The following is a 72,089-nucleotide window of genomic DNA, read 5'->3' as shown; positions in this document are numbered from 1 at the left end:
CCTCTCTCTCCAAGACACTGCTACCTGCTGAGAAGCCCCTGAGACATTCTGGAGGAACATCCTATTCTGCACGTCACCTACAGGCTGACTCCAGACACCAAGAATGGACTGGCAGGGGATGGGCCTTCTCCTTTTATAAGCAGACTCCCTTAGTAAACTAGCCGGCCTTGAACAGAATCATGTCTTTGTCTCCATTAATCTCTCACCATCTAAGTCTCTTTCAGCCCCAGCCTGCCTCCCAGGTGTACCTGGTTCAAGTAGGCCTCAGGCTGGCATACAACACCTGGGAGTCAAGCTGCCTTTGGGACCTTGTGGTCCTGGTGTGACCAAGCTCCTGAGATCCTGGGATCCGCTGATGCTGGGTGTTTTAGAGTGCCTGGGAGTGGAGCTGCCTCTGGGTGTTGTGCAGCTGGCTGCAGAGCTTGTACCCAAGGTCTGCTCAGGGCCCCATTTGTTAATTCCTGATCTTAGACCATAAGCTGTTTGTGTTCTGTTCAGGAAATTTCCCCCAGTGCCCATGTTTTTGAGGCTCTTCCCCACTTTTATTTTCTATTAGTTTCAGTGTATCTGGTTTTATGTGGAGGTCCTTGATCCACTTGGACTTGAGCTTTGTACAAGGAGATAAGAATAGCTCAATTTGCATTGTTTTACATGCTAACTGCCAGTTGAGCCAACACCATTTGTTGAAAATGCTGTCTATTTTCCACTGGATGGTTTTAGTTCCTTTGTCAAAGATCAAGTGACCATAGGTGAGTGGGTTCATTTCTTGATCTTCAATTCTATTCCATTGATCTACCTGCCTTTCACTGTACAAATACCCTGCAGTTTTAATCACAATTGCTCTGTAGCATAGCTTAAGGTCAGGGATAGTGATTCAACCAGAAGTTCTTTTATTGTTGAGAATAGTTTTTGGTATCCTAGATTTTTTGTTATTCCAGGTGAATTTGCAAATTGCTCTAACTCTGTGAAGAACTGAGTTGGAATTTTGTTTTTTGTTTTTTTCCATTTTTTATTAGGTATATAGCTCATTTACATTTCCAATGCTATACCAAAAGTCCCCCATACCCACCCACCCCCACTCCCCTACCCACCCACTCCCCCTTTTTGGCCCTGGCGTTCCCCTGTACTGGGGCATATAAAGTTTGCGTGTCCAATGGGCCTCTCTTTCCAGTGATGGCCGACTAGGCCATCTTTTGATACATATGCAGCTAGAGTCAAGAGCTCCGGGGTACTGGTTAGTTCATAATGTTGTTCCACCTATAGGGTTGCAGATCCCTTTAGCTCCTTGGCTACTTTCTCTAGCTCCTCCATTGGGAGCCCTGTGATCCATCCATTAGCTGACTGTGAGCATCCACTTCTGTGTTTGCTAGGCCCCGGCATAGTCTCACAAGAGACAGCTACATCTGGGTCCTTTCGATAAAATCTTGCTAGTATATGCAATGGTGTCAGCGTTTGGATGCTGATTATGGGGTGGATCCCTGGATATGGCAGTCTCTACATGGTCCATCCTTTCATCTCAGCTCCAAACTTTGTCTCTGTAACTCCTTCCATGGGTGTTTTGTTCCCACTTCTAAGGAGGGGCATAGTGTCCACACTTCAGTCTTCATTCTTCTTGAGTTTCATGTGTTTAGCAAATTGTATCTTATATCTTGGGTATCCTAGGTTTGGGGCTAATATCCACTTATCAGTGAGTACATATTGTATGAGTTCCTTTGTGAATGTGTTACCTCACTCAGGATGATGCCCTCCAGGTCCATCCATTTGGCTAGGAATTTCATAAATTCATTCTTTTTAATAGCTGAGTAGTACTCCATTGTGTAGATGTACCACATTTTCTGTATCCATTCCTCTGTTGAGGGGCATCTGGGTTCTTTCCAGCTTCTGGCTATTATAAATAAGGCTGCTATGAACATAGTGGAGCATGTGTCCTTCTTACCAGTTGGGGCATCTTCTGGATATATGCCCAGGAGAGGTATTGCTGGATCCTCCGGTAGTACTATGTCCAATTTTCTGAGGAACCGCCAGACTGATTTCCAGAGTGGTTGTACAAGCCTGCAATCCCACCAACAACGGAGGAGTGTTCCTCTTTCTCCACATCCACGCCAGCATCTGCTGTCACCTGAAATTTTGATCTTAGCCATTCTGACTGGTGTGAGGTGGAATCTCAGGGTTGTTTTGATTTGCATTTCCCTGATGATTAAGGATGTTGAACATTTTTTCAGGTGCTTCTCTGCCATTCGGTATTCCTCAGGTGAGAATTCTTTGTTCAGTTCTGAGCCCCATTTTTTAATGGGGTTATTTGATTTTCTGAAGTCCACCTTCTTGAGTTCTTTATATATGTTGGATATTAGTCCCCTATCTGATTTAGGATAGGTAAAGATCCTTTCCCAATCTGTTGGTGGTCTTTTTGTCTTATTGACGGTGTCTTTTGCCTTGCAGAAACTTTGGAGTTTCATTAGGTCCCATTTGTCAATTCTCGATCTTACAGCACAAGCCATTGCTGTTCTGTTCAGGAATTTTTCCCCTGTGCCCATATCTTCAAGGCTTGTTCCCACTTTCTCTTCTATAAGTTTCACTGTCTCTGGTTTTATGTGAAGTTCCTTGATCCACTTAGATTTGACCTTAGTACAAGGAGATAGGTATGGATCGATTCGCATTCTTCTACACGATAACAACCAGTTGTGACAGCACCAATTGTTGAAAATGCTGTCTTTCTTCCACTGGATGATTTTAGCTCCCTTGTCGAAGATCAAGTGACCATAGGTGTGTGGGTTCATTTCTGGGTCTTCAATTCTATTCCATTGGTCTACTTGTCTGTCTCTATACCAGTACCATGCAGTTTTTATCACAATTGCTCTGAAGTAAAGCTTTAGGTCAGGCATGGTGATTCCACCAGAAGTTCTTTTATCCTTGAGAAGACTTTTTGCTATCCTAGGTTTTTTGTTATTCCAGATGAATTTGCAAATTGCTCCGTCTAATTCGTTGAAGAATTGAGTTGGAATTTTGATGGGGATTGCATTGAATCTGTAGATTGCTTTTGGCAAGATAGCCATTTTTACAATGTTGATCCTGCCAATCCATGAGCATGGGAGATCTTTCCATCTTCTGAGATTTTCAACTTCATTCTTCAGAGACTTGAAGTTCTTTTCATACAGATCTTCCTTAGTTAGAGTCACACCAAGGTATTTTATATTACTTGTAACTATTGTGAATTGTGTTGTTTTCCTAATTTCTCAGCACATTTTTCCTTTGAGCAGAGGAAGGTTACAGATTTGTTTGAGTTAATTTTATATTCAGTCACTTTGTTGAAGTTGTTTATCAGATATAGGATTTCTCTGGTGGAATTTTTTGGGTTGCTTACATATTGTATCATGTCATCTCTAAGTAGTGATATCTTTACTTTTTCCTTTTCAATTTGTATCCCCTTGACCATATTTTGTTGTCTAATTGCTCTGGGTAGAACTTTGAGTACTACATTCAATAATTAGGAATAGAGTGGGCAGCCTTGTCTAGTCCTGTTTTTAGTGAGACTGCTTCAAGTTTTTCTCTATCTAGTTTGATGTTAGCTCTTGGTTTGCTGTCTATTGCTTTCATTATGTTTAGATATGAGCCTTGATTTCTTGATATTTCCAAAACTTAACGTGAAGGGTTATTTTATTTTGTCAAATGCTTTTTCAGCATCTAATGAGATTATCATGTGTTTTTTTTCTTTGAGTTTTTTTATGTAGTGGATTATGTTAATGGATTTCCATATATTTAACCATACCTGCATTTCTGGGATGAAGCTTAGTTGATTATGGTAAATGATCATTTTTATGTGTTCTTGTTATTGAGCATTTTTGTATTGATATTCATGAAGGAAATTGGTCTGAGGTTCTCTTTTTATGTTGGGTCTTTTTGTGGTTTAGTTTTTTAGTGTGGCTTCATAGAATGAACTAGATAGTGTTCCTTCTGTTTCTATTTTGTGAAATAGTTTGAAAAGTATTGGTATTAGGCCTTCTTTGAAGGTCTGATAGAATTCTGCACTAAAACCATCTGGTCCTGGGCTTTTCTTTGGTGGGGAGACTTTTAGTGACTGCTTATGTTTCCTTAAGGGTTATGAGACTGTTTAGATGGTTTGTCTGTTCCTGATTTAATTTTTGTGCCTGGTATCTATATAGAAAATCCTCCATTTCATCTAGATTTTCCATTTTGCTTTTGTAGTAGCATCTGACAGTTTTTTGGATTTCCTTAGTTTCTGTTTTTTTTTTTTAATATTTTTTATTACATATTTTCCTCAATTACATTTCCAATGCTATCCCAAAAGTCCTCCATACCCTTCCCCCCCCACTCCCGTAGCCACCCATTCCCACTTTTTGGCACTGGCATTCCCCTGTACTGGGGCATATAAAGTTTACGTGTCCAATGGGCCTCTCTTTCCAGAGATGGCTGACTAGGCCATCTTTTGATACATATGCAGCTAGAGTCACGAGCTCCGGGGTACTGGTTAGTTCATAATGTTGTTGCACACACAGGGTTGCAGATCTCTTTAGCTCCTTGGATACTTTCTCTATTTCCTCCATTGGGGGCCCTGTGTTCCATCCAATAGCTGACTGTGAGCGTCCACTTATGTGTTTGCTAGGCCCAGACATAGTCTCACAAGAGACAGCTATATCCGGGTCCTTTCAGCAAACGCTCGCTAGTGTATGCAATGGTGTCATCGTTTGGAGGCTAATTATGGAATGGATCCCTGGATATGGCAGTTCTTAGATGGTCCGTCCTTTTGTCTCAGCTCCAAACTTTGTCTCTGTAACTCCTTCCATGGGTGATTGTTTCCAATTCTAAGAAGGGGCAAACTGTCCACACTTTAGTCTTCGTTCTTCTTCAGTTTCATGTGTTTTGCAAATTGAATCTTATATCTCAGGTGTACTAAGTTTCTGGGCTAATATCCACTTATCAGTGAGTACATATCATTTGAGTTCTTTTGTGATTGTGTTACCTCACTCAGGATGATGCCCTCCAGGTCCAACCATTTGCCTAGGAATTTCATAAATTCATTCCTTTTAATAGCTGAGTAGTACTCCTTTGTGTAAATGTACCACATTTTTTGTATCCATTCCTCTGTTGAGGGGCATCTGGGTTCTTTCCAGCTTCTGGCTATTATAAATAAGGCTGCTATGAACATAGTGGAGCATGTGTCCTTATTACCGGTTGGGACATCTTCTGGATATATGCCCAGGAGAGGTATTGTGGGATCCTCTGGTAGTACTATGTCCAATTTTCTGAGGAACCGCCAGAATGATTTCCAGAGTGGCTGGACAAGCTTGCAATCCCACCAACAATGGAGGAGTGTTCCTCTTTCTCCACATCCTCACCAGCATCTGCTGTCACCTGAATTTTTGATCTTAGCCATTCTGACTGGTGTGAGATGGAATCTCAGGGTTGTTTTGATTTGCATTTCTCTGACGATTAAGGATGCTGAACATTTTTTTCACGTGATTCTCAGCCATTTGTTATTCGTCAGGTGAGAAGTCTTTGTTTAGCTCTGAGCCCCATTTTTTACTGGGATTATTTGGTTTTTTGGAGTCCACCTTCTTGCGTTCTTTATATATATATATAAATTCTTTATATATATATTGGATATTAGTCCCCTGTCTGATTTAGGATGGGTAAAGGTCCTTTCCCAATCTGTTGGTTGTCTTTGTCTTATTGACTGTGTTTTTTGCCTTTCAGAAGCTTTGAAGTTTCATGAGGTCCCATTTGTCAATTCTCGATCTTACAGCACAAGCCATTGCTGTTCTATTCAGGAATTTTTTTCCCTGTACCCATATCTTTGAGGCTTTCCCCCACTATCTCCTTTATAAGTTTCAGTGTCTCTGGTTTTATGTGGAGTTCCTTGATCCACTTAGATTTGACCTTAGTACAAGGAGATAGGAATGGATCGATTTGTATTCTTCTACATGATAACCGCCAGTTGTGCCAGCACCATTTGTTGAAAATGCTGTCTTTCTTCCACTGGATGGTTTTAGCTCCCTTGTCGAAGATCAAGTGACCACAGGTGTGTGGGTTCATTTCTGTGTCTTCAATTCTATTCCATTGGTCTACTTGTCTGTCACTATACCAGTACCATGCAGTTTTTATCACAATTGTTCTGTAGTAAAGCTTTAGGTCAGGCATGGTGATTCCACCAGAGGTTCTTTTATCCTTGAGAAGAGCTTTTGCTATCCTAGGTTTTTTTTATTCCAGATGAATTTGCAGATTGCTCTTTCTAATTCGTTGAAGAATTGAGTTGGAATTTTGATGGGGATTGTATTGAATCTGTAGATTGCTTTTGGCAAGATAGCCATTTTTACAATGTTGATCCTGCCAATCCATGAGCATGGGAGATCTTTCCATCTTCTGAGATCTTCTTTAATTTCTTTCTTCAGAGACTTGACGTTCTTATCATACGGATCTTTCACTTCCTTAGTTAGAGTCACGCCAAGATATTTTATATTATTTGTGACTATTGAGAAGGGTGTTGTTTCCCTAATTTCTTTCTCAGCCTGTTTATTCTTTGTATAGAGAAAGGCCATTGACTTGTTTGAGTTTATTTTATATCCAGCTACTTCACCGAAGCTGTTTATCAGGTTTAGGAGTTCTCTGGTGAAATTTTTAGGGTCACTTATATATACTATCATATCATCTGCAAAAAGTGATATTTTGACTTCCTCTTTTCCAATTTGTATCCCCTTGATCTCCTTTTGTTGTGGAATTGCTCTGGCTAGGACTTCAAATACTATGTTGAATAGGTAGGGAGAAAGTGGGCAGCCTTGTCTAGTCCCTGATTTAAGTGGGATTTTTGGGTTTCCTCTTTAAGGTCTTCTACCTGTTTAGCTGTGTTCTCCTCCATTTCTTTAAGTGAGTTATTAAAGTCCTTCTTGATGTCCTCTACCATCATTATGAGATATGCTTTTCAATCCGGGTCTAGCTTTCTGGGTGTGTTGGGGTGCCTAGGACTAGGTGGTGTTGGAGTGCTGCATTCTGATGATGGTGAGTAGTCTTGATTTCTGTTAGTAGGATTCTTACGTTTGCCTTTCACCATTTGGTACTCTCTGGAGCTAGTTGTTATTGTTGTCTCTGGTTAGAACTTGTTCTGCCTTTGTTTTTGTTAGCCTCTATCAGCAGACCTGGGAGACTAGATCTCTCTTTATTTTCAGTGGTCAGAGTACTCTCTGCAGGCAAGCTCTCCTCTTGTAGGGAAGGTGCCCAGATATCTGTTGTTCGAACCTGCCTCCTGGCAGATGTTGTATTCCACTCATTAGAGGTCTTAAGATCCGGTGGAGGGTCCTGTGATGACCTTGGCGGTGTCCGGAAACTCTGCGCGCAAGGCACCCCAGTGCTGGAGTGGACCCAAAGGGACTTGTGCCCCTGATCAGGCCGGGTTATCTGCTTCCCTAGTTAATGCAGTCTCAGGTCCGGCATGATTGGATTGGAGCAGATGCCGTGTTCCACTCACCAGAGGTCTTAAGATCCCGTTGGGGATCCTGTGTGGGTCCTTGCGGGTGTTGGGAGACTCCTTGGGAAAGGACCCCTGGTGCTGGAGTGGACCGGAAAGGACTTGTCAGTTTCTGTTTTTAAGTATCTTTTCCTTTTTGATATTGTTAATTTGGATACTGTCTCTGTGCCCTCTGGTTATTCTGGCTTAGGATTCATCTATCTTGTTGATTTTTTCAAAGATCCAGCTCCTAGTTTTATTGATTGTCTGTATAGTTCTTTTTGTTTCCACTTGGTTGATTTCAGCCCTTAGTTTGATTATTTTCTGGCATCTGCTCCTCTTGGGTATACCTGTCTCTTTTTGTTCTAAAGCTTTCAGATGTGCTGTTAAGCTGCTAGTACAGGGTCTCTCAAACTTCTTTCTAAGGGCATTTCTTCTTTCTAAGGGTATGAGTTTTCCTCTTAGCACTGCTTTCTTTGTGTCTCATAAGTTTGGTTATGTTTTGCCTTCATCTTTGTTCAATTCTAAAAAGTCTTCAATCTCTTTATTTCTTCCCTGACCAAGTTATCATTGAATAGATAATTGTCCAGTTTCCTTGTTTATGCGGGATTTCCGATGTTTTTGTTGTTATTGAAGATGAGCTTTAGTTCGTGGTGGTTTGATAGATTACATGGATTAATTCATTTTTCTTGTATCTGTTGAGGCTTGTTTTGTGTTCAATTATATGATCAATTTTGGAGAAGGTACCATGATGTACTTAGAAAATGTTATATCCTTTTGTTTTAGGGTAAAATATTCTCTAAATATCTGTGAAAAACATTTGGTTTATAACTTCTCTTAGTTTCACTGTCTCTGTTTTGTTTCTTTTTCTGCGTGAGAGTGGGGTTTTGAAGTCTACCACTAATATTGTGTGAGGTGCAATGTGTGCTTTGAGCTTTAGTAATGTTTTTTTTTTTTTTTTTTTTTACAAATGTTGGTGGCCTTGCATTTGGGGCATAGACGTTTAGAACTGAGAGTTCATCTTTTTCTTTTGATGAGGATGAAGTTATCATTTTTGATAGCTTATGGTTGAAAGTCTATTTTATTGGATATTAGAATGGCTACTCCAGCCTGTTTCTTGGGACCATTTGCTTGGAAGACTATGTTTTAGCCTTTTACTCTGAGGTAGTGTCTGTCTTTTTCATTGAGGTGTGTTTCTTGTAAGCAGCAAAATGGTGGATCTTGCTTGTGCAACCAGTCTGTGAGCCTATGTCTTTTTCATGGGGAACCAAGATCATTGATGTTGAGAGACACTAAGAACCAATGATAGTTGCTTCCTGTTTTTTGTTTTGTTTTGTTTTTAGAGTGGGAATTTTGTTTGTGTGTTTCTCTTCACTTGCTTTGTTGTGAAAAGATTAATTTCTTGATTTTTTCTTTTTTTAATATATTTTTTAATTTATTAGGTATTTTCTTAATTTACATTTCCAATGCTATCCCAAAAGTCCTCCCCCCCACCCACTCCCACTTCTTGGCCCTGTCATTCCTCTGTACTGAGGCATATAAAGTTTGCAAGACCAAGGTGCCTCTCTTTCCAATGGTAGCCGACTAGGCCATCTTCTGATACATATGCAGCTAGAGACATGAGCTCAGGTGTGTGTGTGTGTGTGTGTGTGTGTGTGTGTGTGTGTGTGTGTGTGTGTGAGGGTTAGTTCATATTGTTGTTCTACCTATAGGGTTGCAGACCCCTTTAGCTTCTTGGGTACTTTCTCTAACTCCTCCTTTGGGAGCCCTGTGATCCATCCAATAGCTGACTGTGAGCATCCACTTCTGTGTTTGCTAAGCTCCGGCATAGCCTCACAAGAAACAGCTATATCAGGGTCCTTTCAGCAAAATCTTGCTAGTGTGTGCAATGGTGTCAACGTTTGGAGGCTGATTATGGGATGGATCCCCGGGTATGGCAGTCTCTAGATGGTCCATCCTTTTGTCTCAGCTTTAAACTTTGTCGTGTCTTGATTTTTTTTAATTGGGTGAAGTTTCCCTCCTTGTGTTGGAGTTTCCCTTCTACTATCCTCTGTAGGGCTTTATTAGTGGGAAGACATTGTTTAAATTTGGTTTTGTCATGGAATATCTTCTTTTCCCCATCTATTGTAACTGAGAGTTTTGTTGGGTAGAGTAGCCTGGGCTGGCATTTTTGCTCTCTTAGGGTCTACATGACATCTCTCCAGATCTTCTGGCTTTTAAGAGTTACTTGAGAAGTCTGGTGTAGCTGGACAGTGGTGGTGCATGCCTTTAATCCCAGCATTTGGGAGGCAGAGGCAGTTGGATTTCTAAGTTCGATGTCAGCCTGGTCTACAGAGTGAGTTCCAGGACAGCCAGGGCTATACAGAGAAACTCTGTCTCAAAAAACAAAACAAAACAAAACACAACACAACACAACAAAACAAAACAAAACACAATCAAACAAACAAAGAAAAAAAACCAATAACAACAAACAAATAAAAAACCGAGAGAGAGAGAGAGAGAGAGAGAGAGAGAGAGAGAGAGAGAGAGAGAGAGAGAGAGAGAGAGAGAGAGGTGGGTGTCTGGTGTAATTCTGATAGGTCTGCCTTTATTTGTTACTTAACCTTTTCCCCTTATTGCTTTTAATATTCTTTCTTTGTTTTGTGCATTTGGTGTTTTGACTATTTTGTAATGGGAGGAATTTCTTTTTCTGGTCCAATCTATTTGGAGTTCTGTAGGTTTCTTATGTGTTCACAGGCATCTCTTTCTTTAGGTTAGGGAGGTTTTCTTCTATAATTTTGCTGAAGATATTTACTGGCTGTTCAAGTTGGGAATCTTCACTCTCTTCTATACCTATTATTTTTAGGTTTGATCTTTTCATTATGTCCTGGTTTCCTGGATGTTTTGAGTTGGGAGCTTTTATCTTTTTGTGTTTTCTTCGACTTTTGTGTCACTGTTTTCTATGGTGTCTTCTACATCTAATTTTCTCTTTTTTGTCTCTTGTATTTTGTTGGTGATGCTTGCATCTGTAACTCCTGCTCTCTTTCCTAGGTTTTCTACCTTCAGGGTTGTCGCTCTTTTTGTTTTCTTTAATGTGTCCCTTTCCATATTTAGATTCTGGATGGTTTTGTTCAATTTCTTCACCTGCTTGATTTTGGTTTTGTGTATTTCTTTAAGAGATTCATGTGTTTTCTCTTTAAGGGCTTCTACCTGTTTACCTATGTTCTTCTGTATTTCTTTAAAGAAATTATTTATGCCCTTCTTAAAGTTCTCTATCATCATCCTGCGATTTGATTTTAGACTAGAATCTTGTTTTTTACATGTATTGTGTATATCCAGGGATTTCTATGGTGAAAGAACTGGGATCTTTTGTTGCCAAGTAGCATTGGTTTCTGTTGTTTATATTCACATGTTTGTCTCTGGTCATCTGGTTATCTCTGGTGCTAACTGGCCTTGCTGTCTCTGACTGTGGTGTGTCCTTCCTGTGAGCCTGGTTATGTTGGGTCTCCTTGGGTCAGGGTGTCTCTTGTCCAATCTATTTGGCATTCTGTAGGTTTCTTATACATTTATAGGGATCTATTACTTTATTTTTTTCTTTAATTTTTTCTTTCTATTGGATATTTTCTTTATTTACATTTCAAATGCTATCCCCTTTCCAGGTCTCCCCTTCAGAAACCACCTATCCCATTCCCCTCCTCCCTGCATCTATGAGGGTGCTCCCATACCCACCCACCCTCCAACTGCTACCTTCCCAGCCTGGCATTCCCTTACATGGGACATTGAACCTTCTCAGGCTCAAGGGCTGCTCCTTCCACTGATGTTCAACATGGCCATCCTTTTCCACATATGGGGCCAGAGCCCTGGGTCCCTCCATGTGTATTTTTTGTTGGTGATCCAATCCTAGGGAGCTCTAGAGGTTTCTCACCAGTTCACACTGTTGCTCCCCCCATGGGACTGCAAATCCCTACCCCAGTTCCTTCAGTCCCATCTCCAAGTCCTCCATGGGGGATTGGAATGCACTCATTACAATGGTTAGCTGAGACCATCTGCCTCTGTACTCCTCAGCTCTGGCAAAGCCTCTCAGGAGACAACTATATCAGGCTCCAGTCAGCAAGCAGTTCCCAGCAACTGCAATAGTGTCTGGATTTGGTGACCATATATGGGATGGATCCCAGGTGAGGCAGTCTCTGGATAGCCTTTCCTTCAGCCTCTGATCAACACTTTGTCTTCATATTTTCTCCTGTGAGTACTTTGTTTACCCTTCTAAGAAGCACTGATGCATCCATACTTTGTTTTTCCTTCTTCATGAGCTTCATGTGGTCTGTGAATTGTATCTTGGGTATTCTGAGCTTCTGGGCTAATATCCACTTATCAGTGAATGTATACCATGTGTGTTCTTTTGTGATTAGGTTACCTCACTCAGGATGATATCTTCTATTTCCATCAATTTGCCTAAGAATTTCATGAGTTCATTGATTTTAATACCTGAGTAGTATTTTATTGTGTAAATGTACCACGTTTTCTGTATCCATTTATCTGTTGAGGGATATCTGGGTTCTTTCCAGCTTCTGGCTATTATAAATAAGGCTGCTATGAACATAGTAGAGCATATGTCCTTATTACATGTTGGAGCATCTTCTGGGTATATGCCCAGGAGTGGTATAGCTTGGTCCTCAGGTAATACCATGTCTATTATCTGAGGTACTGCCAAACTAATTTCCAGAGTGGTTGTACCAGCTTGCATTTTCATCAGTACTGGAGGAGTATTTCTCTTTCTCCACATTCTCATCAGCATCTTCCATCACCTGAGGTTTTTTTTCCCCATTTTTATTAGGTATTTAACTCATTTACATTTCCAATGCTATACCAAAAGTCCCCCATATCCACCCACCCCCACTCCCCTGCCCACCCACTCCCCCTTTTTGGCCCTGGTATTCCCCTGTACTGGGGCATATAAAGTTTGCAAGTCCAATGGGCCTCTCTTTCCAGTGATGGCCGACTAGGCCATCTTTTGATATATATGCAGCTAGAGTCAAGAGCTCCGGGGTACTGGTTAGCTCATAATGTTGTTCCACCTATAGGGTTGCAGATCCCTTTAGCTCCTTGGCTACTTTCTCTAGCTCCTCCATTGGGAGCCCTATGATCCATCCATTAGCTGACTGTGAGCATCCACTTCTGTGTTTGCTGGGCCCCGGCATAGTCTCACAAGAGACAGCTACATCTGCGTCCTTTCAATAAAATCTTGCTAGTGTATGCAATGGTGTCAGCGTTTGGATGCTGATTATGGGGTGGATCCCTGGCTATGGCAGTCTCTACATGGTCCATCCTTTCATCTCAGCTCCAAACTCCGTCTCTGTAACTCCTTCCATGGGTGTTTTGTTCCCAAATCTAAGGAGGGGCATAGTGTCCACACTTCAGTCTTCATTCTCCTTGAGTTTCATGTGTTTAGCAAATTATATCTTATATCTTGGGTATCCTAGGTTTGGGGCTAATATCCACTTATCAGTGAATACATATTGTGTGAGTTTCTTTGTGAATGTGTTACCTCACTCAGGATGATGCCCTCCAGGTCCATCCATTTGGCTAGGAATTTCATAAATTCATTCTTTTTAATAGCTGAGTAGTACTCCATTGTGTAGATGTACCACATTTTCTGTATCCATTCCTCTGTTGAGGGGCATCTGGGTTCTTTCCAGCTTCTGGCTATTATAAATAAGGCTGCTATGAACATAGTGGAGCATGTGTCCTTCTTACCAGTTGGGGCATCTTCTGGATATATGCCCAGGAGAGGTATTGCTGGATCCTCCGGTAGTACTATGTCCAATTTTCTGAGGAACCGCCAGACTGATTTCCAGAGTGGTTGTACAAGCCTGCAATCCCACCAACAACGGAGGAGTGTTCCTCTTTCTCCACATCCACGCCAGCATCTGCTGTCACCTGAAATTTTGATCTTAGCCATTCTGACTGGTGTGAGGTGGAATCTCAGGGTTGTTTTGATTTGCATTTCCCTGATGATTAAGGATGTTGAACATTTTTTCAGGTGCTTCTCTGCCATTCGGTATTCCTCAGGTGAGAATTCTTTGTTCAGTTCTGAGTCCCATTTTTTAATGGGGTTATTTGATTTTCTGAAGTCCACCTTCTTGAGTTCTTTATATATGTTGGATATTAGTCCCCTATCTGATTTAGGATAGGTAAAGATCCTTTCCCAATCTGTTGGTGGTCTTTTTGTCTTATTGACCTTGTCTTTTGCCTTGCAGAAACTTTGGAGTTTCATTAGGTCCCATTTGTCAATTCTCGATCTTACAGCACAAGCCATTGCTGTTCTGTTCAGGAATTTTTCCCCTGTGCCCATATCTTCAAGGCTTGTTCCCACTTTCTCTTCTATAAGTTTCACTGTCTCTGGTTTTATGTGAAGTTCCTTGATCCACTTAGATTTGACCTTAGTACAAGGAGATCGATTCGCATTCTTCTACATGATAACAACCAGTTGTGCCAGCACCAATTGTTGAAAATGCTGTCTTTCTTCCACTGGATGGTTTTAGCTCCCTTGTCGAAGATCAAGTGACCATAGGTGTGTGGGTTCATTTTTGGGTCTTCAATTCTATTCCATTGGTCTACTTGTCTGTCTCTATACCAGTACCATGCAGTTTTTATCACAATTGCTCTGAAGTAAACCTTTAGGTCAGGCATGGTGATTCCACCAGAGGTTCTTTTGTCCTTGAGAAAATTTTTTGCTATCCTAGGTTTTTTGTTATTCCAAATGAATTTGCAAATTGCTCCTTCTAATTCGTTGAAGAATTGAGTTGGAATTTTGATGGGGATTGCATTGAATCTGTAGATTGCTTTTGGCAAGATAGCCATTTTTACAATGTTGATCCTGCCAATCCATGAGCATGGGAGATCTTTCCATCTTCTGAGATCTTCTTTATTTTCTTTCTTCAGAGATTTGAAGTTTTTATCATACAGATCTTTCACCTCCTTAGTTAGAGTCACGCCAAGATATTTTATATTATTTGTGACTATTGAGAAGGGTGTTGTTTCCTTAATTTCTTTCTCAGCCTGTTTATTCTTTGTATAGAGAAAGGCCATTGACTTGTTTGAGTTTATTTTATATCCAGCTACTTTACCGAAGCTGTTTATCAGGTTTAGGAGTTCTCTGGTGGAATTTTTAGGGTCACTTATATATACTATCATATCATCTGCAAAAAGTGATATTTTGACTTCCTCTTTTCCAATTTGTATCCCCTTGATCTCCTTTTGTTGTCGAATTGCTCTGGCTAATACGTCAAGTACTATGTTGAAAAGGTAGGGAGAAAGTGGGCAGCCTTGTCTAGTCCCTGATTTTAGTGGGATTGCTTCCAGCTTCTCTCCATTTACTTTGATGTTGGCTACTGGTTTGCTGTAGATTGCTTTTATCATGTTTAGGTATGGGCCTTGAATTCCTGATCTTTCCAAGACTTTTATCATGAATGGGTGTTGGATCTTGTCAAATGCTTTTTCTGCATCTAACGAGATGATCATGTGGTTTTTGTCTTTAAGTTTGTTTTTATAATGGATTACATTGATGGATTTTCGTATATTAAATCATCCCTGCATCCCTGGAATAAAACCTACTTGGTCAGGATGGATGATTGCTTTAATGTGTTCTTGGATTCGGTTAGCGAGAATTTTATTGAGGATTTTTGCATCGATATTCATAAGAGAAATTGGTCTGAAGTTCTCTATCTTTGTTGGGCCTTTCTGTGGTTTAGGTATCAGAGTAATAGTGGCTTCATAAAATGAGTTGGGTAGAGTACCTTCTACTTCTATTTTGTGAAAAAGTTTGTGCAGAACTGGAATTAGATATTCTTTGAAGGTCTGATAGAACTCTGCACTAAACCCGTCTGGTCCTGGGCTTTTTTTGGCTGGGAGACTATTGATAACTGCTTCTATTTCTTTAAGTGATATGGGACTGTTTAGATGGTCAACTTGATCCTGCTTCAACTTTGGTACCTGGTATCTGTCCAGAAATTTGTTCATTTCGTCCAGGTTTTCCAGTTTTGTTGAGTATAGCCTTTTGTAGAAGTATCTGATGGTGTTTTGGATTTCTTCAGGATCTGTTGTTATGTCTCCCTTTTCATTTCTGATTTTGTTAATTAGGATTTTGTCCCTGTACCCTTTAGTGAGTCTAGCTAAGGGTTTATCTATCTTGTTGATTTTCTCAAAGAACCAACTCCTCGTTTGGTTAATTCTTTGAATAGTTCTTCTTGTTTCCACTTGGTTGATTTCACCCCTGAGTTTGATTATTTCCTGCCTTCTACTCCTCTTGGGTGAATTTGCTTCCTTTTTTTCTAGAGCTTTTAGATTTGTTGTTAAGCTGCTAGTATGTGCTCTCTCCCGTTTCTTCTTGGAGGCACTCAGAGCTATGAGTTTCCCTCTTAGAAATGCTTTCATTGTGTCCCATAGGTTTGGGTATGTTGTGGCTTCATTTTCATTAAACTCTAAAAAGTCTTTAATTTCTTTCTTTATTCCTTCCTTGACCAAGGTATCATTGAGAAGAGTGTTGTTCAGTTTCCACGTGAATGTTGGCTTTCCGTTATTTATGTTGTTATTGAAGATCAGTCTTAGGCCATGGTGATCTGATAGGATACATGGGACAATTTCAATATTTTTGTATCTGTTGAGGCCTGTTTTGTGACCAATTATATGGTCAATTTTAGAGAAGGTCCTGTGAGGTGCTGAGAAGAAGGTATATCCTTTTGTTTTAGGATAAAATGTCTGTAGATATATGTCAGTTCCATTTGTTTCATAACTTCTGTTAGTTTCACTGTGTCCCTGTTTAGTTTCTGTTTCCACGATCTGTCCATTGATAAAAGTGGTGTGTTGAAGTATCTCACTATTATTGTGTGAGGTGCAATGTGTGCTTTGAGCTTTACTAAAGTGTCTTTAATGAATGTGGCTGCCCTTGCATTTGGGGCGTAGATATTCAGAATTGAGAGTTCCTCTTGGAAGATTTTACCTTTGATGAGTATGAAGTGTCCCTCCTTGTCTTTTTTGATAACTTTGGGTTGGAAGTCGATTTTATCCGATATTAGAATGGCTACTCCAGCTTGTTTCTTCAGACCATTTGCTTGGAAAATTGTCTTCCAGCCTTTCACTCTGAGGTAGTTTCTGTCTTTTTCCCTGAGATGGGTTTCCTGTAAGCAGCAAAATGTTGGGTCCTGTTTGTGTATCCAGTCTGTTAGTCTATGTCTTTTTATTGGGGAATTGAGTCCATTGATATTAAGAGATATTAAGGAAAAGTAATTGTTGCTTCCTTTTATTTTTGTTGTTAGAGTTGGCATTCTGTTCTTGTGGCTTCCTTCTTTTTGGTTTGTTGAGGGATTACTTTCTTGCTTGTTCTAGGGCCTGATTTCCGTCTTTGTATTGCTTCTTTTCTTTTATTATCCTTTGAAGGGCTGGATTCGTGGAAAGATATTGTGTGAATTTGGTTTTGTCGTGGAATACTTTGGTTTCTCCATCTATGGTAATTGAGAGTTTGGCCGGGTATAGTAGCCTGGGCTGGCATTTTTGTTCTCTTTGTGTCTGTATAACATCTGTCCAGGCTCTTCTGGCTTTCATAGTCTCTGGTGAAAAGTCTGGTGTAATTCTGATAGGCCTTCCTTTATATGTTACTTGACCTTTCTCCCTTACTGCTTTTAATATTCTATCTTTATTTAGTGCAATTTTGTTCTGATTATTATGTGTCGGGAGGAATTTTTTTTCTGGTCCAGTCTATTTGGAGTTCTGTAGGCTTCTTGTATGATCATGGGCATCTCTTTTTTTATGTTTGGGAAGTTTTCTTCTATTATTTTGTTGAAGATATTAGCTTGCCCTTTAAGTTGAAAATCTTCATTCTCATCAATTCCTATTATCCGTAGGTTTGGTCTTCTCATTGTGTCCTGGATTTCCTGGATGTTTTGAGTTAGGATCCTTTTGCATTTTGTATTTTCTTTGACTGTTGTGTCGATGTTCTCTATGGAATCTTCTGCACCTGAGATTCTCTCTTCCATTTCTTGTATTCTGTTGCTGATGCTCGCATCTATGGTTCCAGATCTCTTTCCTAGGGTTTCTATCTCCAGCGTTGCCTCGCTTTGGGTTTTCTTTACTGTGTCTAATCCCCTTTTTAGTTCTAGTATGGTTTTTTTTCATTTCCATCACCTGTTTGGATGTGTTTTCCTGTTTTTCTTTAAGGACTTCTACCTGTTTGGCTGTGTTTTCCTGCTTTTCTTTAAGGACTTGTAACTCTGTAGCAGTGCTCTCCTGTAATTTTTTTAGTGACTTATGAAAGTCCTTTTTGATGTCCTCTATCTTCATCATGAGAAATGTTTTTAAATCTGGGTCTAGATTTTCGGTTGTGTTGGGGTGCCCAGGACTAGGTGGGGTGGGAGTGCTGCGTTCTGATGATGGTGAGTGGTCTTGATTTCTGTTAGTAGGATTTTTACGTTTCCCTTTCGCCATCTGGTAATCTCTGAAGCTAGCTGTTATAGTTGTCTCTGTTAAGAGCTTGTTCTTCAGGTGACTCTGTTAGCCTCTATAAGCAGACCTGGGAGGGTAGCACTCTCCTTAGTTTCAGTGGGCAGAGTATTCACTGCAGGCAAGCTCTCTTCTTGCAGGGAACGTACCCAGATATCTGGTGTTCGAACCGGACTCCTGGCAGAAGTTTTGTTCCACTCACTAGAGGTCTTAGGATCCCGTGTGGAATCCCGTGTGGGCCCTTGCGGGTGTTGGGCGACTCCGCTGGCAAGGTATCCCGGGGCTCGAGTGGAGAGGAAGGGGCTTGTGCCCCAGGTCAGGCCTGGGTAGTCTGCTTCCCTATGTACCGCAGTCTCAGTCACCTGAGTTTTTTTATTTTAGTCGTTCTGATTGGTGTGAGGTGAAATCTCAGGGTCATTTTTGTTTGCACTTACCTGATGAGTAAGGATGTTGAACATTTTTTTAGGTGCTATTTGACCATTCCTCAGTTGAGAATTATCTGTCTAGGTCTGTTCCTCATTTTTTCATAGGTTTATTTGTTTCTCTGGAGTCTATCTTCTTGAGTTCTTTGTTTATATCATATATTAGCCTTCTATCAGATGAGTATCTCTTTCTTTAGGTTAGGGAAGTTTTCTTTTATAATTTTTTTGATGATGTTCACTGGTCCTTTGAGTTATGAATCTTTACCCTCTTCTGTGAGGGATCCTGGAGAACTCAATCTGCAGGCCTGGCTGTGTCAGAACTCCTTGAGATAAAGCTGTTTTTACATGTTTTCATGGGTGGGTACGTCTGGCTCATAGGATCTGCTCTTTGGCATAAGTGGGAACTGGAAGGAACTAGAAGGTAGGGAGTTCCTGTGCCCCCCTGGACCCTGGGGTTCCAAGTTAGTCTAGTTATTGGGGTGGGGTTGGAGATTCATCTGTATTTCTGGTTGTACCAAAATGCCTAGGGGTCAAGCAGTTTCTAGGTGTGTATGTGTTCAGCATTCATGTGGGTTCAGCACAGCATCTACTGCCAGGCACAAGTAAAGGAACAAGTCAACTCTTATTTCTTGCAATAAATTTTTCTCAGCCCTAGTCCTGTGTGCTCTCTCTGACCCTGCCTTGATTGACATTTGCTTCAACCATAATCAGGTACTCTGGCTGGTTAAATAAATGCTGGTGTTTACCCTCTCCTCTTGCAAACTCTCCCTGTCTACTTTTGCCTATCCCAACCGATTATGGAGTCTATAACTTCCAACTGAATTCCAGTTCTCAAGAGGAAAACCCATCAGTCACTGGAAGATAAATAATAATAAATGGATGGAACAGACTTGTCCTGGGGTGTGCAAGATAATTGTTTTCAGAGATCTACAGTTCTAGCATGTAGAAAACCAAACCAAACACCAAAGTGACTTCTCCATGGCCACAGAACAGAGATACGATGCAAATCAAGTCTGAAGAGGTAATAGGGCTTCATTATGAAAGATTATTCTAATGTTTGAAATATTATTAAGAAAGTTAAAATTCCAACAATGATGGCAGCGAGTCCCACCAAGCCCCCTCCTAGCTCTGAGGCTACCAGCAGCTGATGTGTACTGGGAGAAGCAACATCAGTTTTCTTCAAGGATGCTGCCCTGGGTGGTTGACCAGGTGATGATCTTAAACCCATGCATACAGCAGCAGCACCAATTGGACTTAGTTATTTAAAAAGTACATGAAATTGTGAGGGAGATGTGATGAGGTGTTTTGTGAGCAATTAGAGGTGAGGTACTATGAGGCAGATACATTATCAAAATATATTGTATACACATACAAAAAATTCTCAAGCAATAGATAAAATTCTTTATAAATAAGATGTTTTTTTTTTTTTTTTTTTTTTTTTTTTTGAGACAGGGTTTCTCTGTGTAGCCCTGGCTGTCCTGGAACTCACTTTGTAGAACAGGCTGGCCTTGAATTCAGAAATCCACCTGCCTCTGCCTCCCAAGTGCTGGGATTAAAGGTGTGAGCCACCACTGCCCAGCACATAAATAAGATGATTTAATGATAAAACTGGTAAATTGATAATTTATAAACATATGTAAAACATGTAGAAACAATTTAATATACTTTATCACATTCCTTATACCAAATACTATTTATATTTACCTGTGTTTGTCCTTTGCATATGTTTTTAATTGGGGTGGCTTACAGGTTCAGAGGTTCAGTCCATTTTTAACAAGGCATGGCAGCATCGAGGCAGACATGAGGTTGGAGGATCTGAGAGTTCCACTTCTTGTTTCAAAGGCAGCTAGCAGAAGACTGACTTCCAGGCAGCTAGGACAAAGGTATTAAGTCCATACCCACAGTAAAACATCTACTCTTATAAGACTATATGTCCTAATAGTGCCATTCCCTGGGCTAAGCATATACAAACCATCACTGTATGGATGGAGTCATTCATTTATATTTTTTTCAATCAACATGTTGTTTTTGACATTCATGTTTATAGCTATAGCTATAGGCCACTTTTCCCTACCACACTATATTGAAGGATCACTGTGTCCTTCCCATTATTATTTCTTGGGTACTTAAAAAGTTTTAAAAGTCTAATTGCTTCCCTTTTTATAAGGAAAGAATTTTATTACCATGTTATCTACTGTGTGGTAGGTACCACTAGTAGTATTTTGGCAAGTAAATATGCATACCAAGTGCAATAAATAGCTACATATCAATGCTATTTAGATGTGGTAATATGGTAAATTAACTGGAACTCTGAATTGCCTCTCAGTGATTTTTGGAATTCAGGCTTGCATTGAAATTTACAATCAGTTGTGAGAGTGCATCATGACTCAGCTATGTATTCTTCTGTTGATGAACACTTGAGTTTGTTGTCATATTCATTCCATTATTTAAAAAAATCATAACTTCAAGTGGAATACATAACATCATAAAAATGAATAAATGTAAATTAAATTAGTATGCCTTCACTCCCCAATTGTGTATTTTTTTTTTCTTTTTTTAAAACTTGAGGCACAAGTCCCTTCTGGTCAGCATCAGCACTGGGTCACCTCAGGAGCGGAATCGGCAGACACTTCCACAGTCTCCAGAGGACTCTCCACGTGATCTTAGGATCACCGGTGAGTGGAACACAATTTCTGTTCCAATCCAATTGTGATGGGCCTGTGACAGCAGGAACAAGGACACTGGAGCCTTTCCTGACCAGAGGCTCAGGTTCCTTTTCGATCAATTCTGGTTAACCTTGGTTTCAAACAGACCAGACAGCCCCATGGTATTCAAAGGAGACACCATTTCCAGGCACTATAACATGCCCATGATCTTAGGACAACAGGATCACAGGATAACAGGAGCTGAGTCACACCAGTATTTCAGGGTCTCAGAAGAGCTTGACTGCCAAGAACTCTGACACACCCAGAATCTCAGGTTCACAGGAGCCAACAATCAAAGGATCACAGAGAAAGCTGGACTCTGAGGTGTCCTGTATCAACTGGGATTATAGGAAGGACAGGTTCCAATCAGATATATTGAAGGAATCAAGCACTTGAGATAATCAGATGGCAGGAGGCAAGCATAAGAACAGAAGCAACAGAAACCAAGGTTACTTGGCATCATCAGAACCAAACTCTCCCACCATAGCAAGTCCAGGATACACCATCATACCAGAAAAGCAAGACATGGATCTAAAGTCACTTCTCATGATGATGATGGAGGACTTTAAGAAGGAAATACAGGAAAACACAGGTAAAGAGCTAGAATCCTTTAAAGTGGAAACACAAAAAATCCCTTAGAGAGTTACAGGAAAACTATCAAACAGGTGATGGAATTGAACAAAACCATTCGGGATCTAAAAATGGAAGTAGAAACAATAAAGAAAACGCAAAGGGAGACAACTCTGGAGATAGAAACCCTAGGAAAGAAATTAGGAATCATACATGCAAGCATCAGCAACAGAATACAAGAGATGGAAGAGAGAATCTCAGGTGCAGAAGATTCCATAGGGAACATGAACACAACAATCAAAGAAAATGCAAAATGCAAAAAGATCCTAACGCAAAACATCCAAAAAATCCAGGACACAAAGAGAAGACCAAACCTACGGATAATAGGAGTAGATGAGAATGAAGATTTTCAACTTAAAGGGTCAGCAAATATCTTCAACAAAATTATACAAGAAAACTCCCCTAACCTAAAGAAAGAGAAGCCCATGAGCATACAAGAAGCCTACAGAACTCCAAATAGACTGGACCAGAAGAGAAATTCCTCCCGACACATAATAATCAGAACAACAAATGCACTAAATAAAGACAGAATATTAAAATGTTTAAGGGAAATAGGTCAAGTAACATATAAAGGCAGGCCTATTAGAATTACTCCAGAATTCTCACCAGAGACTATGAAAGCCAGAGATTTTAGACAGATGTTATACAGACATTAAGAGAATACAAATGGCAGCCCAGGCTACTATACCCAGCAAAACTCTCAATTACCATAGATGGAGAAACCAAAGTATTCCATGACAAAACCAAATTCTCACAATATCTTTTCTCGAATCCAGCCCTTCAAAGGATAATAACATGAAAACACCAATAAAAGGATGGAAACTACACCCTAGCAAAAGCAATAAAGTAATTCTTCAACAAACCTAAAAGAAGACAGCCAGAAGAACAGAATCCCAACTCTAACAACAAAAATAACAGGAAGCAAAAAATACTTTTCCTTAATATTTCTTAATATCAGTGGTCTCAATTCCCCAATAAAAAGACATAGACTAACAGACTGGATACACAAATAGGACCCAACATTTTGCTGCTTACAGGAAACCCATTTCAGGGAAAAAGACAGACATTACCTCAGAGTGAAAGACTAGAAAATAATTTTCCAAGCAAACGGTCTGAAGAAACAAGCTGGAGTAGCCATTCTAATATCGGATAAAATCGACTTCCAACCCAAAGTTATCAAAAAAGACAAGGAGAGGCACTTCATATTCATCAAAGGTAAAATCTTCCAAGAGGAACTCTCAATTCTGAATATCTATGCTGCAATTGCAAGGGCAGCCACATTTATTAAAGAAACTTTAGTAAAGTTCAAAGCACACATTGCACCTCACACAACAACAGTGGGAGACTTCAAAACCCTACTTTCCTCATTGGACTGATCCTGGAAACAGAAACTAAACAGAGATACAGTGAAACTAACAGAAGGTATGAAACAAATGGTTTTAACAGATATCTACAGAACATTTTATCCTAAAACAAAAGGATATACCTTCTTCTCAGCACCTCATTATATCTTCTCCAAAAATGACCACATAATTGGTCACAAAACAAGGCTCAACAGATACAAAAATATTGAAATCGTCCCATGCATCCTATCAGATCACCACGGACTAAGGCTGATCTTCAATAACAAAATAAATGATAGAAAGCAAACATTCACATGGAAACTGAACAACACCCTTCTCAATGATACCTTGGTCAAGGAAGGAATAAAGAAAGAAATTAAGGCCTTTTTGGAGTTTAATGAAAATGAATCTACAACATACCCAAACCTATGGGACACAATAAAAGCATTCTTAAGAGGAAGACTCATAGCTGTGAGTGCTGCCAAAAAGAAACTAGATGGAGCATACACTAGCAGCACACCTAAAACCTCTAGAACAAAAGGAAGCAAATTCACCCAACATGAGAAGACTGCAGGAAATAATAAAACTCAGGGGTAAAATAAACCAAGTGGAAACAAAAAGAACTATTCAAAGAATTAATCAAACCAGGAACTCGTTCTTTGAGAAAATCAACAAGATAGATTAAACCCTTAGCCAGACTCACTAGAGGGCACAGGGACAGCATCCTCATTAACAAAATTAGAAATGAGACATAACAACAGATCCTGAGGAAATTCAAAGCATCATCCAATCCTACTACAAAAGGCTACACTCAACAAAACTAGAAAACCTAGATGAAATGAACAAATTTCTAGACAGATACCAGGCACCAAATTTAAATCAGGATCAGATTAATGACCTAAACTGTCCTATAGCCCCTAAAGAAGTAGAAGCAGTCATTAATAGTCTACCCACCAAAAACAGTCCAGGACCAGATGGGTTTAGTGCAGAGTTCTATCAGACCTTCAAAGAAGATCTAATTCCAGTTCTTCTCAAACTATTTCATAAAATAGAAACAGAAGGTACTCTACCCAATTCATTCTATGAAGACACAATTACTCTGATACCTAAACCACATGAAGACCCCCAAAAATAGAGAACTTCAGACCAATTTCCCTTATGAATATTGATGCAAAAATACTCAATAAAATTCTCAGTAACCTAATCCATGAACACATCAAAGAAATCATCCATCATGATCAAGTAGGCTTCATCCCCGGGATGCAGGGATATTTTAATATACAGAAATCCATCAATGTAATCAATCCCCTATATAAACAAACTCAAAGACAAAAACCACACGATCATCTCGTTAGATGCTGAGAAAGCATTTTACAAAATTCCACACCCCTTCACAATAAAAGTCTTGGAAAGATCAGGAATTCAAGGTCCATACCTAAACATAATAAAAGCAATATACAGCACACCAGTAGCCAACATCAAAGTAAATGGAGAGAAACTGGAAGCAATCCCACTAAAATCAGGGACTAGACAAGGCTATATGCTTTCTCCCTACCTATTCAATATAGTACTTGAAGTCCTAGCCAGAGCAATGAGACAACAAAAGGAGGTCAAGTATATACAAATTGGAAAGGAAGAAGTCAAAATATCACTATTTGCAACTGATATGATAGTATATATAAGTGACCCTAAAAGTTCCACCAGAGAACTCCTAAACCTGAAAAACAGCTTCAGTGAAGTAGCTAGATATAAAATTAAGTCAAACAAATCAATGGCCTTTCTCTACAGAAAGGATAAACAGGCTGAGAAAGAAATTAGGGAAACAACAACCTTCACAATATTCACAAATAATATAAAATTCCTTGGTGTTACTCTAACTAAAGAAGTGAAAGATCTGTATGATAAGAACTTCAAGTCTCTAAAGAAAGAAATCATCTGCCGAAAGTAGTCTGCACAGGTGAGAGTGTGCACTACAGAAGCTAACAGCTTCTGTGACAGGCGGGAGCCACAGAGCTTCTGAGGCAGCACCCTTTTCAGGCTCCTGACATCCGTCCAGATGACAGGTGTCCGCCCGAGCTGGGAGGACTTTGCCTCAGGATCAGAGGAAGTCATCTTGGTTCCGAGACTCCACCAAAAGTAGTCTGCACAGGTGAGAGTGTGAACTACTGAAGCTAACAGCTTCTGTGACAGGCCAAAGCAACACAGCTTCTGGGAAAGGTCTTGTTTTGGGCCTTCATCTTCGGCCAGGATGGAGGTCCGAACACCAGATATCTGTGCACCTTCCCTGTAAGAGGAGAACTTGCCTGCAGAGAGTGCTCTGACCACTGAAACTTAGAGGAGAGAGCTAATCTTCCAGGTCTGCTGATAGACGGTAACAGAATCACCAGAGGAACAATCTCTAAACAGAGACAACTATAACAACTAACTTCAGAGATTAGCAGATGGTGAAAGGTAAACGTAAGAATCTTACTAACAGAAAACAAGACAACTCACCATCATCAGAACCCAGCACTCCCACTTCGCGCAGTCCAGGGCACCCCAACACACCCAAAAAGCTAGACCCGGATTTAAAAGCATATCTCATGATGATGGTAGAGGACATCAAGAAGGACTTTAATAACTCACTTAAAAAAATACAGGAGAACACTGCTAAACAGGTAGAAGACATTAAAGAGGAAGCACAAAATTCCTTTAAAGAATTGTAGGAAAACACAACCAAACAGGTGATGGAATTGAATAGAACCACCCAAGACCTAAAAAGGAAAGTAGACACAATAAAGAAAACCCAAAGTGAGGCAACACTGGAGATAGAAACCCTAGGAAAGAAATCTGGAACCATAGATGCAAGCATCAGCAACAGAATGCAAGAGATGGAAGAGAGAATCTCAGGTGCAGAAGATTTCATAGAGAACAACGGCACAACAATCAAAGAAAATGGAAAATGCAAAAAGATCCTAACTCAAAACATCCAGGAAATCCAGGACACAATGAGAAGACCAAGCCTACGAATAATAGGACTAGATGAGAATGAAGATTTTCAACTCAAAGGACCAGCAAATATCTTCAACAAAATTATAGAAGAAAATTTCCCAAACCTAAAGAATGAGATGCCAGGGAACATACAAGAAGCCTACAGAACTCCAAATAGACTGGACCAGAAAAGAAATTCCTCCCGACACATAATAATCAGAACAACAAATGTACTAAATAAAGGTAAAATACTAAAAGCAGTAAGGGAAAAAGGTCAGGTAACATATAAAGGCAAGCCTATCCTAATTACACCAGATTTTTCACCAGAGACTATGAAAGCCAGAAGAGCCTGGACAGATGTTATACAGACACTAAGAAAACACAAATTCGAGCCCAGGCTACTATACCCTATGAAACTCTCAATTACCATAGATGGAGAAACCAAAGTATTCCATGACAAAACCAAATTCACACATTATCTTTCCATGAATCCAGCCCTTCAAAGGATAATAACAGAAAAAAACCAATACAAGGACAGAAACCACGTCCTAGAAAAAGCAAAAAGGTAAACCCTCAACAAACCTAAAAGAAGACAGCCACAAGAACAGAATGCCAATTTAAGAACAACAACAACAAAAAATAGGAAGCAACAATTACTTTTCCTTATTATCTCTTAATATCAATGGACTCAATTCCCCAATAAAAAGACATAGACTAACAGACTGGATACAAAAACAGAACCCAACATTTTGCTGCCTACAGGAAACTCATCTCAGAGAAAAAGATAGACACTACCTCAGAATGAAAGGCTGGAAAACAATTTCCCAAGCAAATGGTCTGAAGATACAAGCAGGAGTAGCCACTCTAATATTGAATAAAATCGACTTCCAACCCTAAGTCATCAAAAAAGACAAGGAGGGGCACTTCATACTCATCAAAGGTAAAATCCTCCAAGAGGAACAATCAATTCTACATATCTATGCTCCAAATACAAGGGCAGCCACATTCATTAAAGAAACTTTAGTAAGACTAAAAGCACACATTGCACCTCACACAATAATAGTGGGAGACTTCAACACACCACTTTCACCAATGGACAGATCATGGAAACAGAAACTAAACAGGGACACAGTGAAAGTAACAGAATTTGTGAAACAAATGGATCTAAAAGATATCTGCAGAACATTTTATCCTAAAACAAAAGGATCTACCTTCTTCTCAGCACCTCATGGTACCTTCTCCAAAATTGACCACATAATTGGTCACAAAACAAGCCTCAACAGATACAAAAATATTGATATTGTCCCATGCATCCTATCAGATCAACATGGACTAAAGCTGATCTTCAATAACAACATAAATAATAACAATCCAACATTCTCGGGGAAGCTGAACAACACTATTCTCAATGATACCTTGGCCAGGAATGAATAAATAAAGAAATCAAGGACTTTTTGGAGTTTAATGAAAATTAAGTCACAACATACCCAAACGTATGGGACACAATGAAAGCAGTTCTAAGAGGAAAACTCATAGCTCTGAGTGCCTCCAAAAAGAAACTAGAGAGAGCACACATTAGCAGCTTGACAGCACACCTAAAAGCTCTAGGAAAAAAGGAAACAAATTCATCCAAGAGGAGTAGAAGGCAGGAAATAATCAAACTCAGGAGCGAAATCAACCAAGTGGAAACAAGAAGAACTATTGAAAGAATCAACCAATCGAGGAGCTGATTCTTTGAGAAAATCAACAAGATAGATAAACCCTTAGCCAGACTCACTAGAGGACACAAGGTCAGCATCTTAATTAACAAAATCAGAAATGAAAAGTGAGACATAACAACAGATCCTGAAGAAATCCAAAACACCATCAGATCCTTATACAAAAGGCTATACTCAACAAAATTGGAGAACCTGGATGAAATGGACAAGTTTCTAGACTGATACCAGGTACCAAAGATAAATCAAGATCAGGTTAATGATCTAAACAGTCCTATATCCCCTAAAGAAATAGAAGCAGTCATTAATAGTCTTTCAACCAATTAAAGCCCAGGACCAGATGGGTTTAGTGCAGAGTTCTATCAGACCTTTAAAGAAGATCTAATCCCAGTTCTTCACAAACTATTCCACAAAATAGAAACGGAAGGTACTCTACCCAACTCATTCTATGAACCTGCAATTACTCTGATACCTAAACCACAAAAAGACCCAACACAGAGAACTTCAGAAAAAGTTCCCTAATGAATATCGATGCAAAAATCCTCAATAAAGTTCTCGCTAACCAAATCCAAGAACACATCAAAACAATCATCCATCCTGACCAAGTAGGTTTCATCCCAGGGATGGAGGGATGGTTTAATATACAGAAATCCATCAATGTAATACACTATATAAACAAATTCAAAGACAAAACTACATGATCATCTCATTAGATGCGGAGAAAACATTTGACAAAATCCAACACCCATTCATGATAAAAGTCTTGGAAAGATCAGGAATTCAAGGCCCATAACTAACCATGACAAAAGCAATCTACAGCAAACCAGTAGCCAACATCAGTGTAAATGGTGAGAAGCTGTAAGCAATCCTACTAAAATCAGGGACTAGACAAGGCTGTCCACTCTCTCCCTACCTATTCAACATTGTACTTGAAGGCCTAGCCAGAGCAATTAGACAACAAAAGGAGATCAAGGGGATACAAATTGGAAAGGAAGAAGTCAAAATATCACTTTTTGCACATGATATATTAGTATGTATAAGTGACCCTAAAAATTCCACTAGAGAACGCCTAAGCCTGATAACCAGCTTCAATGAAGTTGCTGGATATAAAATTAACTCAACAAGTCAATGGCCTTTCTGTACACAAAGGATAAACAGCCTGAGAATGAAATTAGGGAAACAACACCCTTCTCAATAGTCACAATTAGTATAAAATACCTTGGCTTGACTCTAACTAAGGAAGTGAAAGATCTGTATGATAATTACATCAAGTCTCTGAAGAAAGAAATTAAAGAAGATCTCAGAAGATGGAAAGATCTCCCATGCTCATGGATTGGCAGTATCAATATAGTAAAAATGGTTATCTTGCCAAAAGCAATCTACAGATTCAATGCAATCCCCATCAAAATTCCAACTCAATTCTTCAACGAATTAGAAAGGGCAATCGGCAGATTCATGTGGAATAACCAAAAACCTAGGATAGCAAAAACTCTTCTCAAGGATAAAAGAACCTCTCGTGGAATCACCATGCTTGAACTAAAGCTGTACTGCAGAGCAATTGTGATTAAAAACTGCATGGTACTGGTATAGTGACAGACAAGTAGACCAATGGAACAGAATTGAAGACCCAGAGATGAACCCACACACCTATGGTCACTTGATCTTTGACAAGAGAGCTAAAACCATCCAGTGGAAAAAACACAGCATTTTCAACAAATGGTACTGGCACAACTGGCGGTTATCATGTAGAATAATGCGAATTGATCCATTCCTATATCCTTGTATTAAGGTCAAATCTAAGTGGATTAAGAAACTCCACATAAAACCAGAGACACTGAAACTTATTGAGGAGAAAGTAGGAAAAAGCCTCGAAGATATGGGCACAGGGGAAAAATTCCTGAATAGAACAGCAGTGGCTTGTGCTGTAAGATTGAGAATCGATAAATGGTACCTTATAAATTTGCAAAGCTTCTGCAAGGCAAAAGACATTGTCAATAAGACAAAAAGACCACCAACAGATTGGGAAAGGATCTTTACCTATCCTAAATCAGATAGGGGACTAATATCAAATATATATAAAGGACTCAAGAAGGTGAAATCCAGAAAATCAAATAACCCCATTAAAAAATGGGGCCCAGATCTGAACAAAGAATTCTCACCTTAGGAATACCGAATGGCAGAGAAGCATCTGAAAAAATGAAAAAATGTTCAACATCCTTAATCATCAGGGAAATGCAAATCAAAACAACCCTGAGATTCCATCTCACACCTGTCAGAATGGCTAAGATATAAAATTCAGGTGACAGCAGATGCTGGCAAGGATGTGGAGAAAGAGGAACACTCCTCCATTGTTGGTGGGATTGCAAGCTTGTACAACCACTCTGGAAATCAGTCTGGCGGTTCCTCAGAAAACTGGACATAGTACTACCGGAGGATCCTGCAATACATCCAGAAGATGTCCCAACCGGTAAGAAGGACACATGCTCCACTATGTTCACAGCAGCCTTATTTATAATAGCCAGAAGCTGGAATGAACTCAGATACCCCTCAAAAGAGGAATGGATACAGAAAATGTGGTACATTTACACAATGGAGTCCTACTCAGCTATTAAAAGTAATGAATTTATGAAATTCCTAGGCAAATGTATGGACCTGGAGGCATCATCCTGAGTGAGGTAACCCAGTCACAAAGGAACTCACACAATATGTATTCACTGATAAGTGGATATTAGCCCAGAAACTTAGGATACCCAAGATAAAAGATACAATTTGCTAAGCACATGAAACTCAAGAAGAACGAAGACCAAAGTGTGGACACTTTGCCCCTTCTGAGAATTGGGAACAAAACACCCATGGAAGGAATTACAGAGACAAAGTTTGGAGCTGTGACAAAAGGATGGATCATCTAGAGACTGCCATATCCAGGGATCCACCCAATAATCAGCTTCCAAACGCTGACACCATTGCATACAGTAGCAAGATTTTGCTGAAAGAACTCAGATATAGCTGTCTCTTGTGAGACTATGTCTGGGCCTAGTAAACACAGAAGTGGATGCTCACAGTCAGCTATTGGATGGATCACAGGGCCCCCAATGGAGGAGCTAGAGAAAGTACCCAAGGAGCTAAAGGGATCCGCAATCCTATAGGTGGAACAACATTATGAACTAACCAGTACCCTGGAGCTCTTGACTCGAGCTGCATATGTATCAAAAGATGGCCTAGTCGGCCATCACTGCAAAGAGAGGCCCATTGGACTTGCAAACTTTATATGTGCCAATACAGGGGAATGCCAGGGCCAAAAAGTGGGAGTGGGTGGGTAGGGGAGTGGTGGGCAGGATGGTATGGGGGACTTTTGGGATAGAATTGGAAATGTAAATGAGGAAAATACCTAATAAAAATATTTAAAAAAAGAAAGAAAGACATCAATGAAGATCTCAGAAGATGGAATGTTCTCCCATGCACATGGATTGGCAGGATCAATATAGTAAAAATGACTACCTTGCCGAAAGCAATCTACAGATTCAATGCCATCCCCATCAAAATTCCACCTCAATTCTTCAACAAATTAAAAAGGGCAATTTGCAAATTCATCTAGAATAATAAAAAACCTGGGATAGCAAAAAAAAAAAAAAAAAAAAAAAAAAAAAAAAAACCAAACAAACAAAAAAACCCAATAAAAGTACCTCTGGTGGAATCACCATGCCTGACCTCAAGATGTACTACATAGCAAGTGTGATAAAAACTGTGTGGTACTGGTAAAGCAAGAGACAGATAGACCAATGAAATAGTATTGAAGACCCAGAAGTGAACCCACACATCTATGGTCACTTGATCTTTGACAAGGGAGCTAAAACCATCCAGTAAAAAAGACAGAATTTTTAAACAAATGGTGCTGGCACAACTGGCAGTTATCATATAGAAGAATGCCAATTGATCCATTCTTATCTCCTTGTACTAAGGTCAAGTCTAAGTGGCTCAAGAAACTTAAATAAAACCAGAGACACTGAAACTTATAAAGGAGAAAGTGGGGAAAAGCATCGAAGATATGGTCACGGGAAAAATTCCTGAATAGAACATCAATGGCACGTGTTTTTAGATCGAGAATTGACAAATGGGACCTCATAAAATTGCAAAGGTTCTGTAAGGCAAAAGCCACTGTCAATAAGACAAAAAGGCCACCAACAGACTGGGTAAGTATCCTTACCAATCCTAAATCAGATAGGGGACTAATATCCAATATATATAAAGAACTCAAGAAGGTGGACTCTAGAAAAACAAATAACCCCATTAAAGAATGGGGCACAGAACTAATCAAAGAATTCTCAACTGAGGAATATCAATTGCCTGAGAAGCACCTGAAAAAATGTTCAACATACTTAATCATTAGGGAAATGCAAATGAAAACAACCTTGAGATTCCACCTTATACCAGTCAGAATGGCTAAGATCAAAAATTCAGGTGACAGAAGATGCTGGTGAGGATGTGGAGAAACAGGAACGCTCCTCCATTGTTGGTGGGATTGCAAGCTTGTTCAACCACTCTGGAAGTCAGTCTGGAGCTTCCTCAGAAAATTGGACATAATACTACCAGAAGATACAGCAATACCTCTCCTGGGCATATATCCAGAAGAAGTTCCAACTGGTAATAAGGACACATGCTCCACTATGTTCATAGCAGCCTTATTTATAATATCCAGAAGCTGTAAAGAACCCAGATGTTCCTTAAAAGAGTAATGGATACAGAAAATGTGGTACATTTATACAATGGAGAACTACTCAGCTATTAAAAACAATAAATTTATTAAATTCTTCGGCAAATGGATGTATCTGGAGGATATCATCCTTAGTGAGGTAACCCAATCACAAAAGAAGTCATTAGACATGTACTCACTGATAAGTGGATATTAGCCCAGATACTTATAATATCCAAAATACAATTTGCTAAACACAAGAAAATCAAGAAGAAGGAAGACCAATGAGTGGATACTTCGGTCTTCCTTAGAATAGGGAACACAAAACTCATGGAAGGAGTTACAGAGACAATATTTGGAGCTAAGATGAAAGGATGGTCCATCCAGAGACTGCTGCACCTGGGGACCTATCCCATAATGAGCCACCAAATGCAGACACTATTGCATATGCCAGCAAAATTTTTCTGAAAAAGACCCTGATATAGCTGTCTCTTGTGAGGCTATTCCAGTGCCTGGCAAACACAGAAGTGGATGCTCACAGTCATCTATTGGATGGAACACAGGGTCCCCAGTGGAGGAGCTAGAGAATGTACCCAAGGCACTGTAGGGGTCTGTAACCCTATAGGTGGAACAACAATATGAAATAACCAGTACCCCTAGAGCTCGTGTCTCTAGTTGCATATGGGAAGAGAGTCCCTTTGGTCTTGCAAACTTAATATGCCCCAGTACAGGTGAATACCAGGGCCAAGAAGTGGGAGTGGCTGTATAAGGGAGGGCGAGGAGTTTATAGGGGATTTTTGGGATAGCATTTGAAATGTAAATGAAGAAAATTCCTAATAAAAAATTGAAAAAAAAACATAAAAACTTGAACATGAGCTGGATAAATACTTTGAAATCATTGTCCCAAAAAGAGTATATATGTACAGTATCAATAACACATTGTAGCCAGCAGTTTATTATTTCATTAGAGATGACCAGAAAGCTGGTATTTTGTTCACTATTGCACTTGTATGAGGTGAGAATTATTTTTATAGGGAAGAAAGTAACCAAAAAATGAAGTTTAAAATATTTTCCGGGTTTAGTTTATGTTGTAAATATCTTCCACAATCTCTTTGTACTGTTGTTTATGTTTCTTTACAGAGTGTGCTAAGGGGTAGAGCTGTTCACCAGCTCATTGTTTGAGGCATTGGTTAAGACCTTCAGATAATCAGATGCCAAACTGTAACCTCTGTCTTTGTCTCTGTCTCTCTGTGTCTATCTCTGTCTTTCACACACATGTACACACACACACACACACAGACATGGGGGAATCTTGAGGGGTTTCTTCACATGATTATGGAAGCTAAATTGTGTCATGATTGTCTGAACATTAGAAACATAGACAATTCAATGTAGTCCATTTCTAAATGCCCGAGAAAAAGAGGAGCCAGTGTTGTAAATCCTGATTTAAGTTGGAAGGATTTGAGACTTGCCAGACAGCATGTAGGAAAGGCTAAGGAATGCAAGTGAGTTTTCTGGACATGGTACACTCCTTTGCATGGCCTACTACGGGTGAACTTTGAGATGCAGTGTCCTTAGAGACTTTATCCCAGGATTTGTTCTTGCTTCTGATATGCCTTTTCCTGTCACTATCACATAGCCTAATGATTCCTGGGCATTATCTCACCCTATTGGGCAGATTTCCTATAGCATCAATATGAAGATATACTTTCATATAGTAATGCTGTGCAGACACATTGATGATTTTATAATTACTGATAATGACTTTATGGAATTCCTGAATTGATACAAGTAATTTCAAGCCCTCTATATTATAAAAAGCTACAAATAGAGCACTGTAAACCTTCACATGTCAAAGGCTAGTTGCACTAGAAAAAGAAATCAGGCTTGGAACAAATTTACCCTCAAGGAAAATATTCCTTCTAGGTGAGTAGTGAGACCATTATCTGGAAACTAAGGGTCATAAACTGGGTATGGATAATTTATTGTAGGTAAAAGAACAGAAAACAAATTAATGACTGGTTTATTTATTCAAAACTTTAAAATAATAGGACACTAGGCAGATAATTTTCTCTTTTTAAAACCATGCTAACTTGTACATAAAAATTATTGCTTTAAACTTATAATGAACTAATGGAGCTAGAAACACACAATGAATGTTTAGTGAGGTACTAGTCTTAATGGGAAGATATGTAAACAATTATGCTATTATTCCTTAAGTCTTATCAATTTATGACATGAACTATTGCCTTAAACTTACTATGAACTTATGGAATGCAAAAGTGTTTAGAAAATCATGTAATCAGCTATCCTGTTGTAATGGTTCTATCTGATAGTTGTATGAAGTAATATTTTAGAGCTAGTGTAAATACTGAGAACAGAAATAAAGGTTTGTTGGAGTTTATTTTTCTCTGTTTCATCAAGAATGTTTTTCTGAGAGTGTGTGACTCTTCTTTTCCTTTCTTTCTTCCTTTCCTTTCTTTCTTTCTTCCTCTCCTCTCCTCTCCTCTCCTCTCCTCTCCTCTCCTCTCCTCTCCTCTCCTCTCCTCTCCTCTCCTCTCCTCTCCTCTCCTCTCCTCTCCTCCCCTCTCCTCTCCTCTCCTCTCCTCTCCTCTCCTTTCCTTTCCTTTCCTTTCCTTTTTCTCTCTGGTTCAGAAAGGGTTAACAAACTCTGAGCCTCTCACTTGGCCAATGAGGGGACCTTGAACCAGAGCAAAAAGAGCCTAGTAATTAAGCCTTTTCTGTTAATCCCCTGCTGCCAACAGCAGGAGCTAAATGCCAAAACCAGAGGCTTTTGACCTAAGAAAAGCAAAGAGTAAAAGGGAGGAAAAAATGTCAAATAGTAAGCACTTTTGCCCCAGCAATAACAACTTTTGTCTCTGCAACTGCTGCTGCCACTCATTGCTGCCTATGTCAGTTTACCTGGGCTGGTCACTGGAGAGAATTAAGAATGCTGATTTTCAAAGGTAGAAGATGGATGTCTTAGATCAAAAATAGAGTGCATTAGCAGTCTATAATTTTTTGCTCTATGGGCCCTTGATAGATTGGATGGCACCCACCCAAGTGGAAGAAGCAGATCTTTTTCACTCTTTTCATGGACACAAGCATAATCTTTTCTAGATTATAGTCTTAGAAACACATCCATAAACAACGTTTTACCAGATATCTGGTTATTCTTTACCACATCCAAATTAACACATGGAAATGAACCTCCACAACAAGTAAGACATTTTTAGGCAGTGGGTGAATGGAAGTCTTTAGACTCAGCATGAGATCTGTGGAAGAAACTAGGGAAGGAAGGAGGATTTGGGTAAGAAGAGAATCTTATAGTGCTACAAAGTGCCAGGAAAGGTGTCGTGACCATTTTGAAATTTTGGTTTCTTTAAAAAATACAGAACTAGTGGGGTGTGGTGGCACACGCCTTTAATCCCAGCACTTGGGAGGCAGAGGCAGGTGAATTTTTGAGTTTGAGGCCAACCTGTTCTACAGAGTGAGTTCCAGGACAGCCAGGGCTACACAGGGAAACTCTGTCTCGAGAAAACCAACAAACCAACCAACCAACCAACCAAACAAAAACCCAACCCCCAAAACAACAACAACAACAACAACAAAAACAACAACAACAACAAAAACAACAGAATTATTACAAGAGAGTGTTTTCATTTTAATCCCAGGTGTGGGGATATGGGGATGCGTTGAACTGACTGAAGCAGCTGACTATGATTTACCTCATGCTTTAGCAAAGGTGTGGTTTTGCTAGCTTCAGCTAGTTTCTGCAATTTTGTGATGTTTGAAATTCTGAGAATTTTTCAGAGGGTATATAAATGCTAGGGCCCTGAGAGTTGTGTTGGTGGTAGGGTGGTTATTGTTCATTTAGTAAGGTTGGTTGCTATGTGTTAGTAGTCATACTCAAAGAAGAAACAAAAGAAAATAAATTACTTCCAGGGAGTTTTCTAATCTTTTCCCCCTGTATCCTTGTTTCTTTCCTATCTAGTGTTAGTGGGTGGACAGGGCAGGGGGCATTGTATAAAGGGTAGGAGAAAGAAGAACCCACAAAGTAGCAAAGACCAGGTACAGAAAGGTTTGGTTATCGGAGCACCCTAGACTCTAAGTAGTTCTTCAAAATAGCCCCATGAGTCTCTGGAATGAACCTGTCTTCGTACATGTGCAATGCTCTAATATTCTATGATTGTCTAGAAACAGACATGCCACAAACATAGCAACATGTTGATGAATGGTTGATTTAATTCATACAAGTAGTGAAAAATGCATATTCTACTCTGTTCTTTTAGCCAGTTTTCTCAAGGCCTGTTTCATGTCTTTGTTCCTAAGGCTGTAGATGAAAGGATTCAGCATTGGGGTAACTACTGTATAGATGACAGTGACAACTCGGTCCTTTGTCACTGAGTAGGTGGATGAGGGGCGAATGTACACTGATATTATGGTTCCATAGAACAGTGCTACAACTGTGAGGTGAGACCCACAGGTAGAGAAAACTTTGTACCTTCCTTCCCCTGAGGGGACCCTCAGAACAGTCCGAGTGATATAGATATAAGAGACAACAATAAAGATAAAAGGGCTCATGATTACAACAGAGCCCTCTGTGAAGGCCAAGAGCTCATTGATAGAGGTGTCAGAGCAGGAGAGTGTCAGCAGTGGCTGGACATCACAAAAGAAGTGATGAATGACATTGGGTCCACAGAAAGAGAGGCGACCCATGAGAATTGTGTGGGTGAGGGAGTGAAGATGGGACACTGCCCAGGATGCCACCACCAGCAAGCGACAGCGCCTGGGACTCATGACTGTGTTGTAATGAAGTGGATTGCAAATAGCAACATAGCGGTCAATGGCCATCGCAGCCAAAAGGAAACTGTCTGTAATACCAAAAGCCACAAAGAAATACATTTGAGTGAGGCACTGGGCAAAGAGGATTGTCTTTCTCTGTGTCAGCAAGTTCACTAACATCTGTGGCACGATGACAGTGGTAAAGCAGATGTCCACCAGGGACAGGTTGGAGAGAAAGAAGTACATAGGAGTGTGTAGTCGGGCATCTCTCTGGATGGATGCAATGATGACTGAGTTGCCAATCACATTGACCAGGTACATGGCAAGGAAGCTGGCAAAAAGCCATACCTGTTGTTTGGGGTTGCTGGTCAGTCCTAAAAGGAGGAATTCTGTCATGTGGCTCTGGTTTTCCCGGAGCATTGCTGTTCTGCAAACAAAATATATATAAGGAATGTTAGATGTCTATTTTGGCTTGAAGCCTTCAGCCTGATGGAGGGGATTCCTCATGAGGTATTCCAGTTCATGCATTGCATAAGGAAGCTGCTGATATTGGTTGACATATAATCTGTAATACGACTTCATAGAACTGGCATCGTGGTGCTTTAGGTTCACTTCCAATTTTGTGACTAATTTTGTGGACTCAAATGAAGTGCTTCAACTCTTGTTCTTTGTCCAGAAGACAGTACTTATGGTAACTACTTTCTGTTTTAATAATAGGAAAGGTATGTAGAAAATAGTCATTTTGTTCAATTTCCAAATGTGTATCTATGACATCTCTTTGCCCTGTCTTATTTCAGTTCTTTCTTCTCTGTGTAACATCAGTCACTACTTAATGCTTCTGACCAGGGTTTTTCTCTCCTTTTGTAAAGAGATTAGGGGTCCCAGGATTTCTTTGCAAAAGTCCTATACACATTGTAGAAATGTGTTCCTGAGTCAAACTCTTCTTGAGGAAAAAATACCATTGTAATTCATTTGGTAAATTAAAATGTGGAGCTAAAGTTTAGGGTAGAAGTGGTTTGCTCTGGAAGTTTCACCTGTCAAGCAGGGTGAGTAACCATCTAAGGTGAGTGGGAAGGGGAAGAACTACTTCTTATAGGACTCTGTTTAATTAACATTGTGCTTGGTGTTTCACACAGATGGTATCTCATGTTCTAGAATGGACAATGCCAAGCTTAGCTAGAGAGGAAACAGGCAGAGAAAAAAGTGGCAAACCCAGGGTTAGGTACAGGATTATATATGAATGTGGAGATTGGATGGGGCATTGCCTCTAAGGATTAAAAAGTATAGCTTCAAAGTTGGGTTTTTAAAAATCTGGATTTGTAAGTTTAGTCTGAGAGACTAACACAGAGATATCAAAGCATAGAAGCCTCAGAAGCATTCTTAGCCAAAGGCTTAGAGAAAGATCTCAGGACAAGAAGAACCTTATACCTTATAGGGAAATGACATAAAAGGTAGATAGAAACTATACAGGAACAAACACCTCAAAAATGTACTTTTTATTTGGTAAAATATCCCATAAGTATTTATGTACTGATGAAATAAAAATGAAGGTTAGATGTATGAATGCAAGCCTGTATCTCCAGGTGCTCATCATCGGTAAAGAAGATATTATATTAATTCCTTGGCCAGCCCAGGCAATTTAGTGAGACTTTGTATTTCAATAAAAATGTAAACTGGCTTCAGAATGTAACTCCATAATAGAGTGCTTGTCTAGCATTCTTGAGGCTCTGGGTTCAATTTCCAAATGAAAAAAGAAACCTCATAAACTAAACCAAACTAAACAAAATAAAAGTAAAAAGCAGAAAAAACAATGTATCTATTATAATAAAAAATGTAGAAAGTGGGGCTGAGAAGATGGCTCAGCAGATAAGAGCTGTTATTCCAGAGAACCTGAGTTCAATTCACAGCACCTACATGGCAGCTCACAACTGTCTATGACTCATTTCCTGTGGATCTGACTCCCTCACAGACATATATGTAGGTCAAACACTAAATGTATATAAAATAAATAAATGAATACATAAATTATAAAAAACAAAAAATGTAGAAATAAAAGAGCTTTATAAAATATGGATTAGGAGGGAAATAGTAGTATGGGTAATAGTGAAGGAATTAGAGGTCATCAGATTTGCCAAAATGTGTTATAAGTGAGCAACAAAAAGCTGAACAACAACAAAGAATATATAGAAAATACTTCTTTTGGAAATTAAGATGAACAAGGACTTTAATAACATGAAATAGTATGCTTTAGTGCAAGAACAGACAATAGACAAGTAGAGTAATTTAGATAAAATGTAGATCAGAATACACATAGAAGCTGAGTGGATTTAGGAGGGTGAATTCTCTAGATTCTCCTGTAAGGTCTACAGCTTTACAGCCATGTTGGCTAGGTTTACAGTGTTTGGCATTGACACCCCCATATTGAGTCCTTAAGTCCAATTCAATAGCTGTTGGTTACTAATCAAAACAAACAGATAAGTGCAGCTCTTACCCCTTAACAAAGAAACATCTTTTTGTAAGAGGTGAAAACTACTATAGAGGTGTATAACTGGTCAAATTGCAGAGAATAAGTGATTGAGTCCTACTTAGCACAGCTACACCACAACTTCCTACATCTAAAGATCATGGCACATCTTTGAAGAAGGGGCAGAATGATTTTAAGGGCCAGAGGGTCAGAATGTCTGCTTCAAGATTCTTTATATGGAAGGAACGTTGCACCTATAAAATATCAATATTGTTACCTAAATAAGAAAGACCTGAATAATGATCATGCTAGTTGATATGCCAACATGGATGGGGAATTTCACAAAACCTTAGCCCTAAATGGAGTTTCAGGTAGTTATATGATCTACCATGTGGGTGCTGGGAATTGAACTTGGGTCCTCTATAGGAACAACCAGTTTTAATTTCTGAGCCATCAACCAGTCCCATATATATTACTTTTGGCTTAGTCTTGTTTTAGAGTGATGTTCAAGAAGACAGAAATAATTAAAAATTCCATTCTGTAATTTAAATATCCCCAAACTCTAACCAGAATCACAATGTACCTCTGCCAACACAAGATTGACATTTATCTAAGAACTTAGGATGGCAATAAGGAGCCACTGGGAAAGGTAATGTTTTGATATGCTGGAAAAACCAGTTTACTATATCAAGAATAACTAGAATTAAAATTATAATAGAGTTGGAATTCAAATAGATTATGGTTTACATACAATATGGATTTTATGGAGCACACAGAAAATGAAATATAGGTGGATCTATGAATTCGAAGAGAAAGAACACTGACCATAATGGTATATGACTTTAATACCAGCAATCTGGAAGTAAAAGCAGGTGGATTCTGTGAATTTGAAACAAGCCTGGTCTACATAGCGAGTTTCAGGATAGCCAGAGGCATATTGAAGAAGAAAAAGAAGAAGAAGGAGAAAAGGAGAAAGAGGAGGAGGAGGAGGAGGAGGAGGAGGAGGAGGAGGAGGAGGAGGAGGAGGAGGAGGAGGAGGAGGAGGAGGAGGAGGAGGAGGAGGGGTGGGTGGGGTACTCAGACAACACACCCAATCGTTAAAAAAAGCTAAAAAATCCAAGTTATTTACAATGTAATAGTAAATAAAACAGAAGCATTAAAGACTAGATGATTCTTGCAGTGCTTAACAGATGAGGTGCTAATATCCAGAGAGCTCAATGATCACCATTCCTTCAGTAAGACAAATATAAGGCCAATAGAATGTGTGAGAAAGCTGAAAGGTTGGCAAGTACATGAATGGATGCTCAAATTCAGAGGTAATTTCAGAGGTAGATTAAAATAAACAATATTTTCATCTATCTATCTATCTATCTATCTATCTATCTATCTATCTATCTATCTATCATCTATCTATCTATCTATCTATCTATCTATCTATCTATCTATCTATCTATCTATCTATCTACCTTAGTAATTACTAGTGTGGAAGTTAAGGACTAGGCTGATAGGGATGTGGGTTTGTATGGACTCCTGTATACCCTTTGTGTAGTCTGGTACACTGTAATAAAGACCAAATAGGCTTTTCAGTATTTCCTCACCCAGAAGTTCTCCTACATGTAGTTTCCAGGGAGATGTAGCCATAGGGTAACTCACAGATAAAATTATTTTGTGCTGTCATTTGTTTGAGGCAGTCTAGTTGTCTATTGTGGATTTGGTTTAATGCTTGCATAATGGGTTTCCAAAATTGAATAGGAATTCTGCATGTGAGATGCTGAGGGTCCTTGGCCCCAGCTGGTTCTGACTGGTAAATAAAGTTGCTAGTGGTCAATGGCTGGGCAAGGAGACAGAGGCGGGACTTTAGAATTTGCAGGCAATGGGACTGGAGAAGGAGAACTGTCATGCTGGGGAAGAAGAAAGATCAGGCCTGGGGAGTGCAGGACAGAGAGATAGCCAACACGTAAGGGTCAGAGATCATGGCCTAGGAGAACTGCAGTCTAGGGTGGCTGGGATGGAATATATAGGCTTTAGTAAGTAATAATTCAGGAATATTGGAGGGGAGAGTGTGATAACTGGGTGGAAGTTTGAGAGTGGCCTTGCCATTGAGCTGCTTAAGGCAGCTCTAATTTGAGAATCCACAACATTTTGGAGGTAGTGAGGAACTTGGTGAGTAGAGCAGATTAATCAACTACTGCTACAGTCTATCACTGGGCAAATAAATGTGACAGAACCACACTACAGAGCTATTTATCAACAATGGACTAGAATTTCCCAGAGCAACAATGATGGATTTTAAGAAGAAATACACATTTTGGGAGAAAAGAATATGGAGATGAATGAGAGTTACAGCACAACATGCTTCATGTAAGTTAAAATGAAGTACAGTAACAGCCTTACCTGCACATAGGTGGACATTACACACATTAGAATCAAGGAGTAGTAGGAGCCAGTAAACACATGTCCATAGGTAAGGAAGAGCAGAGAGAAACGAATAAAATTAAACTGGTACAGTACTGGTACCATGTGGCTAATTCAATTCTTTGTATTCAAAGTCTGTATAGGAAAACTAATCTCACTTAGACTCTTCCTAACCCTAAGCTTTACCCTTACCCCAAATCTGACCCTTACACTTACCCTTAAACTTAACCCTTACCTTATCCTTAACTATATCCCTACACCTGTCCCTACAAAAACCCCCAACCACAAATCCTACACCTACACTTAACTTTACCTTAACCCTAAACATAAATCTAAACTTAAAACTAAACCTATTCCTAATGCTAATTCCTTACACTAACCCTAAACCTAATCCTTATCTTTACCCAAAACCTAACCCACATCTTAACCCTATCCCCAGTCCTATACCTTACTCTTCCATTTACCCATGCCCTTATCCCATACCTTACCCTACTGCTATCCTGACCCCTACCCCTATTCACACACATACTTCTATATCTACACCTCCCCTTACCCTTATACTTACCACAAGCCCATTGTTATCCTTACCCAACTCCAACCCAACTGCAACATCCTCTACCCCAAAGTCAACTCCAACCCCTACCCCTAAGATTAATCTTACTCTGACTATTACCACAACACTAACCCAAATCATGACCCTAACCCTTATACTTGCCCTAACCCTAAACATTACCCTAACACTAATCCTATCCATAATAAGCTTACTTACCGAAACCCTAACTCTATAAAAGACCATTTGTTTCCTATTTAAAACAGTTGTGGGCAGTTTCTTTGTATATGCATTAGGGAGATTAGGACAGTCAGTGTGCACATGTACTAATGCAGTACTTTTTAGGAGACAGGGAACCTGTAGTGTCTTCATTAAAATCCACATGCCAAAGTGTGGGAAAGTAACAAAGAACAATGTCCTATTAGTAAAGCCAAGCTACTTCCAGAGTAGAGTTACTAAATGCAGATTCAGCTCATAAAAATACATTAAGTTTTAGGGAAAAGATTATATAACACACCCTTACTCTTGCTTTACCCTTACTTAATCTTATCCTTACCCTTACACTATACTTGCCTGTAACCTTAAAATTACCCTTACCCCTTACCTTACTGTTACACACCACCCTTCCCCTTCCACTGCCCCCTCCCTCTAGACCTACCCCAACCCCAAACCTAACCCCAACACAGACTCTTACTCCTATCACTACCTCTACTTGTATAACTTTCTCTATTTCTACCCCTAACACCAATCCTACTCCTACCACTAACTCTACTGCTACAGCTTTTCTTACCAACTGCCTTAGCTTTACCTTTGCACTTACACTGACCCCCTACCTAATTCCTAAGCTTACCTTTGTTCCTACCTCTACCCCATGCACCCTTATGCACCTAACCCTATCCTTACACTTATATTTAACCTAACCCTAATCTGGACCTTAACCCTAATGCTAACACTTACCCATAATCCTACCCTAACCCCAACTCTAACCCTAAGGTAAGCCCAAGCCTACCCCTAACCCTACACTTTAACCAACACCTAAACCTAGCCCACCTTTACCTTTACCCCAACCTCTACACCTATACTTCAGAAATACCCCTACTCCTACCTCTATCCTTAACCCCAACACTAATCTTTACTATTACCCTTACTCTATCCCAAACCCTAATTCTAACTCTAACCCTTACCATAGTCCTAACCCTAGCCCTAAACCTAACCCAAATCCTATCCCTAACCCTAAACATAAACCTAACCATAACCCTGAAAAAAAAACCTTAAGTTTCCTATAGAAAAAAGAAAAAGAATTTCAAGTCTTAAATAGAACTCAGAGGATTTCTTTTTCCATTTTGTTCCTCAGAGCATCAGCCTACCAGGAACAGTTGTACCAAGCTATCCAGCTCAAGTATGGTAAGTAAGGAGAGTCTGCCGTCTTCTAAATCATGATCTTTGATACTTTGAAATCTACATAAGATGGATTGAAATTTAAGAGTGGAACCTACTAAGCCTGGGTGCAGAAGCTAACCAACCTCTTCTTAGAGGACATCACTGCTTCCTGGTGATATTGGTGTCCTTCTTTTTTAGGCTAATTGATCCAGAATCCACTCAAGTTTGGGGTCCATTTCAGGATACTAGGGACAAAGAGGAACCTCCCCATGTAGTAAAGCATTTTAGGTTACAATGTAAAATTATGGGGAACAGAATATAACATGTGACTCCTGGACTAATATTATGAACTATCTTAGAACTTGTCTATTTCATGTTTCCAGATTGTGCTCGCTCTGGGACGCAGGGAGCACCTGGGAAGGACTACGAGGCTGGTAGAAATGCTGGACACAAAGGTTCTAGGTGTTTTCTTTAACTGTGGAAATCCTATTTATATATTTCATGTATTGGGTGACCACATAAGATATAGTATGAGAAAAAATTAAAATAATATGCTTTGTCTGTTTTAAGCAAGATTCTTAGGCTGCCATCTCTGCTGGCTTCAGATTTGCTTTGTGGCCCAGAATATCCTCAAATTCTTGATACTCTTCTTGATTATAGGCATGCATCACTGTGCCAGGTGATATTAATGTGCTTCATTTAATAGAAAGAAATTGAAGTTCAGTGAGGGAATGATTTCCCTGAGGAAAGATATCAGTTGGAATATTATGACAACTCAGCCTTACCAGAAGTGTTCTCTCTTGCATGAGCACACGGTTCATGTTTCTCTGAAGGTGTTTAGAGGTTGGGATGAGGCCAGAGAATCTGGAGCTCTCCCCAGCAGTTCTGGGTTTAGGGACAAGTAGATAGGGTTGGGCTTAGAGAAGCTGGATTTTGCCTGTTATCTTCGTGACTCCTACCATTTTTTCTTACAAAGTATTGAGACTCTTATTAAAATCAAATCCTTCATGTGTTATGTAAGTATGAAGGCTGTAGTATTAGATTAAGGATCATGCTTCAAATCTAGGAAGCATAGGCAAACAGCTTGTTCAGCCATGTTCAGCCCCAAATTTCATACTTGTAAAAAGAGGGCATCATAAGCAAATAATTTCCATCCATAATATGCCATGATTGTAGAACTTGTGGGTAGTAGTGGGGTTAAAGATAACAAACACTTACTCAGATAAAGGTTGATGACCTCCAGGGTACCCAATTAAGCGTTCAGGCATCTCCAGATCAGTATCATTGGCAGTGGTGATTACAAGAAGAGGGGATTTGAAGACAGGGCTTTTATGTCAGAAAGTAAAAGGCATTTCAGGCTTGATATGTGAGATGACACCTTTTGAGTTTGTGTGTGTGTGTGTGTGTGTGTGTGTGTGTGTGTGTGTGTGCATGTGTGTGTGCACATGTAGAGAGCACATTTATCTTTGTCTTTTCACCACTCTTCTCTCTTCCTTTAGAGTAATAATCTTTCAAATGTGGCTCCAGACATGAGGAATGAAGGGGTGGGGACCTAGAAAGAGATTATTTACCCTTCACATGATCTCACTCCAAGGAGACAGTTTTTCCATCTACCAACCCCAGGGATCTCATTAAGAAGGGAGACTTATGAGAGTAGACCCCATGAAACCTCAGGATTCACAAGTTTCTCCACATTTCAAATAATTAGTGGTTTGTTGTTATTGAGATTTTGAAGAAAACTGAGGTACATGGAAAAGGGTTAGGCCTGGGGATGTTGCCAAAGGATGTCTACTGCTGTGAGGAAAATTCTGGGAGTGGATATCCCTGGACTTGAGTCAGTTAATGAGAAGCTGTGATTTGGGGCAAACTTGTAGTTTCTCTAGATTCAAGGTCTTCATCTAGAAGTTTACTAATATAAGTTGTAAGACAAGGTTGCCTGGAGAATCAAACAGCCTCACAGACAAGAACATGGTCACAGTATGGCAGTCAACTGAGAAGTTATGTGACACTCTGTGTAGACATTAAAAAATATAGTGTTCTTTATATTTTCATATATTTTTAATTTTTGAGATTATAGTATAATTACATCACTTCCCCTTTCTTTTCTTTCTCTAGCACCTCTCATGTACCCCCTTGCTCTTATTCAAATTCATGGCCTCTTTTTCTTTAATTTTTGTCTACACACACATTCCTAAATTCTTAACTACAATTTTCTCAGTTTATATAATGTTATTTTATGTACATTTTCAGGGCTGACCATTTGGTATTGGATAACCAACTGGTGCGCCTTTCCCTGTGGAAGACTATTTTCTCCCATGCCGAACAATCCTTAGGTGCCTGTAGCTTTTTTTTTTTTTTTGGCTAGGATTGTCTTATTGTAAGTGATCCCTCTCCCAATATGTTAATATTGGAAATTAATATAGTTAGTATGTCTTCCAGTACTTAATATGTTTATTGGTGTTGTATTTTATCAGGTCATGTTTAGGCAGCCATGTTGGTAAGACTTACTTCATTAGTATAGTTTCTCTGACACTTCTAGGTGACATAGTCTCACAGCTAACTTATGGTTCCTCTGGCTCTTCAATCTTTATTGCTCCTCTTTCTGAAATGATTCCCTAGATACAGGATATGTGTTATAGATGTACCAATTGGGGCTGGGCTCCACAACTGTGTAATTTGATCAGTTGTAGTTTTATGTAATTGTTGCCATCTGTTGCAAAGAGAAGTTGTCTTGATTGAAAGATGAGAACTACACTTATCTATGGGTAAAAGAATAAATAAGTATTTATTCTTAGGGGTTATGCTAGTTTATTAAAGTGATATTGTGGGTTCTCATACAAAATGCATGACTATATTAGCCTAGAGTAGTTGGCTACTTTCTGGTACTAGGCATTCTTTCTATCTTGATGAGTCAGTGTTGAGAACTAAAAAGGGGGTCCTGGGGAAGGGGGGGAGGGAGACCCACACTCCACCAGAGGTTTACCTATTTTCTGGTCTGTCAGGCATGGGAGGGCTTCTATCAACCTTCCACTCATTCCTGGGTGGGCATTCAAGCTTCTGATTCACTCTTCAGGGGGTGGCCAAGGGGCATCCCTACCTGGAATCTGGAGCTACTTTGCTAAAGCCACCAGGGTTATAGGAGAGAGGGATGAGGAAAGAGGTTCCCAGTACTGACTAGAGTGAGAGTGAGTGCAGCAGATCTTGATGAGCAGAGACTCTTTATGGTTTTAGAGCTTTATTATAGAAATGCAGGAGGAAAGAGAGAAGAGAGGAGAAAGAGAGAGAGAGAGAGAGAGAGAGAGAGAGAGAGAGAGAGAGAGAGAGAGAGAGAGAGAGAGGGGGCTAGAGAGAAAGAGTAAGGCAGAAAGAGGAGAGGAGAGGAGAAGACAAAGAGAGAGGAGAGAGGAGAGAAGACAAAGAGAGAGGAGAGAGGGGATGAGAGTGAAGGGTAAGAGGGAGACAAGTAAGAGAGTGAGAAGTAAGAGGTAAGAGAGCAAGCATGGACTGAACAGCCCTTTTTATGGTCGTCACTGTTGCTAGGTAACTGGGGAGGAGTTTAGCCAGAAGCTTGGGCCATTGCCTACATGACTTCTAGCCATGCTTCTCTTGGGGGTGGTGGGGGGCAGTAACTTAGGCAGGAGCCAGAGTTCCAGGAGCATAAGGGATTGCCTACTGTGTCATGTAGGTGAATTATCACCCTTCAGGGTTTAGACCTCAGCTCAACTGGATACCAGCCTGCAAATCCCCACAAGTCAGTCTTAAGTTTCTTTAAAAAGCTGTTGGTTACTGCTAAGATAAGTGTGCCACTACTGTACCCTAGTGGTTATCATACCAGTCTGGACTCCTTTATTCCCCTCTCTATTCTTGTCGTTCATAGGAGTAATAGCTGTGTAGGACTGTTGGTTGCTTTCTTCTTAAGAAAACTTGCATGATGTCTTCTGGTGCCATAAGAACTAATTTGCACGGACGAGGCTTTTGTTTCATCCAGCTCAGGTCCTTTTGCCTTGTGTCTGAAGTGCATGGTGTCTTTAGCATTAGGAACATACCTTTGACCTCTGTGGGGTAATGAATGATATCTTGCACAACTCTGACCAATAACTCATAAGAAGGCTTTTCACATCAATGTTGGGAGTTTTGTTAGATAGTCTTGGGTGGAGCATTGTCAGCCCAGATGGGAAGTTTGGATATTTTCTTTATTTACATTTCAAATGCTATCCCCTTTCCAGGTTTCCTCCCAAGTCCCCTATTTCTATGAGGGTGTGACCTCACCCACCCATCCACTCCTGCCTGTCCACCCTCAAATTCTCCTACACTGGGACATTGAGTCTCAGGACCACGGGCCTCTCCTCCCATTGATACCAGAAAAGGCCATCCTCTGCTACATATGCAGCTGGAGCCATGGGCCCCTCCATGTCTACTCCTTGGTTGGTGGTTTAGTCCCTGGGAGCTCTGGGGGTTCTGGTTGGTTGATATTGTTGTCCTTCCTGTGGGGTTGCAAACCCCTTCAGCTCCTTCAATTTTTTCTCTAACTCATCCATTGGGGACTCTGTGCTCAGTTCAATGGTTGGCTGCAAGAATCTGACTTTATATTTGTCAGGCTCTGGCAGAGCCTCTCAGGAGACAGCTATATCAGGCTCCTGTCAGCAAGCACTTCTTGGTGCCACAATAGTGTCTGGGTTTGGTGACTTTATACAAGATGGATCCCAGGTGGGGAAGTATCTGGATAGCCTTTCCTTCAGTCTCTGCTCTACACTTTGTCTCTGTATTTGCTCCCATGAATATTTTGTTCTCCTTTCTAAGAGGTACTAAAGCACCAACACTTTGGTCTTCAGATGGAAATTTTTATTTGAGCTACATATGAATATTTATATGTAGACAGTGTATTCTTCTTTTTTTCTTCGACACACTGAAAGGATTTATTGGCCTTAATCTTCCTCACAAAAGTTCAAGTTGTCTAGAAGTTCTCAGAATGTCACAGTAGAAGAGGAAAGAATGTGACTAAGTTAAGGACAGAGGGGAACATGCAATGTGGCTTGTCATTCTCTTCTTCATCTCCATCTCTGCACTCACTGCTGCTGCCTCCTGCCTGACTCTCGAATGCTTTAGCAAAGAACGGTGAAGAGGCTGCTTTACTCTGGGCAGCATCTTTACCAAATAAACTAGAGTTTCCAGCAGAGAATGAAAACCCAGTTAGGGAGCCAGAGCTTAATGAGCCCAAAACTGAGCTCTCAATTTTCTTGCCGAAACTAAACGAGGCACTTGTTGCTCCTTGTGCTGCGTCCGATTTCTTTTCTGCTGTAAACTCCACCTTTTCAGATGTGTCCTCCGCTTTGTTGCCATGAAATGAAAATGGTGAATCTTGCTGTAGTTTTGTTGAATCAAAAATGGAAGGAGGCTCCATTCCAACCATCGCCCTGTCTGTCTGTCTCTCAGAACTGCTGCCACCTCCATTCTCAAGCTGTTTCTCGATTGATCGTCGCCAAGTATCTCTCATAGTCTTTAAAAATGGGAGTCAGGTCACAAAGTGGGCTTGTGTTCACGTGCTTCACTATTCAATCCCAGATGGAGCAGTTCAAGCCAGCCAGCTGCTTGTGATAGGCATTCCCAGTGCAGGCAGTACTAGAAGCAGGGCCAGAGGAATGCGGCTGATTGCTGCTATTGCATTTGGGACTCGAAATCTTTGTATCCACAAAGGTAGTAGGGTCATTCACAGCAAAAGAACCAAAGGCTGCCTTGGGCTCTTCTGACATCTTTACACTGGATAAGGGCGTGGCATTGTCTGTGCTGTTTCCATTTGTCAGTCCTTCCAGAGGCTTTCCTCCAGAGCCACCAAATCCAGAAAATCCTCCTCCTACGGAAGGCACAACCAAACCTTTGAAACCTTTAAAGGCTCCTCCGCTATCAGATTCAAATTCAACGTTTCTAAGCTCTGCCTTCTTTACGGCTCTGTTCTTCATGACTGGCCACTGAGAATGTTCCCATCTCTTCAACTTTGTCTTCTTCATCCCAGTTCCTTTCAGTTAACTCCTTCTCCAGAACTCTCTTCGCCATTTTTGTGAACCTTGACTGCCGCCGCCGATCACGCTGGAGCTCTGGCGTTGCGGTGAGCAGGGCCGAGGCGGCGGTCGCGAGCTCTGGGAGATTCCGGTGCGGACTTCGTGACCAGCAGAACTCGGGAGCTCTGAGTTCTGTGTGTCTCTGAGTCTGTGTGTCTCTGAGTCCGACACTGAGGACAATAAGAGACATCTGCTCAGCTTGAAGCTGCTACAGAACGGTGAAGAGAGCCGTCATCTTGTAACTCGAATGCGATAGTGTATTCTTTATAATGTTTTCATATTCTGGCTATGATTTTACCTCTTCCCCCATTTTTTTCTGTTTTTATCTCCATATCTCTAATTTGATCCTCTTTTTATTCACATTCCCCATCAGATCTCTTGTAACTTGATATTCCTCTCTCTATTGCTCCCCACCCCATACTCTCATTTTACTTTCCTGCTTTTCACAGTTACTCCAGGTTATACATGTCCATCTGAGAAACTGGAGCTAGGAACATTAGATGACAGAGAACCTGCACTTGTTTTTCTAGATCTGGTTTATTTCACTCAATATTATCTTTTCTAGGTCCATTAACTTACCTACAGATCTCACAATTAGTAGTATTCTATTATAGCATATATGTACCATATTTTCATTATCTAGTTGTCAATTGAAGGTGTTGATTTTTACGGATATAGGTTCAAATCTAGAGATACCTTATTTTTAAAACTTTTACTCATTCTTGTTTGTTGGGCAAAGACTACATCAGAGTATTTCTTTAATGTTTGCCTGGCGTTTTATCCTCCAAGGTACTGGCTTATCATCAGATGTTAGCTATCCTTATCCCTTGTTCTGGTGATGGTGAACCAGTTGTTTCTCTACTTGTCCAATGGCTCCATGAGGTTAGGATTCATCATGTCTCATCTGTGAAATTGCTATGCTTTTATTGAGAAAAAGAAATCTAGCACTGATGGTAGAGTGAGGCTGGGCTAAACAAATAAATTACTGTTCTGATGGCCAAAGATAATGGTAGATATAATTAAGAATTTATTTATTTGATGTATGCCAGGACTAACATTCTAAAATGTCCCATACTGAACTGAGCATTAAAAATGTATCACATTAATAGATTGCTTGGGAATTGTACAAATCTTGTCGATGGCATTATTTAACTGGGAATTGTATAAATCTTATAGATGGCATTATGTAACTAAGAGCTAGGTGGGATATAAATGAATTCCAGATAAACCCGTACAGATATGAAAACTACTGTAAGTTTCATTTCATTTCTTACTTGCTGGTTATTTCCTGATTACTGGAAGATGACAAAGAGAGCAATGGCAGGAACCTTGATGTTACAACTTAGCCTTTCCTGTGTTCCATCCCATCCCATATATTTCTTACTACATCTTTAAGGCCAAGTGTCTTATGTGATACTATTAAAAAAGCTTCTGATCCAGAAGAACTGGCATTTGTGAGATTTTAATGAATTTGAGAAATATGGAGATAGATAAATGGATGGATGGATTTATAGATGAATAGATAAAAAGATGGATAGAAAGATGATGGATAGCTGGCTGGCCAACTAGATTGATGAATGGGTAGATGGATATATGCTCTGATAGATGAATAAATGAATGGATGAATATGTAGATGATGGATAAATGAGTAGAGATGAATCAATAGATGGATAGATAGGTGGAAATGGATAGATGATAGACACATAAATGATAAATAAAATGAGAATTTGTGCATTATTACAGTTCTGTAATTGTCATTAATATTGTCATTAAATACTTCTGGGTGACTTATAAGAACATAGTCAGATCTCATTGGATCTCTTTATTTGGATGGAGTCTTGGGATGACCTGGCTAGTAAGTTCTGGTCATAAATGGTCTGAATTACTTCTGCACAAGAGTACTTACTTGGCAACATTAATTCTTCAAGAGCTATTATCATCTTAGACTAGAATGATGACTAATGGTCATCAAAGTTATGTGTAGAATTTGGTTTCTTGAAAAACCCAGATATGTTATATGAATATGTTTTTGTTTTAATCTCAGTTGTAGGATAAGATTCTTCTTAACAGCAGGTCATTATGATTTGCCTTGTACACTAGTAGTGCTATGGTTTTGCCAGCTGCAGGTACTTTCTGTGAGTTTTTGACATTTTGGATTCTAAGAACTTTTGAGAGGATGTAAATATGAGAGCCACAAGAGTGTTATGGGTGTTTTGAAAAGCCATCGGTCCTCTGTGGCAGTTGCTGCTCCCTCTGCTGCTCTCCTTGATGCTGCTGGTTTCTGTTGTTGTATTTGATGGATTTCTGGTTTGCAGGATTTCAGGATTTCAGGATTTCAGGATTGCAGGATTTCAGGATTTCAGGATTTCAGGATTTCAGGATTTCAGGATTGCAGGATTGCTGGATTGCTGGATTGCTGGATTGCTGGATTGCTGGATTGCTGGATTGCTGGATTGCTGGACTGCTGGACTGCTGGATTGCTGGATTGCATTTTGACTTGTCCCTAGAAACCTGATGCCTGTAATCTGCAGGAAGTCTATTCCCTATATTCTCACTAATTTCCTTTCTCTCCTACCTGGTATTGGAGGTTGGAAGAGATTAGGGTGGCATAGTGTTGAAAGAGTGATAGAAGAACCCAATAAAATAGCTAAGAAATTATGCTAGTAGTGCTGGCAATACACTCTTGGATTTCTTGGCTGTTCAGAATAATTATCAGTTTTATGCTTTTCTATGATGGACATACAGTGTAAATTTGAAGTAAAGTGCTGAATTAAGGTTTTGCAATTTTTTTGTTGTTGTATTGTTGCACAGCACATTTTTCCTGAATAACACAAATTGTATTTTACAGACTATGAGAGGGATCCTGTTGACAATTCAAGACTTGAAGAGAAAGGAAGAATTAAGAATGTAGGTGAGAGAATTAGATATGGAGAGTTTGTAGTGTCTTGATACTTAAATGCTAATAAGTAGAATAAATACTCTTTTAAAAATAGTTCCTATTGTTGGTGGGATTGCAAGCTTGTACAACCACTCTGGAAATCAGTCTGGTGGTTCCTCAGAAAATTGGACATAGTACTACCAGAAGATGCAGCAATACCTCTCCTGGGTATATATCCAGAAGATGTCCCAACCGGTAAGAAGGACACATGCTCCACTATGTTCATAGCAGCCTTATTTATAATAGCCAGAAGCTGGAAAGAACCCAGATGCCCCTCAACAGAGGAATGGATACAAAAAAAATGTGGTACATTTACACAATGGAGTACTACTCGGCTATTAAAAAGAATGAATTTATGAAATTCCTAGGCAAATGGATGGACCTGGAGGGCATCATCCTGAGTGAGGTAACACAATCACAAAAGAACTCAAATGATATGTACTCACTAATAAGTGGATATTATCCCAGAAACTTAGTATACTCGAGATATAAGATACAATTTGCAAAACACATGAAACTGAAGAAGAACAAAGACCAAAGTGTGGACACTTTGCCCCTTCTTAGAACTGGAAACAATCACCCATGGAAGGAATTACAGAGACAAAGTTTGGAGCTGAGACAAAAGGATGGACCATCTAGAAACTGCCATATCCAGGGATCCATCCCATAATTAGCCTCCAAATGATGACACCATTGCATACACTAGCAAGCGTTGGCTGAAAGGACCCTGATATAGCTGTCTCTTGTGAGACTAGGCCAGGGCCTAGCAAACACATAAGTGGATGCTCACAGTCAGCTATTGGATGGATCACAGGGCCCCCAATGGAGGAGCTAGAGAAAGTATCCAAGGAGCTAAAGAGATCTGCAACCCTGTAGGTGCAACAACATTATGAACTAACCAGTACCCCGGAGCTCTTGACTCTAGCTGCATATGTATCAAAAGATGGCCTAGTCGGCCATCACTGGAAAGAGAGGCCCATTGGACACGCAAACTTTATATGCCCCAGTACAGGGGAACGCCAGGGCCAAAAAGGGGGAGTGGGTGGGTAGGGGAGTGGGGGGGGAGGGTATGGGGGACTTTTGGGATAGCATTCTAAATGTAATTGAGGAAAATATGTAATAATAATAAATATTAAAAAAGAGAAAAAAATAGTTTCTATACTTTTCTAGCTGTGATTTTTTTTACACAACTAGAAGCTGATTGAAGAAGCTTCACAAAGCTTTAACCCAATATTTATTGATCCTACATTTGGGTGAGTTTCACTTTACTGAAAATGTTCTGATCATTTCTTCACCTTTTGAAACAACCGCTGTCAAACATCAAGTCTCACTCCTTGACTACTTCCTTTAAGAAGTCCTTTTCAACTCTACACCAAATTTGCCTATATTCCTCATCTGAATACTAACAGTAATCTGTAACATCTTGAGTATGTGCATTGTCAAAAGTATTGATGTGTTATTCATACAAAATACTTATTGTACTACTGGGACATTAGACTACTGATAAATACTGGGCACCATGTAGTACATGATGTGGTTTTAACATGTATTTTTCCCAAACTATTTTTAGAAACCAAATATTTTGTTTTTAAATCAATGCCCTCATTGGGATCCAATGCCACTTATGAGAAAAATGTATAGAAAGAAAGAATAGGCTATTGATGTCTTAGATGATATACCAACTATGACAATATCCTGTTTTTTTTTAAATAAGTTTATGGTGTTTGTGTGTGTGTCTGTTTGTCTCTGTGTGTGTCTTTGTATGAGTATGCTCATATGTGTGATGGTACCTGCAGAGGCCAGAGGAGGACATTGTTACATGTCCCTGTGAGACACCTGACATGGGTACTGGTAACTGAACATTTCCTCTGCAACAACACACTTTAAATTTTTGAGTCATCTCTTCAGTCCCTCATTTTGATCTGTCTACAGGTGAACTTTACCCATTAACTTCCTCAAACCTCTCTTCATATCTTTATTCCTCAGGCTATAGATGAAAGGATTCATCATAGGTGTCACTACTGTATACATAACAGTAGCTACCCGGTCCTTCACCACTGAGTACATGGACAGAGGCCTAAAGTAGACATAGATGATACTCCCATAGAACAGGACCACTACAGTGAGGTGGGAGCCACAAGTAGAGAAGGCTTTCCATTTTCCAGCTGCAGAGGGAATCCTGAGCACAGTGACAATGATTCTCATGTAGGAGAAGAGTATGCATAGGAAGGGAGTGACAATGACAGCCAGGGTCTCAGTCATGACCACAATCTGGCTGGAGGATGTGTCAGAGCAGGACAGCTTCAACACAGGCTGAGTATCACAGAAAAAGTGCTTAATGACATGGGAAGCACAGAATGAGAGGCGAGACATGAGAAGGACACGGAACAGTGCATGCAGATGGGAGATGGTGCAAGAACCCAGCAACATGAGGAGGCAGCGTTGTGGCCTCATCACCACATCATAATGTAAAGGGTTGCAGATGGCCACCAGTCGGTCAATGGCCATGGAGGCTAGCAGGTAGCTATCAGTGTTCCCTAAGGCCATGAAGAAGTACATCTGAACTAGGCATCCCACATAGGAGATAGTCTTTGTCTCTGAGAGAAAGTTCACTAGCATCTTGGGTACAATGACTGTTGTGAAGCAGATATCCATGAATGACAAGTTGCTAAGGAAGAAGTACATGGGTGTATGGAGCCTGGAATCAGAGCGGATGACCAGGATGATGAGCACATTCCCCATCACTGTGACCAGGTACATTATGATGAAGATGCCAAAAAGGGGTTTCTGCATCCAGGGATTGGTAGAGAGACCCAGCAAGATGAAGTCTGAGGTGCTGCTGCTGCTGCTGCTGTGGTTGTTCATGTCTCTGTCTCAGGATAAATTTTGGAGAAGTTGTAGGAAAGATGTGAGAGGAATTTTCATCTGAATAACTTCTCCCCTAACTCCAAGTCTGTTTAAAAAACCCTTATCACCATTTGTCATGAGTTTGAAACATATTTTCTAAGAATTGACAGAGAAATACATTAGATGAATATCTAACAATTAAATACAAAGTGACACCTCTGTTATTTACTTAACTACAAACTGAAGGTCTCTCGCTCCAGGTTAGTAATGTCTGTATTACCTAATTTACCCGAGCTATTTTCATTTCTGTACATTTGTCTCAAGTGGTTTCTTGACCAAGTCCTTAGCCTCCTCATTTTCTTTTCAAAGTAAGAAGTTGTACTTCCCTTGAAGCAGTTTATTTTCTTACAAAAGATCTTCATCAGTGAGGCCCTCCCATTCATGGTCTTCTTGCCATAGTTTTGGAGATGGTGGTCATAGCAGGGAATGTAGGTGAATGAGCATCAGAACCCATTAATGCCCCATGAAATCTACAGAATTCAGATGAGTTTTTCTAGTACCTGCAGAAGAAAAATTTACTAGCCTTTATGTTAATATTGTTTGTATATTAGAATATATATTTATATGCATGTGTTATAAACCTGGAGAGAGGAGAATACTTGGAGTGGATAAGTTTAGTCAGGAATGATGCCATAGGCATAGGGGAGAAGAAAGAGTGGGGGAGAGGTTAAACAAGACTAAGGATGTATGAAAAACCCCATGGGGCCCTCCTATTCTGTGATTCTATTAAGATTGTAATTTTAAAAACCTTTTAACAAAGACACTGAATGTGTGGATAATGCTCCTCTCAGAAGGTAAGCATTATGAGATGAAAATTCCCGAAGCAAGCATGAGATATCTCCATTCAAGCTCTGGGTCAAGGAGGCCCCAGAGACCTTTCAAGAAGTACAAACAATTGCCAATGATTTTAATTTCCTATTAGAACTAGATCATGAGACCTTTTATTCGAAGATACTACTTACTTGAGTTGTAAGACACTGAGAAATAAAACTCAATCTGAAACTGAAGCCTTCTCCATCCTGAGCAGCTTTCACATTGCATACTGCTTTGGGAAAAGAGATATCACTAGCCCTACTCAACTTCGAGTCCATGGCTTCCAATAATTACCTACCCAGTAATATTTGGCTGCCAGTGCAATGATGGCATTGCTATTATAGGGGCAGTCAGCTTCTCTCTGATTGGTTTTAAAGTCCACTGTATAGGAGGGAACTTACATCTTGTACCGTAAACTTATTAATCAACTTATTAAACTGTGTCATTGGGCCTGAATACCAGAGGCTTTCCACTGAGATCTCTGGCCAGGCCTGGTGTGAGGGTTCTGGCGAAGGGAAGTGAGTGTGGGCAGCGGGGCTAAGTCTTTGCCTGGTGTCTTCAGGGTCACTCATTAACTTTGAGCCGTTCTGCCCTGAGTCTGTTCAGGCTGTGCTGATGAGAGGCTGACTATCCAGTGAGGAGGGTGGCAGAGCTTCAGGTGAAGCCTCAGGCTTCAGGAGAGCAGATCTCTTCCCAAGTGTTACAGTTCTGGGAACAAAAGGTTCAGATGATGGAGTACTCGCACACCTTTAATTCATTGGTTAGGATTTATATACAGTTTTGGGGGTGATTCAGGGTTCTACAGGAGGTAGTGCTCATTGACTTGTACTGAGAGCTTGGGGGGGAACTTTATTTGCATGTGGGAAGGCTTGGTGCTGCTCCTATGTGACTGATAGCCACACATATATCCTGCGGGGGGTGGGGGGGGCTGTGGAGGTGGTAACTTCAATAGGAGCTAGGGGCCCAGGAGACATGATCAAACACCTTCAGTAGGTGGAAATCACCACTCATACGGTCCCCAGGGTTCCAAACCTTTGGTTGGCTGGGGACTAGGCTGTCTGTATGCAGCCCACTGCCCCACATGTGGTGATTTTCTCTCCAGTGACTGTCTAAGAAGGCAGGACCATCCAGGAGCCCACAGGCCACAGGAGCAGCAGAGCTGCTGGGACAGGGTCCTTCCTGCCTCCATCTTCACCCAGGAGGTGAGGTTGTTCCACAGATCTCTGTGCACTGGTCTTGCAAGGAGAGAGCTTGTCTCCCAGGAGTTCTGACACAGGCTTATAGGCCCACAGGAAGAACAAGCTCAAGCCAGCAAGGCCAACTAATACCAGATATAACCAGATAGTGAAAGGCAAGTGCAAGAACCTTACCAACAGAAACCAAGGCTATGTGGCATTATCAGAACCAAGTTCTCCCACAACACAAGTCATGGGTATCCTGACAAACCAGAAAAGCAAGATTTGCATTTAAAATCACATCTCATGATGCTGATAGAAGACTTTTAAAAGGACATAAATAACTCCCTTAAAGAAGTACAGGAGAACACAGGAAAACAGGCCTTAAAGAGCAAACACAAAAATTCCTTAAAGAATTAAAGAAAAACACAGACAAATAGGTGAAGGAATTGAACAAAACCATCCAGGATCCAAAAAGGAAAGTAGAGACAATAAAGAAATCACAAAGGGAGACAACTCTAGAGATAGAAAACCTAGGAAAGAGATCAGGAGCTATAGATGCAAGCATCACCAACAGAATACAAGAAATATAAGAGAGAATCTCAGGCCCAGAAGATATCATAGAAAACATTGACACAACAATCAAAGAAAATGCAAAATGCAAAAAGCTTTTAACCCAAAACATCCAGAAAATCCAGGACACAATGAGAAGACCAAACCTAAGGATAATAGGTATAGAAGAGAGCAAAGATTCCCAATTTAAAGGACCAGTAAATATCTTCAACAAAATTATGGAAGAAAACGTCCCTAACCTATAGAAAGAGATGCCCATGACCATACAAGAAGCCTACAGAACTCCAAATAGTTTGGACCAGAAAAGAAATTCCTCCTGTCACATAATAATCAAAACATGAGATGCACAAAACAAAGAAAGAATGTTAAAAGCAGTAAGGGAAAAAGGTCAAGTAACATATAAGGCAGACCTATCAGAATTACACCAGACTTGTCTCTAGAGACTCTGAAAGCCAGAAGATTCTGGGCAGATGCCATACAGACCCTAAGAGAACACAAATGTCAGCCCAGGCTACTATACGCAGCAAAACTCTCATTTACCATAGATGGAGAAACTAAGGTATTCCATGACAAAACCAAACTTACACAATATCTTTGCACAAATCCAGCTCTTCAAAGGATAATAAATGGAAAACTCTTACACAAGGAGGGAAACTACACACTAGAAAAAGTAACAAAGTAATCCTTTAACAAACCTAAAAGAAGACAGCCACAGAACAGAATTCCAACTCTAACAAAAAAATCAGAAAGAAACAATTACTTTTCATTAATATCTCTTAATATCAATGGACTCAATTCCTCAATAAAATGACATAGACTAACAGACTGGTTATATCAACAGGACCCAACATTTTGCTGCATATAGGAAACCCACCTCAGTGACAAAGACAGACATTACCTTAGAGTAAAAGGCTGGAAAACAATTTTCCAAGTAAACGGTCCAAGAAACAAGCCAAAGTAGCCATTGTAATATTGAATAAAATCAACTTTCAAACGAAAGTTATCAAAAAAGATAAGGAGGGATCCTTCATACTCATCAAATGTAAAATAAATCAAGATGAGCTCTCAATTCTGGATATCTATGATCCAAATGCAAGGGTACATTCATAAAAGAAACTTTGCTAAAGCTCAATGCACACATTGCTCCTCACACAATAATACTTGGAGACTTCAACACCCGACTCTCACCAACAGACAGATCATGGAAACAGAAACTAAGCAGAGACACAGTAAGATTAAGAGAAGTTATGAACCAACTATATTTAACAGATATTTATAGAACATTTTGTCGTAAAACAAAAGAATATACCTTCTTTTCAGCACCTCATGGTACCTTCTCTAAAACTGGCCATATAATCAGTCACAAAACAGGCCTCAATAGATACAAGAAGATTGAAACTATCCCATGCATCCTACCAGATCACTACAGACTAAGGCGTATCTTCAATAACAACATAAATAATAGAAAGCCCACATACATGTGGAAGCTGAACAACACTCTACTCAATGATAACTTGGTCAAAAATAAATAAATAAAGAAATTAAAGAATTTTTAGAGTTTAATGAAAATAGAGTCACAACATACCCAAACTTATGGGATACAATGAAAGCAGTTCTAAGAGGAAAACTCATAGCTCTGAGTGCCTCCAAAGAAACTGGAGAGAGCATACACTAGCAGCTTGACAATACACCTAGAAGCTCTAGAACAAAAAGAAACAAATAGACCCAAGAGGCATAGAAGGCAGGAAATAATCAAACTCAGGGCTGAAATCAACCTAGTAGAAACAAAAAGAACTATACAAAGAATCAACCAAATGAGGAGCTGGTTCTTTGAGAAAAATCAACAAAATAGATAAACCCTTAGCCAGACTAACTAGAGGGCACAGAGACAGAATCCTAATTAACACAATCAGAAATGACATAATAACGGAAAATGAAGAGATCCCAAAAAATCATCAGATTCTACTACAAAAGCCTATGTTCAACAAAACTGGAAACTCTGAATGAAATGGACAATTTTCTAGACAGATATCATGTACCAAAATTAAATCAAGATCAGATCAACAATCCAAACTTTCCCATATCCCTTAAAGAAATCAGTCATTAATAGTCTCCCAAGCAAAAAATGACCAGGACCAGATGGCTTTATTGCAGAATTCTATCAGACCTTGAAAGAAGACCTAATACCAATACTCTTCAAACTATTCTACAAAATAGAAACAGAAGGAACACTACCAAATTCGTTCTACAAAAGCCACAATTACTCTGATACCTAAAGCACACAAAGTCCCAACAAAGAAAGAGAACTTCAGACCAATTTCCCTTATGAATATTGATGCAAAAATACTCAATAAAATTCTCCCAAACCCAATACAAGAACACATCCAAATGATCATCCATCATGATCAAGTAGGCTTCATCCTAGGGATGTAGGGATGGTTTAATATACGGAAATCCATCAATGTAATCCACTATATAAACAAACTCAAAGAAAAAATATGATAATCTCACTAGATGCTGAGAAAGTATTTGACAAAATCCAACACTCATTCATGATGAAAGTCTTGGAAAGATCAGGAATTTTAGGATCATACCCAAACATAGTAAAAACAATATACAGCAAACCAGTACACAACATCAAACTAAATGGAGAGAAACTTGAAGCAATCCCACTAAAATCAGGACTAGACAAGGCTATCCACTCTCTCCCTACATATTCAGTATAGTACTTGAAGTCCTAGCCAGAGCAAGTAGACTACAAAAGGAGATCAAAGGGATACAAATTGGAAAGGAAGAAGTCAAAATAACTATTTGCAGATGATAAGATAGTATACTTAAGTGATCTTAAAAATTTCACCAGAGAACTCCAAACCTGATAAACAACTTTAGCAAAGTGACTGGATATAAAATTAATTCAAACAAATCAGTGGCCTTCCTCTACTCAAAGGATTAACAGACTGAGGAAGGAAATAGGAAAACAACAACTTTTACAATAGTCACAAATAATATAAAATATCTTGGTGTAACTAACTAAGCAAGTGAAATATCTGTATAATAAGAACTTCAAGTCTCTGAAGAAAGAAATTGAAGAAGATCTCAGAGATGGAAAGATCCCCCATGCTCATGGATTGGCAGGATTAGTATAGTAAAAATAGCCATGTAGCCAAAAGCACTCTACAGATTCAGTGCAATCCAATCAAAATTCCAAATTAAGTCTTCATAGAGTTAGAAAGAGCATTTTTCCAAACTCATCTGGATTAACAAAAAACCCAGGATAGCAAAAGTTATTCTCAACGGTAAAAGAACTTCTTGGGGGAATCATCGTCCCTGATCTCAAGCTGTACTATAGAGCAATCCTAATACAAAACTGAATGATATTGGTACAGTGACAGGCAGGTAGATCAATGAAATAGAATTGAAAACCCAGAAATGAACCAACACAACTATGGTCACTTGATCTTTGACAAAGGAGCTAAAACCACCCAGTGGAAAAAAAAGACAGCATTTTAAACAAATGGTGCTGTTTCAACTGGCGGTCAGCATGCAGAAGAATGCTAATCAATCCATTCTTATCTCCTTGTACAAAACTCAAGTCCAAATGGATTAAGTACCTCCATATAAAAGGAAACTAATAGAAAAGAAAGTGGGCCTTGAGCACATGGGCACAGGGTAAATTTCCTGAACAGAACACAAAGAGTTTTTGCTCTAAGATCAAAAATTGACAAAGCTTCTGTAAGGCAAAGGACACTGTCAATAGGACAAAACAGCAACCAACAGATTGGGAAAAGTTCTTTACCAACCCTTCATCTGATAGTGGGCTAATACCCAATATATACAATGGACTCAGGAAGTTAGACTCCAGAGAATCAAATATCCCTATTTAAAAAATGGGGCACAGAGCTAAACACAGCATTCTCAACCAAGGAATATCAAATGGCTGTGAGGCACCTAAAAGATATGCTCAGCATTCTTGGTCATCTTGGAAATGCAAATCAAAACAACCCTGAGATTCCACCTCACACAAGTCAGAATGATTAAGATCAAAATCTCAGGGGACAGCAGATGCTGGAGAGGATGTGGAGAAAGAGGAACACACCTCTATTGCTGGTAGTGCTTCAAGATTGTACAACCACTCTGGAAATCAGTTTGGAGGTTCCTCAGAAAACTGGATATAGTATTACCTGATGACCCAGCTATATCTCTTCTGGGTATATACCCAGAAGATGTTCCAACTTGTAATAAGGACACATGCTCCACCATGTTCATAGCAACCTTATTTATAATAGCCAGAAGCTGGAAAGAACACAGATGTCCCTTAACAGAGGAATGGATATAGAAAATGTCGTACATTGACATAACAGAGTACTACTCAGATCTTAAAAATGATGAATTCATGAAGTTCTTAGGCATATGGATGGAACTAGAAAATATCATCCTGAGTGAGGTAACTCAGTCACAAAAGAACACACACGGTATACACTCACTGATAAGTGCATATTAGCCCAGAAGTTCGGAATACCCAAGTTACCATTCACAGACCACATGAAACTGAAGAAGAAGGAGGAGCACAGTGGGGATACTTTGGTCCTTCTTAGAGGGGGGATCAAAATACCCATGGGAGGAGATACAGAGACAAAGTTTGGGGCAGACACTGAAGTTAAGGCCATCCAGTGATCGTCCCACCTGGGGATACATTCCATATACAGTTACCAAACCCAGACACTATTGTGGATGCCAACAAAAGCTAACTGACCGGAGTCTGATGTAGCTGTCTCCTGAAAGGCTGTGCCAGTGCCTGATAAATACAGAAGTGGATGCTCACAGCCATCCATTGGACTGAGCACAGGGTCTCCAGTGAAGGAGCTAGAGAAAGTACCCAAGGAGTTGAAGGTGTTTGCAACTCCATAGGAGGAACAACAATATAAATTAACTAGTACCCCCAGAACTCCCGGGACTAAACCACTAATCAAAGGGTACACATGGAAGGACCCATGTCTCCAGCTACATATATATCAGAGGATGGACTTAAGGGTCATTAATGAGAGGAGAGGCCCTTGGTCTTGTGACGGCTTGATGACCTAGTGTATGTGAATGCCAGGATAGGGAAGCAGGAGTGGGTGTGTTAGTTAGCAGGGGATGGGGGAATGGGATAGGGAAGTTTTTGGAGAGGAAATGAGGAAAGGGATAAAATTTGCAATGTAAATAAAGAAAACATCTAAAAAATAAAAAATAAATAAAAGAGCCTGTGGCTATGAAGGTCTTATGAACCTACTACTGTTGTTTTTCTAAATAATCACAAGTTCAAATTGCTTTCTTAATGACTAGACTTATAGATTAGTGTTACTCCCAGCCATTAGCAGAGAAGCTTCTTTTTGTGGGCAGGACTCACAGCTGGTCCAAGTACAGAGACTAGATGAATGTGGAGTGATCTGGCTTAAACAGGCCATCTATTTCATTCCTATAAAGGTCAGGGAACACTATGGAAGATAGGGGAGAAAGACTATAAGATTTAAAGTTGGAGAAAAGTGCAGTGAAACAATGCCTTAAAGTTGTAACGCAGATGCTGTACCCTTGATGATGCTGTAGTTACCCAAACAAAGAATGCTATTTCATTATTCACTTGGCAGTAACTAATAAGGGTTTATCTGAAGCTAATGGCTACTGGGCAGGAGTCCTTTTCTTCAATGATGTAGACAATAACTTTCTCATGTTTTGGTAAATAACGTTCCACTCATGGTCATATTGCAACTAACAATTCAGCTCAGTGGGTCAAAAACAAAATAACATCAAAGGATAAGAGGGATTATTGGGAACAGAAAACATTTCAATAAGCTATGGGGAAGGAGAGAGAAACGGGAAGTGAAAATGTCCAAAACTCAGTACACATGCGTGAAATTATCAAGGAATTAAAAGGACTGCTATGGAGTTCTCATTCTAAACATTTGTGTAGTGTGTAAAAGTACAATCCACACTATTATTTAGGAAACAAGGCAGAGGAATGACACTTATTGGCACCATGAAGCCATCTGGCTGAGATAACAGAGTAAGACAGTACACAAGAGAAATCTAAAGAAACATGGATCATAAATATTTTAAAAAGTTGAATCTGCCACCCTTTGCAGGCAATGTGATGGTACATGTAGAAAATACAGGAAAACAACTTGCAACCATCATGACTTCACCAAGTCACTCAAATCCAGATAAGTCTAAAGACATTAACAGGCTTTCTGAATTACAAAAGTGTATTTCAAGCAAACTTCAAAATGACATAAAAATGCATAGAATTAGTTGAGAACATGCCTGAAGAGATGAAAGAAACGAGTGAGAAAGTATAACAGAGCGTATTGGGAGATCTGAAATAAGTGGACATACCATTAATTTAAAAGGAAAGGATTTTGAGAACATAAATCTCAAAACATGAAAATTCAATGCATCTCTTAATGAGACCCCAAGGGAATTTTTAATAGAATTTGAGAGAGTTGTGCTAAGGTTTACCTAGAGGAGTAAATGCTTGAGAACAGACAGGATAATTCGGAAAAAATGTTATAACAACAAGAAACTTTCTTAATCACAATTTAAAGCATGTAATAAAACAAAACAGTGAGTGCATACTGAGAGAAAAATAAATGAAGCATGTAATGAACTACATATATCTTTATTTGTATGTAGAAAGGGATTTTGGTCTAGCCTTAATAGATAATAAGGATTACTTTCATAGCAACATAAAACAGATGAAGTATTAATTACACCAGTGCTATTTTTTACAATTAGTTGAATATTTGTAAAAATGAGACTATCTATTTAACTCATATATACACAGAAAAGTCAGAAAACTAAACTAAAAGTAAAAATTATAAATCATAAAATAAGTTTTAGCCCCAAAGGAAGAAGCATCTTTTGAGATTCTACAATGGGATATTAATTGAAGCAAGAAATGAGCTCTGGAAGAATGGTAGAATATTATACTCTGAACATTGAACACTGTGCTGGAAGGGATAATGATCAAAACTAAAATATAACGTAGAAAACTCCTGCCACACATTTAGCAATGAATGAGCTCATCCCCACTGCTAACTAGAAAACACCAGTTAAACTGAATATAATTTTCATCAATCAGAATTACTTTTGGTGCACCTGGAAATGACTGGGTAAATCAGAATATCTCTTTTTAGACTCCATACCAGGGATGGAAGACTGTATTATTCCTTTTTTTTCTTTTATTGAAAGTAGATCTTTTTCTTATGTAATATACCCTGATTATGGTTTCTCCTCCCCACTTTTTCTCCCATCCAGATCAACCCCTTCCTGTCTCTTATTAGAAACACAGAAGATTGCATTATTTATCCAATAACTTTGCTTAAGACATCTATCCTGCTGAAATAATCACATTTGTGTAGAACAAAGATTTGTATATATAGTTGTATTGGCACATTTCCCATCACATCAAACAAAACAAACCAATAAGCCAAAGAATAGAAGGCTGGAATCACTAAAATATCTACCAAGATGTGATTTATTTTATAAATTATTAAATAAATTATTATATAAATTATTAAGTAATTTATAGTGTATTCTTTTTGTTCAACATCATGCCAAGGATATTAAGTGGCTAATGCCTACTAACATTTATACAGCAAATAATTAACTAAAAGTTTTTCATTAAAAACTCATTTTAAGTTCTCCAAACTCCAAGAGAAAGACACTGTTATGTTGCTTTTCATAGACAAAAAATGAGAGTTTGGCAAAGCTGAATAATTTAGCAGACCCTGCATCTGGAAGGTATAGAGCTGGGTTTTGAGTGCAGGCAGATCTGATTGAGGATGGAGCTTAGATTTTTCTGGCTCAATTGGATTATTTTGTCATTGTACTATCTGTAATGATATGTTCACTGATAAAGCAAGCTGTAGAACAACCAATGCAGCTCTGTACAATGGGATCACTTACATGTTGTTACATGCATGCATGCGCATGTCACTGTCTTCTGAAATAAGATTAGAAGGTCGGAGCAATGTCTAGATTTAACACTATTGTTTTCATTTTTGTTGTGCATATTTTCCTTGTTATTGATTTATATCCACACTATAAACACATTTGGAGTCATATCACTCGTGATTTTTGTCTCTCCTAGACTGTTAGAGAAGATTGTGTCTTGCGTTGTGTGTGAGTTTGGTTTTGTACTTTTGAGAATTTTGGCATCACATAGATTCTGAAATGTGAGATGGTAAATTAGAACATTGAAAAGCATAAGATATATTCTCAACTTGAGGAACTCACTGCTCATTCTACTGTTTATTAGAAGTACTCATTTTACCTTGTGGATTTTTCCTTTCACTTCTGGAATTTTCTATGGTCAACAGAAGCTATGCAGTTGTTTTTGATCCTTAAACTGGAAGTATCTCTTCCTGTTTTTTTTTTTTTTTTTTTTTTTTTTTTTTTTTTTTTTTTTTTTTTTTTTTTGGCAATATCTTATCAGGCTTTCTCTTTATCTGGATATGGTCAGTATATTTCCTCATGCCTTGATCTCCATTTTACTTCCATATAGATAATGGTGTGGTAATTGTGGTTGTGCACATATGCAATTTCTACCTTGATTACCATTGCAGTTTGAAGACTCAAAGACAATCCAGTGAAGCATTGGCATTGACAAACTCTTCTAACAAGTGGCTATTATTTTTGTTCATAAAGAAAACTAGGGAAATGATATAGTGTTGATAATTTTTTTTACCATCAGTTAGAAGCTAGGGAAGGTGAGGAAATGAAAATCATTTCCTTAAATCCAGCATTTTACATATATGTGAATGACATGGAACATAGACTATTTCTGTACATCTCCATAGAAATGTTCTAGTTTTGAGACATCTCCATTCTCAAGGTGGATTTCTTACTCTTAGGTAGCCAGCACAGATGAAATGAGGGTATATATAAACTGTACTCCTTGAAGGAATGCAGACAAGTAAGTGTATTGGGCAGGTTCTATGCTATCTCTTGTCTTATGCAATCCTCAGTGTAACATTATGATGGAAACACCACTTCCACATTCATTAAATAAAGAGACTGAAGTTCATATTCACTGAGCTGATGATGTTTATACCTAATGTTCAAACACAGGCAGTTCCTGCTCTAAGTTTCATGTTTCATGCTCCTCACTTTTCCCAAACATACACAAGCACAGACAATTAAGCCTGTATCAATATACATGTAGATGGATTTTTTACTTTTGAGTTCCTCAAGGTTTCAGACTGATCACTCCTTATGTTCTATCATTTGTCCTGGATTTGCCTTGGGTTTGGGTCATTAGGTCTCAGCTGTCTGTATCATTTGCACACTTATAACAGTGATGAAGTAGAGAAACTTCAAAGAGATACATTCTGCTTAGAAATATTGCTGGGTTCTCATTTCAGCACTGAAATCTTGCTCTTCTGAGTGTTTGAAGAGATCCATAACTCATGTCTTTTGGCTCCAAAGAAGGTGGGATTTTTTTGTCCAAATTTATATTCCACTTATTTTTATTTGCGAGCTTCCCAGGGCAGCCTTAAATCATCAGACTCCTTATCCAACACAATGTTCCTGTATTTAAGCAACTCTTATTCCTTCTGCTCCATTTCTTTTTCTACTCCTCATCACGAGTTTCCTAATTGCCTGGCTCTGTCACTCTCAGTCATCCAAAGAATTAAAGTTGAAAGCTGTCAGTTGTATCGATGTGTATGTAGTTTAGCTGTAATCAGGCAGGATTCATAAATGCTACTGATAACACATAAAGAATATACATTGCCTTCTGTACCATAGGACAATGTGGTTTCTCAGAGACTGTTACTTGACTGGTAGCCACAGAAATTTAATTTGTCTGCTATTCACCTCTGTCACTTTTTATTCACATGACTACAATTATCTGATTCCCACAATTACATGGAAAATGGGCTTAGAATCTTTGAAGGCTACCCAGTCCCTTGAGGGGGAAGGGCTCTGATTTCCCATCATGAGCTCAAATTTGTCTTCCTGTGTTTGCCAGAAAATAATCTAAAAATTCCACAAACAGAGAGAGATTTAGTTTTTACAACACTCCATATTCCATGGAACAGAAATGAAGTTTGGAGAACTGAAGTGACTAGGCATGTGTTGCAGAGTTCATTCCAGAATGGGCTGTCATGAGTTCTGCATTCCCTTAACTGCCTTGGTCTCATCATTCAGTTTCAGAGGACACTGGAATTGTAGTCTAGGTGATGGCCTTTTAAGGCTTTCCCTTTGGTGATGTCTTTCATAGAGTTGTTACCTCAAAGGCCTGATATTTGATTGAGGTACAATATCATATGATTTATAGGGAAAGGTCATGTTTGCTTTTTCAATGGAATAGAGAAAATGGGACAGAAAAGGGAAAAAGACAAGATGTTTTCACTTTTAGCATCGCCAAAGACCCTGCATACAGCTTACCTGTAGAAGTGACCAGACTTGGAAGCTCAGAAGAAAGAACACTCTAAACTGCTTATTTAGCTTCAGATATGTGGTGACTCTGCCTACCATGGGAGTTGGTGACAGAAAAGGAAACCCAGGGGCCAGGTCTGTTTGCACACCAGAGCCCTGAGAGGTTTGGCCCTGAAGTTCTCCCAGAAGAGGGGGACCTTTCTGATACTCAGAGTCTAAGAAGTAGGATATCTGGGGTTCCAAAAGTGTCACTTGTGATACCCGAGAAGAGAATTAGATCCATGAAGCAGCAGAGTGGATTCTCGTCATGCATATATGTGTGTGCTCTGTGTACCTCTCTGTTTATACTTGTTCATGTCTGTGTTTAGTCTATATGTGTGACTACTTGGGGAAGAGAAAGGTGATGGCTTCTGCCATACTGAAATTTGCATCTGCAGGTACCATAATCCGGAGAAGGACTTGAAAGTTCAATTCCTGCAAGTGGACTTGATAAAATTCTTCTGTAGGCTCCATCTTTGAAGCTATGTAGTTTGTGCAAATATTGCCTTTTTCTAAAATATTTTATTTAATTTATTAAACTAGATAACTCATATTTGAATTCCAGTTTCTCCAATAACTACATGAATGAATCTGTCCAAGTTATTTAATAAATGTATATTATTTTATTTGCAAATGGTACAAAATAAAAAATATGTTGTTTTTCTCTGTATTTTTCATTTGAAAATGATAACTTAAAAAATAGCAAATCCACAGATTTCTCATATACCTTCTGCTCCTACTCATGGAGAGTCTTCCTCCCTGGCAATATCACTAGCATCATATATATTACAACAGATGAACTTATGCTGAGACAGAATAATCACAAATTCCAGAGTTTGTTCACATTAAGGTTCAACTCCAGATTAAGTTTCATAGTTTGGAGTCAGTGTATAATGACATGTATGCAGTACTGCTGTGTACAGAATAATTTCACTGCCCTAAGGAGTCCTACATCCTTCACTGGTTCATATCTCCTGATTGCCTGGTTCTTCTCTTTTTAAGTCTCTTCACAGGGTTGTATTCACCCAGTATTATATTTAGGACAAGACAATAGGTTTTTCTTTTTATATTATCCCCTTCCCATAGTGATAGGCATTTAAGCTTCTTTCACATCTTTTCATGGGTTGGTATGTATTTGCTTTTAGTGTTAGTTCTTTTACAGTTTTCATATTCTGTGCATATTTTGGGTAACAGGCCTTATTTAGGTATGCCATTCACACAATTCTAGCTGCTTTTATTGTTTTATAAGCATTATTTTTTAATAATTATTATAATAATTTTATATCCAGCTACTTCACCGAAGCTGTTTATCAGGTTTAGGAGTTCTCTGGTGGAATTTTTAGGGTCACTTATAGATACTATTATATCATCTGCAAAAAAAAAGTAATATTTTGACTTCTTCCTTTCCAATTTGTAACCCCTTGATTTCCTTTTGTTGTCGAATTGCTCTGGATAGGACTTCAAGTACAATGTTGAATAGGTAGGGAGAAAGTGGGCAGCCTTGTCCAGTCCCTGATTTTAGTGGGATTGCTTCCAGCTTCTCACCATTTACTTTGATGTTGGCTACTGGTTTGCTGTAGATTCCTTTTATCATGTTTAGATATGGGCCTTGAATTCCTGATCTTTCCAAGTCTTTTATCATGAATAGGTGTTGGATTTTGTCAAGTGCTTTCTCCACATCTAAGAGGATGATCATGGGGTTTTTGTCTTTGAGTTTGTTTATATACTGGATTATGTTGATATTAAACCATCCCTGCATCCCTGGGATGAAACCTACTTGGTCAGGATGGATGATTGTTTTGATGTGTTCTTGGATTCGGTTAGCGAGAATTTTATTGAGTCTTTTTGCAACGACATTCATAAGGGAAATTGGTCTGAAGTCCTTTATCTTTGTGGGATCTTTCTGTGGTTTAGGTATCAGAGTAATTGTGGCTTCATAGAATGAGTTGGGTAGAGTACCTTCTACTTCTATTTTGTGGAATAGTTTTCTGCAGAACTGGAATTAGATCTTCTTTGAAGGTCTGGTAGAACTCTGCACTAAACCCATCTGGTCCTGGGCTTTTTTTTTTTTTTTTTTTTTTTTTTTTTTTTTTTTTTTTGGTTGGGAGACTATTAATGACTGCTTCTATTTCTTTAGGGGATATGGGACTGTTTAGATCATTAACTTGATCCTGATTTAACTTTGGTACCTGGTATCTGTCTAGAAGTTTGTCCATTTTGTCCAGGTTTTCCAGTTTTGTTGAGTATAGCCTTTGGTAGAATGATTTGATGGTGTTTTGGATTTCTTCAGGATCTGTTGTTATGTCTCTCTTTTCATTTCTAATTTTGTTAATTAGGATGCTTTCCCTGTGCCCTCTAGTGAGTCTGGCTAAGGGTTTATCTATCTTGTTGATTTTCTCAAAGAATCAGCTCCTCGATTGGTTGATTCTTTGAATAGTTCTTCTTGTTTCCACTTGGTTGATTTCGCCCCTGAGTTTGATTATTTCCTGCCATCTACTCATCTTGGGTGAATTTGCTTCCTTTTGTTCTAGAACTTTTAGGTGTGTTGTCAAGCTGCTAGTGTGTGCTCTCTCTAGTTTCCTTTTGGAGGCTCTCAGAGCTATGAGTTTTCATCTTAGAAATGCTTTCATTGTGTCCCATAAATTTGAGTATGTTGTGGCTTCATTTTCATTAAACTCTAAAAAGTTTTTAATTTCTTTCTTTATTTCTTCCTTGACAAAGTTATCATTGAGTAGAGTGTTGTTCCGTTTCCATGTGAATGTTGGCTTTCTATTATTTATGTTGTTATTGAAGATCAACCTTAGTCCATGGTGATCTGATAGGATGCATGGGACAATTTCAATAATTTTTGTATCTGTTGAGGCCTTTTTTGTGACCAATTATATGGTCAATTTTGGAGAAGGTACCATGAGGTGCTGAGAAGAAGTTATATCCTTTTGTTTTAGGATAAAATGTTTTGTAGATATCTGTTAAATCCGTTTGTTTCATAACTTCTGTTAGTTTCACTGTGTCTCTGTTTAGTTTCTGTTTCCATGATCTGTCCATTAATGAAAGTGGTGTGTTGAAGTCTCCCACTATTATTGTGTGAGGTGCAATGTGTGCTTTGAGCTACTAAAGTTTCTTTAATGAATGTTGCTGCCCTTGCAATTGGAACATAGATATTCAGAATTG

The 72,089-nt window shown here is 39.3% G+C and overlaps 2 protein-coding genes and 1 pseudogene across 3 annotated transcripts; all 3 read right to left on the bottom strand.

Annotated features, from left to right (window-relative positions):
- Positions 1–36,679: 36,679 nt before the first annotated feature.
- Positions 36,680–37,609, bottom strand: Olfr366 (olfactory receptor 366). The gene has a single exon (NM_001005569.1). The coding sequence runs from the start codon at positions 37,607–37,609 to the stop codon at positions 36,680–36,682; it is 930 nt and encodes a 309-aa protein (NP_001005569.1).
- Gm13435 (predicted gene 13435) lies at positions 48,895–50,249 on the bottom strand (annotated as a pseudogene).
- Positions 50,250–54,918: 4,669 nt separating this feature from the next.
- Olfr365 (olfactory receptor 365) lies at positions 54,919–64,195 on the bottom strand. Of its 2 annotated transcripts, XM_017318500.1 has the most exons (2): positions 64,185–64,195; positions 54,919–55,840 (listed from the first exon to the last, which is right to left on the bottom strand). In XM_017318500.1, exons 1-2 carry the CDS (start codon positions 64,193–64,195, stop codon positions 54,919–54,921), a joined length of 933 nt encoding a protein of 310 aa, XP_017173989.1. The 2 variants fall into 2 exon arrangements, with proteins under 2 accessions (XP_017173989.1, NP_666873.1); NM_146662.1 differs by lacking the exon at positions 64,185–64,195 and having other exon boundaries at positions 54,919–55,857.
- Positions 64,196–72,089: the final 7,894 nt, after the last annotated feature.

The sequence above is a fragment of the Mus musculus genome, chromosome 2, assembly GCF_000001635.26.
Source record: "Mus musculus strain C57BL/6J chromosome 2, GRCm38.p6 C57BL/6J".
Classification (NCBI taxonomy): domain Eukaryota; kingdom Metazoa; phylum Chordata; class Mammalia; order Rodentia; family Muridae; genus Mus; species Mus musculus.
Note: the sequence above shows the minus strand (reverse complement) of the source record. Positions and strands in the feature narration are given on the sequence as shown.

What these genes read in the sequence shown, in the direction of transcription:
- Olfr365 (NM_146662.1), bottom strand. Translation starts at nt 55,857, where the DNA reads ATGAACAACCACAGCAGCAGCAGCAGCAGCACCTCAGACTTCATCTTG.
- Olfr366 (NM_001005569.1), bottom strand. Translation starts at nt 37,609, where the DNA reads ATGCTCCGGGAAAACCAGAGCCACATGACAGAATTCCTCCTTTTAGGA.